Source organism: Myotis nattereri (assembly GCF_964212035.1).
Source record: "Myotis nattereri genome assembly, chromosome: X".
NCBI lineage: Eukaryota > Metazoa > Chordata > Mammalia > Chiroptera > Vespertilionidae > Myotis > Myotis nattereri.
The window spans coordinates 52,306,458-52,377,021 of NC_138078.1; the positions used below are offsets into that span (position 1 = coordinate 52,306,458).

At 46.1% G+C, this 70,564-nt stretch overlaps 2 protein-coding genes and 1 pseudogene across 9 annotated transcripts; 1 reads left to right on the forward strand and 2 right to left on the reverse strand.

Moving 5' to 3' along the window:
* Positions 1-8,226: 8,226 nt before the first annotated feature.
* Positions 8,227-8,555, reverse strand: LOC308511420 (large ribosomal subunit protein eL42-like; annotated as a pseudogene). The gene has a single exon. The product of its transcript is annotated as a large ribosomal subunit protein eL42-like (transcript).
* A 4,022-nt stretch (positions 8,556-12,577) lies between these two features.
* Positions 12,578-23,651, forward strand: GJB1 (gap junction protein beta 1). 3 transcript variants are annotated; one of them, XM_081081196.1, is made up of 2 exons: positions 12,578-12,679; positions 22,124-23,645. In XM_081081196.1, the coding sequence occupies exon 2, from the start codon at positions 22,140-22,142 to the stop codon at positions 22,989-22,991; it is 852 nt and encodes a 283-aa protein (XP_080937322.1). In that variant the 5' UTR covers positions 12,578-12,679; positions 22,124-22,139; the 3' UTR covers positions 22,992-23,645. The 3 variants fall into 3 exon arrangements, with proteins under 3 accessions (XP_080937322.1, XP_080937323.1, XP_080937321.1); XM_081081197.1 differs by lacking the exon at positions 12,578-12,679 and adding an exon at positions 17,805-17,848 and having other exon boundaries at positions 22,124-23,651; XM_081081195.1 differs by lacking the exon at positions 12,578-12,679 and adding an exon at positions 21,650-21,756 and having other exon boundaries at positions 22,124-23,651.
* Positions 23,652-34,943: 11,292 nt separating this feature from the next.
* ZMYM3 (zinc finger MYM-type containing 3) lies at positions 34,944-50,175 on the reverse strand. 5 transcript variants are annotated; one of them, XM_081081171.1, is made up of 25 exons: positions 49,404-49,497; positions 47,948-48,633; positions 46,956-46,999; positions 46,573-46,645; positions 45,888-46,182; positions 45,498-45,675; positions 44,923-45,141; positions 44,483-44,633; positions 44,142-44,257; positions 43,892-43,978; positions 43,612-43,762; positions 43,208-43,380; positions 42,864-43,029; positions 42,123-42,220; positions 41,880-42,042; positions 41,503-41,615; positions 41,220-41,394; positions 40,891-41,037; positions 40,128-40,231; positions 39,643-39,811; positions 39,177-39,328; positions 38,460-38,574; positions 37,697-37,951; positions 36,530-36,647; positions 34,944-36,436 (listed from the first exon to the last, which is right to left on the reverse strand). In XM_081081171.1, exons 2-25 carry the CDS (start codon positions 48,612-48,614, stop codon positions 36,244-36,246), a joined length of 4,122 nt encoding a protein of 1,373 aa, XP_080937297.1. In that variant the 5' UTR covers positions 48,615-48,633; positions 49,404-49,497; the 3' UTR covers positions 34,944-36,243. The 5 variants fall into 5 exon arrangements, with proteins under 5 accessions (XP_080937297.1, XP_080937298.1, XP_080937299.1 ...); XM_081081172.1 differs by lacking the exon at positions 49,404-49,497 and having other exon boundaries at positions 47,948-48,777; XM_081081173.1 differs by lacking the exons at positions 34,944-36,436; positions 36,530-36,647; positions 37,697-37,951; ... (14 more) ...; positions 44,483-44,633; positions 49,404-49,497 and adding an exon at positions 49,840-50,175 and having other exon boundaries at positions 44,664-45,141.
* Positions 50,176-70,564: the final 20,389 nt, after the last annotated feature.

The following is a 70,564-nucleotide window of genomic DNA, read 5'->3' on the forward strand; positions in this document are numbered from 1 at the left end:
ATTCTGAAGTATGTCTGTTGGCTTCCCTAATATGGAATTCACTTATGAGCATAATGAAAACACTTTTAGCAGATGGTTGGGGCAGAAGCCAGATTGCAGTGGATTGAATGCTGATGGGAGGAAAGGAAGTGGTGATAGTGAATGTGAACTTCTTTTCCCCCTGAAAACCAGAATCTGGGCATTTCCTTTAAAAGTAGAAATATGAGTTACCATATGTTAAATAAAAAATGTACAGAAGATGAGTATCAAAGTTTTTTTCCATTCCAGCAAACATTTGTTGGGTGCCTTGGCTGTTGGGGATATGAAGAAGAAGTAGCTGTGGTCACTATCCCCAAGGTGCCTCACACTAGTAGGAGTCAGAGATAGGGGCTGAAAGCACAGAAGAGGGAATGTAATTTGTCAGAAGAAGGGGTTGGGAAACTGAGAAGTCTTGCTAGAGGAAATGACATATGTGCTGAGATTAGATAGATGAGTGGAAGTTCTCCTGGTAAAGGGTGGGGAAGGCATTCCAGGTAGAGGGACACATAAGCAAAGGCTTGCATATATAAATGCCTATGTCATGTTTAGTGATGACTAGTGGTTCAGAGCAGATGAGGAACAGGGTTGGACTGTGAAGGGGTCTTTTAGCCATGTTAATGAGTTTGGACATTTTTTTACTACAAAAAAATTTTTTTATTGGTTTCAGGTGGGAAGGGAGAGGGGGAGAGAGAGAGAAACATCAATGATGAGAATCATTGATCAGCTGCCTCCTGCATGCCCACAATGGAGATGGAGCCCACAACTCAGGCATGTGCCTTGCCCCGGAATCGAACCGTGACCTCCTGGTTCATAGGTCAACGCTCAACCACTGAGCCATGCCGGCTGGGTGAGTTTGGACTTTAAAAATCGTCACCAGAGGATATGTTTATTGATTTTTTAAAGGGAGAGAAGATGGGAGAAAGAGGGAAAGAAACAGCAGTGTGAGCCCTAGCCAGTTTGGCTCAGTGGATAGAGTATCATCCTGGGGACTGAAGGGCCCTGGGTTCAATTCTGGTCAAGGGCACATGCCTGGGTTGCAGGCTTGGTCCCCACTAGGGGGCATGCAGGAGGCAGCCCATCAATGATTCTCTCTCATCATTGATGTTGCTATCTCTCTCTCCCTCTCCCTTCCTCTCTGAAATCAATAAAGATATATTTTTAAAATAGAAGAAGAAACATCAATGTGAGAGAATAACATTAATCGGTTGCCTCCTGTATAAGCCCTGGCCAGGAATCAAACCCCCAACCTTTTGGTGCACCAGACAATGCTCCATCCAACTGAGGCACTTGGCCAGGGCAATGAGGTTGGGCTTTAATGTAGATAATAGGAAGCCTTCAGAGGTTTTTGTTTGTTTGTTTTGTTTTAATATGGATTATTTTCCTAAGTGAAAAAGTAAGTTATTAAGAACTATCAGGAATCAGGAAGTGTGAAAGTGTCTGCATTCCAGCTTTCCTCGAAGGCAGGCATCTATGGGAGGGGCCATCATTGTGGGCCCCAGATCCTGGCAAAACTGGTCTTGTCTCTTCCAGACCAGACAGTTGTTTTGTCTCTTCCTAGAATGCACTGCTCCATTTTGCGTACTCATCCTTCATTCCAGCCAGACCTGACTCTTGAGCCTTACTGCTCTTCAAACTCTGACTACTCAGGACTTGGGGTTGCAACTGGGAGAAACATAACTCAGACAAGCATAAGCGGAAAAGGAAACTTGTGGTGTGTGTAATAGATAAGTCCAGAGATGGATTTCAGGCACAACTGGATGTAGGCATTCATGCAGTGCATCAGGGCTCTGTCTTGAGCTCCTTCAATATTTTTGACAAACTGGGCACAGTGGTTGCCAGCAGGCCCCAGTTTAGAGGAAATAGTTCCTTTTTGCTTTAGCAGGAAAGTCCCAGGAGGGTCTCTGATTGGTCCAGCTTAGACCTAAACCTAGGCATGGAGACCTCTGATAGGCTAAATCTGGTCCATGTCCACCTGTGGCCAAGGCTCTGTGACAGACAGCCCCTTCAGGACCATGCAGAACTGGGTGGGGCAGCGCTGTGAGAGCAAAGCTCTAGCTCACAGTGCACTATATGTGGACCCTGCTTTCCAGCGAGGGAGGCTTTGTACTTGCTGTTCCTTCCACCTCTTTAAAATGTGGATACAGAGACTGTCAGCTTGGGTCTGTGTTCTGTAAGGGCCCGGATACCTCATGTAGAGGAAGGAGGGGTACTTTGGGGTTCCACACACCTGGGTGAGAATCCCAGCTCTTCCCCAGCAGGCTGTATGACCTAGGCAGGTAACTTTACCTCTCTGAGCCTTATTTTTCCTCCCAACCAGAGTGGTGCTGAGGATTTAAATGAGGTGTGTGGGAGTCAAGACCTGGGGTAGAAAAGAGCCCTCCAGGTGAGATAGCCATGATGAGGATCCCGGGGGAAGATACTCCAGGCTGCGTATTCTTGGGCCAGGAGCTGTGCAGCAGCCACAATGGTCACGTGTCCAAAATTAGAAGGGCAAAACTGCAAGTGGTGAGACCAGTTGAGAGACTTCCATATTGTCTGAGCATGAGGAGATATGAACCTATTCTAAGAGGGTGGCAAGATGTTAGAGGAGAAGGAAACTAATAGAGAAGTAAAGTAGTTGAACTGATTTAGGAAATAAAGATGATGACTTGATGTTAAATTGATCATAATGAAATTATTGAGCTCTTGAGCTCTGGAATCAGGAAGAATTATGACTTTGCAACATTCCAGTTGTGTGACCTTATACACATTATTTAATATCTCTGAGTCTCAGCTTCCTCATCTGCAAAATGGGGATAATAAAATACCTACCTTACTTATAGGACAAAACAGAATAAATACTTAATAAATGTTAGCTATTATTTTCAATATTATTTTTTACTGCAAGCTAAACTTCAGTGACTGATGGAAATGTCAAATAGTCAGTTGGAACTGTAAATTGAAGTGCAAAGGGAAGGTATAAACCAGAGATTTCTAATTCACTTTATAGAGAACAGAATTTTGCAGAATGTTCACACTTAGAAGTGGTAGGAGAAGGGGTACAGTAAATTAGTGGCCTGTGAAGGAAAGAGAGGTTCTTACCTTGCAGAAGATCTTTAAATTGCTAAATGCAGTGGCTTCATCTAAGTCTTCAGTTCCTGACCCTGTGCAGTATTGGATGCAAGTGACCTCAGAAAGCCTCTTTTTAGAAATGCTCTTCAGTTTTCATGACATTTCGTTCTCTTCTATCTTCTCTGATTATGCATATGATGTCTCAGCTAAAAGCCTTATAGCTTTCTTGCTCCAACCCCCTCATTTTACAAATGATGAGACTAAAGAGCCAGAAAATGGAAGTAGCTTGTTCAGGGTTCACGGTCAGTTGTTCCTTCCTTGTCTCCCTCCCCCTTTTCTCACTTTCCATGGTTCTTTGCTCTTTGCTCTCCAATATACACTTCCTCTTTCTATAAACTCATTTGTTTGCATTGCTGCTAGGATTGCCTTTAGGTTTATGATTGCCAAATTGAAATCTCCCATCCATGCCTCTCTCCAGAGCTGCTACCCTGACCTTCTGACAGTTAACTATATGTTTCACTAACACTTCACACTTAGCATGTCTGAAGTGTCATTTTCCTCCATAAGGCTAGCTTCCCTCTTTGACTCCACTATCTTATTAATGGCACCTCCATTCTCCTAGTCAGCTAATCCCTTATCAAATGTTGTCAATTAGTCCTATATAAATGCCTACATGGTGCAGTGGTCAAGCACACTGCCTCTATGAACAAGACTGCCTGGGACCAAGTCCTGGCTCTGTGATTTTGGGCAAGTGACTTTAGTCTAAACCAGAGGCCATTAGAGCTGGAAGAGACCTTAAAGATACTTATTTCTTCAAGCTTCACCCTTTTTTCAGAAAATAAAATTGAATTCCTAAAAGGTAAATTGCCATAGCCTCTAAATGGGAGTTAGGACTGGAACCCAGGGCTATTGGAGCCCTAGTCCAATGCACTTTGTATTTTGTTGTTGTTTTTTAAATATATTTTTATTGATTTCATAGATGAAGGGAGAGGGAAAGAGAGATAGAAACATCAATGATGAGAGAGAATAATCGATTGGCTGCCTCCTGCACACCCCCTACTGGGGATCAAGCCCACAACCCAGGCAAATGTCCTTGACCAGAATTGAACCTGGGACCTTTCAGTCTGCAGGTCAACGCTCTAACCATTGAGCCAAACCGGCTAGCGCCCAACACACTTTGGACTAAACCACATTGCATCTTGCAGTCTTATTGGATCTGTCACTACTGATACTTCCCTATATCAAATGTTTATAACTTCATGCCAGATTATTGACAAAGCCTGCTACCTATCTTGCAACTTCTGGTCTACTCCCTCCCTAGTTCATCCCACCAAGTTAATCTCCTTAAAACGTAATTTCCAACTTGTCATTCTCCTCATTGATAAGCTTTTAATGATTCCTCGTTGCCTACTAAATAAAATTCAAATGTCCAACTTAGGCATCAAAACTCCTCCAAGCACTGGCTGGGTAGCACATTTGGTTGGAGCATCATTCCACACACCAAGAGGTGGCAGTTTGATTCCTGGTTAGGACACATACCCGGGTTATGTGTTAGATCCCCGGTGGGGGCACAACAGGAGGCAACTGATCAATGTTTCTCTCTCACTTCTCTCTCTCTTTCTCTCTCGCTCTCGCTCTCTCAAAAAAAAAAGAAAGAAAGAAAGAAAGAAAGAAAGAAAGAAAGAAAGAAAGAAAGAAGAAAATAATAATATTTAAAAGTTAAAAAAAACTTCTCCAGCCCTAGCTGGTTTGGCTCAGTGGATAGAGCGTCAGCCTGCAGACCAAAGGGCCCTAGATTCGATTCTGGTCAAGGGCACGCACATACCTTGGTTGCAGGCTCCTTTCCGGCCCGGGCCCTTGTCGGGGCTTGTGCAGGAGGCAACCAATTGATGTGTTTCTCTCACATCAATATTTATCTCTGTCTTTCTCTCTCTCTCTTCCACTCTCTCTAAAAATCAACGGGGAAATATCCTCTGGTGGGAATTAAAAACAAAAAACTTATTCCAAATATGGTGCCAGCCCATCTTTCCATGCTTCAGTATCCACACTACCCTTTTTTACCCCATGACCTAGCCATGCCCAATACTCTGTGTTCCTCGAACAGTTCATGCACTTTCATGCCCTGTTGATTTTTCACATATTGTTCTCTCAACTTTGAGTGCCCTTACTTTGATTTTCCTCCTGCCAAATTCTTACTCATATTTCAAGGCCCAACTCAAATGTCTCGATGCATAAAGACTGCAGATTCCCCTAGTCAGAATTAACCTCTATGATAATACATGTGACAAGAGTTGCCATCATAGATGGGTACTTAGTAAACATGAGTTCCCACCTCCCTTCCTTTTTTCACCTGTGTTCCCACAACATGTTGCTTATACCTCTGTTTAACACTATTCCACTTACTTTATATTAGAGCTGGTTATTTAAACAACTAGTGAGACTTGCCTTGTTCATCTTCACATCCTCCATGTCCCCTAACAGAGTTCCTGGCAAGTGATAGGTACTTAACAAATATTTATCTAAATGAAACAAAAACTGTGGAGGCAAGTCTTGAGACATCACCTCATTAGTAATTCAGCAAGACCAACTTCTGTTACTGAACATGGAGTGACATATTGAGAGAAGAGAAATCTGGTAAACCCTGTTGGCAAATCTCCAACAACAGGCTTTGAGCAGCCTTAATAATTTCCAACCAGTTTGCTTAAGGGTGATAAGGTAGGAAAGGTGGCACAAGTCAGACAAAATTCTTATCCACACATTTTAAAAAATAAGCTGAGGTCAATGTAGTCCCATTTTCTCCAGCCAATGGGTTACAAGTAGCTGGGAAAATAGTGACTGATGTAGAAGAGGCAAGGAGGTGGAAACCAAAAACTCTTTGAAGCCATTTGTAAAGGGAGGTTACCATGACCCAGGAATTAATCTTTCCCTGAAAAGTGATTATTGACTGAGCTCCTTGCATCATTTCCCTTGGAAGGGTGCTAACTGTGATGGATGATGCAGGCCAAGAAGGTTGAGATGTATAATACACCTCTATGGTCTCTCAGTAGCAGGGTCTATTCCAGGCAATTGTGGACATGCTTTTAGCTAAGGCTGCTATGCAGATCATTCCAATGTTGGAAGTGATGCCTGGCATATGGCCAAGATCCATTTATTCATTCAGTTGTCATTTATCTAACTTTTTCTAAACAACTACTATGTGCTAAGTACATAGGTGCTCATGCAGAGATGAATGGTCCCTGCCCTTTAAAACTATTCTAATAGAAGAGACACACAAGTAAAGAGACAATATGGTGGGTTACGATGAGTGCTATCTCAGAGATATACAGTGCAGAGGAGAAACAGAAGGATAGAGAAAACGGAGGGAATAAAATCTAAACTTGCCCGACTGGCATGGTTCAGTGGTTGAGTGTCGATCTAAGAACCAGGAGGTTGAGGTTAAATTCCCTGTCAGGGCACATGCCCAGGTTGCAGGAGGAAGCCAATCAATTATTATCTCTCATAATTGACTCATTATTGAGGTTTCTGTCTCTCTCTACCTTCCTCTCTGAAATAAATAAAAACATATTTTTTAAAAACTAAATTCCTGAATTTAGCACAAAGGTCACTGGTTACCTCATCACTCCTTAGCCTTTGTATGCAAAGGGTAAACTATCTGAGCTGAGTTTCAAACAATGAAAAAGAGTTGGTGCCGAAGCAGTTTGGCTCAGTGGATAGAGGCCTGCGGACTGAGGGGTCCCGGGTTTGATTCCGGTCAAGGGCATGTACCTTGGTTGCGGGCACATCCCCAGTAGGGGGCGTGCAGGAGGCAGCTGATTGATCTCTCTCATCGATGTTTCTAACTCTCTATCCCTCTCCCTTCTTCTCTGTAAAAAATCAATAAAATATATTTTTTAAAAAAAGAGAGTTGGTAAAGAAGTGGGGAAAAGGTGTTATAGGCAGGTTTTATCCCAAAGGCAGTGAGAAGCCAATGTATGATTTTAAGCAGGGAAATGATATGATTAGATATACATTTTAGAAAGACCACTCCAAAGAAAGTTTGGAAAATGCATGGGAAGAGGCCATGAATGGAGGTAGGGAGATAGGCAACTGGCTTACTATTTCAATTGTAAAATTATCAGAGTCTATACCAGGGCAGTGGAAGTAGAATAGGAAGGAAGAGGAGGAGTCAGAAGGTATGAGAAGATAAAACTTACAGAGTTTAGTTATTTATTGAATACAAAGTGGTAGAAGGGTGAGCAAGACAGAGAAGCTAATACCAACTCCCCAGATTCTTGGCTTGGACAATTGGGTAGAAATAATACCATTCATTCATTGGGATAAAAGAACACTGGGGGAACAGCAGGTTTGGGAGCAGAACAGATTACATATTTGGAGACGAGGAGTGAGATCTGGCTTGAAGGTACAGATGAAGCTATGGGAGCATTTGAGACTGCTCTGGGAGAGTTTGAGAAATGATAAGAACACATGAAATGGAACTCTAAGAAACATTTAAGGGGCAGGGTAAGAGGAAAGCATGGAGCAGTCAGAGATGACAAACCCAGTAGAGGAAAATATAACAAAAATTAAAGGAGACGCCCTATCCGGTTTGGCTCAGTGAATAGAGCATCAACCCAAGGACTGAAGGGCCCCGGGTTTGATTCTGGTCAAGGGCATGTACCTCAGTTGCAGGCTCCATCCCCGGCCTTGGTCAGGGAGCCTGCGGGAGGCAACAAATCAATGTGAGAGATGTTTCTCTCTCTCTCTCCGTCGCTCCCCCTCCCTTCCACTCTCTCTAAAAATCAATGAAAAAATATCCTCAGGTGAGAATTAACAAAAAAAAAAATTAAAAGAAATGATGTAGCCATTTTTAAAAATATTTTTTATTGATTTCAGAGGAAGGGAGAGGAAGAAAGAGATAGAAATATCAATGATGAGAGAGAATCATTAATTGGCTGCTCTTGCATACCCCATCCTGACCAGGAATCAAACCGTGACCCCTTTAAAATCCTGTTTTACAGTAATATTTAGTGATATTTTATTTGGGGGAGGGGGTTAATCCTGACCCAAGGATATTTTTCCATTGATTTTTTTAAATCAAGAATATCACTGCATTTATTTTTATGCAGATAATTTTTCTACAGCTTCAACATTTTCTCAAAAATAAAAGAATCCCAAAGCTTAGAACTGGATCACATGGCCCTTTCTCTTCTTACCTCTTCCCCATTCAAAATGCTTGCATCTCTTAATGGCCAGAATCCTCTTGGATCTGCAGTTAGGCTCAACACATTCAAGCCTTAGCACAATCTTCTTTGTGGGTTTAGCCTTTTTTTTGGAAAATTGACTTTGTTTGCCCACTGTAGCCACTCTGCTTCCTGCTTCCTACCATAGCGCCACTTTCCCTGGGCATACAGGGAATCCTTATCCTTCTTATACTGGGTCACTTTGTGAGGCTGATGCTTTCCACACTTCTTACAGAAAGTCTTTTGGGTTTTAGGCACATTGGCCATCTTGGCAGTAGAGCTGTCTATACGATGAAAATGGGAAACTCAATGTCCACACTCCTCACTTCGCTCAGCTCGCTCCTCTCCATTGATTTTTAGAGAGAGTAGGGGAGAGACAGAGAAAGAAACATTGATGTGAGAGAGACACATAAATTGGTTGCCTCCCAAATGTGCTCCAACCAGGATATATGCCCTTGACTGGAATCAACCCAGGACCCTTCAGTCCTCGGGCCTATGCTCTATCCACTAAGCCAAACTGGCTAGGGCTATTTATTTTTTAATAAGTTTTTATTAATTTTAGAGAGAGAGGAAAGGAGAGGAATAGAGAGACAGAAACATTGATGAGAGACATCAATCAACTGCCTCCTACACGCCCCCTACTGGGGGTCAATCCTGAAACCCAGGCATCTTCTCTGACCGGGAATCGAACTGGGGACCTCTTGGTTCATGGGTTGAAACTCAACCACTGAGCTATGCCAGCTGGCCATTTTAAAATGGTCATGCTATAATGACAAGTGAGAGAAGATATAAAATAATATGTATTGCAGAGAAGATTAGTAGTTGCCAGAGGTGGTGGGTGAAAGGTAGGCAAACTGGGTTAAGGGAGTCAAAAGAATACAAACACTTCTAGTTATCAAATAAATAAGTCATGGATATATAACATACAGCATGGTAAATGCATTTAATGATATTGTACTGCACATTTGAAAGTTGCTAAGAGAGTAGATGTTAAATATTCTTCTCATAAGAAAAAAATTATAGCTATGTATGGTGATGGATGTTAACTAAACTTACTGTGGTTATCATTTCACAATATACATAAATATTGAGCCATAATGTTGTACACCTAAAAGTAACATAATGTAATATGTCATTATACCTCAATAAAAATAATAACATGTATCATATGATGAAAATTTTATTTTAAAAGTACATTTCTTTAAAAAGTATATTTCTGTCGCCAAAACCGGTTTGGCTCAGTGGATAGAGCGTCGGCCTGCGGACTGAGGGGTCCCAGGTTTGATTCTGGTCAAGGGCATGTACCTGGGTTGCGGGCACATCCCCAGTGGGAGATGTGTAGGAGGCAGCTGATCAGTGTTTCTCTCTCATCGATGTTTCTAACTCTCTATCTCTCTCCCTTCCTCTCTGTAAAAAATCAATAAAATATATTTTTTTAAAAAAAGTATATTTCTGTCTTTTATTGAAAAACAACTATAAACTTTTAAACCTATCCTATTTAATAAAGAGGGAATATGCTAATTGACCCTCATGCTATCGCAAAGATGGCAGCACCCACAGCCACAAGATGGCTGGCAGGGGAGGGCAGTTGGGGGCAAGCTGGCCAGCAGGGGAGGGCAGTTGGGGGTGACTGGGCTGGCAAGGGAGCAGTTAGGTGTGATCAGGCTGGCAGGCAGAAGCGGTTAGGGGCAATAAGGCAGGCAGGCAGGTGAGTGTTTGGGAGCCAGCAGTCCTGGATTGTGAGAGGGATGTCCAGCAGTCAGACATCCCCCTAAGGGTCCCAGATTGGAAAGGGTGCAGGCTGGGCTGAGGGACAGCCTCCCCCGCCCCCCGAGTGCATGAATTTCATCCACCAGGCCTCTAATTAATAATAACCATCTCTGAGTGGTGGTGTTACAGACTCTTTTTCTTTTTATCCTCATCATTTTTTTTGTATTCTTGTTTTTCCATAAAGAACATGCATTACTTATATAATCAGAAAATATAAAAATTAATATTAAAAGGGAAAAATCAAAGGAGAAGAAAGTTTTGAGAAGGTGGGAATGGTCAACTGAACCAAACACCTCAGAGTCAGTAAGATTCATTCTGAGAGCTGTCTTTTGGATTTAACAACAAAGTGACCTTGGTGAAAACTGTTTCAGTGTAGTAGGGAGTAGGGCCAGAAGCCAGATTGGAGTGGAACTGAAGAGTGAATGGGTGATGAAGAAGTGTAGACAGCAAATGTAGAAGTGTCTTTCAATAACTTGGTTAAAAAGGAAAAGAGATAGGGCAGAGGTCCAGTTTAAGATACCATCCAATTTGAGAATTCCACACTATGTATGGTGGTTTTGAGTATCCTGATGAAAGGTTATGAAGGCCTTCTGATATTCAGATTTTCAGTATAAAGGTGCCGGGGTCCTCAAACTTTTTAAACAGGGGCCAGTTCACTGTCCCTCAAACCGTTGGAGGGCCGGACTATAGTTTAAAAAAAAAAACTATGAACAAATTCCTATGCATACAATGGCGGCAAAAACACCTGGCGGGCCGGATAAATGTTTTCGGCGGACCGCATGTGGTCCATGGGCTGTAGTTTGAGGACCCCTGGGTTAGAGCATAGCGTGCAATTTGAAGCAGCAGCCAGCTCAGGAAATCAATGTCAGACATTGCTCTTCTGATGCAGGGTGGAGGTGGTCCATGGAGAAAAAAAGGGACATCTGTAATACTTTCAACAATAAAGATGAATTTTTTTAAAAAAAAGAAAAAGGAACACTCGTGCACTGCTGGTGGGAATGCAGACTGGTGCAGCCACTATGGAAGACAGTATGGAGTTTCCTCAAAAAACTACAAATGGAACTCCCATTTGACCCTGTGATCCCACTTCTAGGAATATAGCCCAAGAAACCAGAAACACCAATCAGAAAGGATATATGCACCCCTATGTTCATAGCAGCACAATTCACCATAGCTAAGATCTGGAAACAGCCTAAGTGCCCATCTGTAGATGAATGGATTAGAAAACTGTGGTACATCTACACAATGGAATACTATGCTGCTGTAAAAAAGAAGGAACTCTTACTGTTTGCAACAGCATGGATGGAACTGGAGAGCATTATGCTAAATGAAATAAGCCAGTCAATGAAGGAAAAATACCACATGATCTCACTCATTTATGGATAATAAAGACCATTATAAACTTATGAACAAAAATAGATACAGAGGCAGAGCTGCCTCAAACAGTCTGTCAAACTGCAGCCAGAAGGCCAGGGAGGGGGGGGCAGGAGGGGGGGGTAAGAGATCAACCGAAGGACTTGTATGCATGCATATAAGCATAACCAATGGACATAAGACACTGGGGGGGTAGGGGAGGCTAGGGGACTGTCAAGGGCGAGGGGGAAAAAAGGAGACATATGTAATACTCTTTGTAATACTTTAAGCAATAAAAAAAAATTTTTAAAAAAAGAAATTGCTCTTCTGGGCTCAGTGATGAACTTATTAAAACTGGGCAAAACACTCCAATGTTACATATATGGCTACATAATTTAAAGTGTGGGATAATCCTTAAAAAGAACCCCTCTCCCCCCCCCCCAAAAAAAAAAAATTGTGATGAGGATGAAATAAGTTGTGAAAATTCTCAGGGCTCATGTAATAACAGTCCGGGCTTTTTTTTTTATTATTATTATTCTCACCCAAGGATATTTTTCCATTGTTTTCAGATAAAGTGGAAGGGAGCAAAGGAGGGAGGGAGGGAGAGAGAGAGAGAGAGAGAGAGAGAGAGAGAGAGAGAGAGAGAGAAGAGGAAGAGAGAGAGAGAGAGAAGAGGAAGAGAGAGAGAGAGAGAGCAAGAAAGAGAGAGAAACATCCATGTAAGAGAGACACATAGATTGGTTGCCTCCCACACATGCCCCAACCAGAGTAGGGGATCAAACCAGTATAACCCAAGTATGTGCCTTTGACCAAGAATCGAACCCAAGACCCTTCAGTGCCAGCGCCAATGCTCTAACCACTTAACAACACCAGCCATGGCAAGGGCTTCTTTATCAAGGTGTGTAGCTCAGTTTCTTAGACAATATTGTTCTGTAGGAATAATGCCAACCTCAGTGGATTCTATGACATAACCCAACTTCGATTATGAGATTAAATGTCAGCAGCAAGAAAGAGCAGTTTATGTTTATTTTAAAGCACTAATTCAGATTCAAAAATCAATAACTGCTTGACATTCTGAAAAGTGCTTTCATGCGGGAAAAGCCATTTCCTAGGATATGATGAAGTAACTCCATCATCCTTGTCTTTTGTAGGAGGAAAATGTAATCAAAATGGAAGCCTCTTCAGAGGATCTGAAGTTCTTCCCTTATACCCAAAGCAAAGGCCCCATAGATTGTGGAATCCTTACTCTGCAGGAGTCTACTTCTTGGGTAAGCAGAAGGAGGAGGATCCTAGGGGCATCCAACTAGAAAAGAGTTTCACTTGAGGAGGCCCAGGGCAGCAAAGCCACAGAGAAGAACCATAATCTTTAAACAAAAGGCAAGATAAAGATGGAAGTAGAAGAAAGGAGGCCAGCCGGTGTGGCTCAGTAGTTGAGCATTAACCTATGAACCAGGAGGTCACTGTTCGATTCCCAGTCAGGGCACATGCCCCGGTTGTGGGCTCGACTGTGTGCAAGAGGCAGTAGATCAATGATCCTCTCACCATCGATGTTTCTAACTCTCTCCCTCTCTTTTCCCCTCTGAAATCAATAAAAATATAAAAATTAAAAATTTTAAAAGAAGGGAGACAAAAATCTTTGGGAGGCGTGGGAGCAGGATTTTCCTCTTCAGGTGCGAGGGACATATGAAGGAGAGCAGATTATTTAGAATGAAGGCTGTGAGAGATGAAGATGTATTGGAGCTTCTCTTTTTATATGGTACTCAGAGCCTGTTGCAGGGACTGATTTGGCAGTTTAAAGAAGGTATACAGGCCCTAGTACAGTGTGGCTCAGAAATTAGAGTCGACCGACATCCCAAAGGATCGAGGGTTTGATTCCTGGTCAAGAGCACATACCTGGGTTGCAGGTTCAATCCCTGGCCCTAGTCAGGGCATGTGCAGAAGACAACCAATCTCTCTCTCTCTCTCTCTCTCTCTCTCTCTCTCTCTCTCTCTCTCTGCTGTCTCTCTCTCACACACACACCTCTCTCTCTCTCCCTGCCCTCCCTCCCACTCTTTCTAAAAATCAGTGGGAAAAATATCCTTCGGTGAGGATTAACAACAACAAAAATGTATACAGGACTAGATCCTATCTTCCCCTTCACACACACACACACACACACACACACACACACACACACACACTGCTCTGTTGTCTGGGGCTGGAGGTGAGTTGGCTCTATGAAAGGCACAAGGCAGGATGGTGAAAGCTAAGGTTGAACTCAAGCTCTTATGGCTGCCCCTTTTTAGCTCAATGTTCTCTCCTTGGACCAGGTACTCACGTGTTGGAATCCACATGGATGGGTCTGTCCAGGAATCCATGAAACACATACTCTGGCTCCCTGTCTCTGATAGTATGGATAGATGTGCATGAACAGGGAGGTGGGGAACGTTAAGCAGAAGGCAATGGAGTTTGTGATCTCAGAGATCTGAATGGGCCTAGAAGTCAGTCCTCTATTTTGCAGCAGGGTTGGCTGGACAGATAGAATAGGAGAAAAACTGCCTGGGTTTCCTACCTAAATGGCCCACCATCCCTCCTGCTATAAGCAGTGCATATCAGCAGAAGCCTTGGCCTTCAGGGTGTTTTCAGCAACCTGGCACTCCCCAACATATTGACCTGATAGTGCTGGCTGGTTCCAGGGAGGAACAGGGGTAGTGGTTGTGATTACTGAGGCACGGGGATTCTGGATGAGGCATTCATGGTGTTATTGTTGGCAAATTTGGCTAACAGAGGGCAGAGCAGACAGAAAGGGTATGCACAATGGCTTCCATTTAGGACCTGGTTTACATGTTTCATTGGATTCTCAGCTTGAGGGGGTGGGTGATAAACCATTGGATTTCTATTTGGAAGACCTGGAAAATGATCCTGTGAACAAAATCTTCTGTATGTACAATATGATTTCAATGATGCATGTGTGTATAAAGAAAGAAAACTGGAAGAAAAGTACTAAACTATTAACAGCTTAATGAGCTCATCAGGTTGTCTTCCCACACTTGGACAATTAGCAGAAATAGTGAACATCTTCTGTGTCCTTTTCACTACACCCTTCAAGTTTGACACTTAGCCCCATTTTTCTGGCTATGACCTGGACTCCTTTCTGATTCTTCACCCCTACCACACTACCTCTAGTCTCCTTGGGTAAAAATCCAGGATTGGATTCAACCTAGGACCTTTCTATTTCTGTGCCACCCCTGAGATCCTACAATGCACTATACCCTCAAGAGCAGAGTGATCAGGAAATGGACATCAAGCTGTATTGGCTGAATAAAAGCAACATTAAGACAGGAGCCCAAAAGTCGAATTTTCCATTTCACTTTTTTCACTTGGCTACCTTGTCTAGTATGTCCTTTTGAAAAGGATTTGTGAAAACCAGTAACAATTATTAATATAGGACCACTTCCATCTTTCCCTAGCAGTCCTTACATATAGTTTGAATAACCTTCCACAGCCTGAGCTGGGTCGGCAACATTGGAAATGTTCTGCAGATTTTCAGGGTTTTGCATTTCCTTAATCTCATGGACCCATTTGGGAAGAGTTTTTGCCTGTGTGTCTTAAGTGCCACTTATATTGGAAGCTGTCCCTTTTGACTTCTAAGCCATACAGCAATGCTGTCTCATTGATCAAAGCCATACACAATGCCACATTTTATTCAGTAATGAGGCCCAGGGACTGGCTGGATGATGGACTCCACATGTGAGGCAGTGCTGCTGCATGCCATCTGAGGAAGCCTCAAAATTGCTGTGATGTAATAAGCAGAACTCCCACCAGCCTGCTCATTGATTCTGTTGATGGGGTCTGAATTGCTGAACTATAATGATGTCACTGGTGAGATGTGTTCTTAAATAATATGATCAATTTCCTCCATCAATTGTCCTGGTCCTGGGTGGAACAGAAATGGGGAAAGTCCTTGATAGGGCTAATGCTTGAGCCATGCCAGAGACAGCAGGCTTATGATTAGGGCCTCTTACCTTGTATGTCTCAAGATCTAATGAAAGGGTTCAGTTGGTTAGATCATCGTCCTGATATGCCAAGGTTGTGGGTTCAACCTCCCATTCGGAGGGACACATACAGGAGTCAACCAATGAATCTCTCTCTCTCTCTCTCTCTCTCTCTCTCTCTCTCTCAGGTTTACATTGCTCAGGGTAGTAGTTTTCCTCCTCTCCACTCCATTTTCCTCCCATATCCTCCCTTTTCTCTCCTGCCTTCCTCTCTCTCTTGCAGCATCACTACCTCATCAAGAAGATGTGTTCAGCCCAGCCAGTGTGGCTCAGTGGTTGAGCATTGACCTATGAACCAGGAGGTCATGATTCGATTCCCGGTCAGGGCATATGCCCAGTTTGTGGGCTCGATCCCCATGGTGGGCCATGCAGAAGGCAGCTAATCAATGATTCTCTCTCATCATTGATGTTTCTATCTCTCTCTCCCTCTCCCTTCCTCTCTGAAATCAATAAAAAAAAATGTTTTAAATAAAAAAGACATGTTCAAGTAGCAGTAAACAGGCAGAGAACAAGTCAATTCTAGCAACAGTATTTTTTTTTACAGCTACAAGCTATTCAAATGGATTTCCTGTAGCCTAGAACTGCAAGCACCCTGAAGAAACTTTGCCAGAACTCCAAGGGACAATGAGTACACATTGATATTAACCTGTAGTTTCCCTTCCGAGGAGCTCTGCTATAGGAACTCTCTCTTCTGGTCAAACAGGTCTGCCCACCATTTCTTAAATATATTTCACAGCTTCCTGTCACCTGAAATGCTTGGCCTTCCATCTCCTTTATGACCTGAGCCCAACTCTGCCTCTTCCATTAAACATACCCTCTTTTCCTACATCTGAATGTTTTCTGGCACCTCATATTTACAGATGGCATTTAGGACATACTCCCTTGTTGCAGGTACGAAGGTATATGTCTCTAACACTGTAGGATGCTCATCCAATTTTTTAAAATGTATTTTTATTGATTTCAGATTAAGGAAGGGAGAGGGAGAAAGAGATAGAAACATTAAAAAAGAAAGAAAGAAACATCAATGATGAGAGAGAATCATTGATTGGCTGCCTCCTGCACACCCCCTACTGGGGATTGAGCAGCAACCTGGGCATGTGCCCTTGACCGGAATTGAACCCAGGATTTTTCAGTCTGCAGGCCAATGCTCTATCCACTGAGCCAAACCAGCTAGGGCAGCGGTCGACAACCGGTGGTCTGTGGACCACTCGTGATCCGTGAGGTCCGAAAGGTTGGCAACCGCTGAGCTAGGGCAATCGGTTGCCTTCTGTATGCACCCCAATCAGGGGATCAAACCCACCACCTTTTGGTGTACAGGATGATGCTCCAGCCAACTGAGCTGCACTGGCCAGGGCCAAAGTACTTTGTATGTTTCCTTAAGAACCGTTGGGATGTTTTCCACTCTTCTGCCACCTGTCCCCAGCATGTCCCCAGCATGAGTACCCAGTAGATGTGCAGTAAAGACTTATCAATTGATGTATTCATATGCCCCGATTTGGCCAAGGGAAGCTGAGGCTTTGGCTCTCTGTGTGGCAGTGAGCTTGGGCTGAGGTGAAGTGCAGAAAGCAGAGAACCAGTTTCTGCTGACTTCACTTTTTTCTTTGCTGCCATTTAGGCCACAGAATTAATAGGGTCTTCAGGTACATCTTCCTTCAAACTGGACTGATCCTACAGTTAATGGTTAACATTCTTTGTTTACCTTAATGATTGCCAAGATCTGTTGCTGCACATGATACACATTGCGGTCCAAGTGCCTTGGCCCCGAGGGTAAAAGACCATTTTTGAAGAGGTTTTAGGGTTCTGGGATGGGATTGGTAATACTTTGGTCCATCCCTACTCACTCAAGACATGGACAATAAGCAGAGAGCCCTGGTACTGCCAGGTGGGTGAAGTAGTGTCATCCCCACTTTGACCTCAAGGTGCCAGTAAGCATCCTCCCCAGCATCATATCCTTTTAGAGGCTGGGAGCTATAAGGGATGGAAGGGGACACAGGAACCCTCTCTGCAGCTCACCCACACTACGTATGGCCAGGGGGTGGGGAAAGGTTGAGAGGTGTTGATGAGCTCAGGTCCATGCAGTTCAGTCTCCCAGATGAGATGGGCTAAACATGAGCACACGGGTGACAATGATGCCTCTCTCCCTCTGGAACAGAGCAGTAACTCCAGACTATGTGATCTGTCTACCCAAACCCATTGGAAACTCAGGAGATCAATCTTATTTAATAATTGTGTGTGTGAGGAGGTGGGGCTGGTTAATGTTTGTCTGGTTCCTCTTGGGCTTTGGGCCATATCTGGCTCCAGCCCTGGGTTTTTTGCCCCTCCCCTGGGCTGGGCTGACAATACCTAGTGGCATAGTGCAGACACGTCTGCAGACATTCCCGGGAAAGAGCAGCAGCAACCAGGTGAGGAAGCTGGGGGCTGAGAGAGGTGGACCAGGGGGCCCTGGTGTGGCACAGGGGGGCAGAAATGGGGGCTGGGAAAAGGCTCGGGTCTTATCTTCTCTTGGCCTTGGCTTTCAGCCACTTTGATCCCTTCTATGCTTCCTTCCAAGTTGGGGTGAGGAGGCCCCTTCTGCCAGGTGGCGAGCTTGCTTAGCCTCTCTTTGTAGCCCTCAACTCTTATCCTCTTTTCAGGCTCCAAGTCGTTTATCCTCTCAATCTTTTTCCCTAGCTAAGGATTCCCTTCATCCCCACAGGGCCAAGTTCCCAGGAAGATTTGTGAGGCCCCCCCCCCGCCTCCCCCCCCCCCCCCACCGGCACAGGGTGGCCAAGTTCATCTCTTTAGAACATTTCCTACCACACAGGGTTAGGGTTCAGTGGGACCATTGGGCACTGCTGTTTTCCTTCCCTGATTAGAAGGCAAACCAGGCATTCAACCAATATAGGGGCTGCGGGTAGATGAATACAGTGCACTCAGTAGGTGCAGAGGGCCAGCCAACAGAGCTAAAATTTCGGAGCATGTATTTCCATGTACTTGAGGGAGGCAGACAGACTTAAACAGAGCTTGGAGTAACTGATAATTTGGAGATCTAAATAGACTGCCTTCCAGCTGTTTGAAAGTTGTTCCAGCTGTTAGGAATGGCATGGTAGAATGCATAGACTTAGAAAATGAGATGAGAAGAGGATAATAGAGATAAGAAAGAGGGGTTTGAATGGTTAGAGGATAGATGTGGATGCAGCAAAACACTGGGGAAAGGACCCAGGTTTTGGTGAGGAACCAACATGAATCCTAACTGGAGCTCCAGCACTTGCTCAGCTTCTTTGAGCCTCTGTTGCCTTGTATAATTAAACATGAGGGCAAAACACACCGGGAGCAACACAGAGCATATAAATATCTGGACTTTAACCCAAAGTAAAAAAAAACAAAAAACAGTTTGGATTTCAAAATCAGGTCATGCCCCTGGATGTTTTTTAAAATGAAACCCTTGAGGTACTAATGTTGGCATAGGTATCAGCTCTCCTTCCAAATAGAAGAGCAAAAATTGAGATCCAAGTGCCTGCACAAGAGTCCTTAGGGGCCCAAAGGGAGCTACTGGCCATGTCTCAGAACACTCAAGAAGATGAGAGGCTGAAAGCTACAAGAACCTAGAAACTCAGAGGTGGCTAGGCTGTCTGTGGGGCACCCCAAGGGGTAGAAAGAAGAGACAGCTGAAACTTTCTTTGGAGTTTGAGTAAGCAGAGCAAAAAAGCTAAGGAAGGGAAAATAGAACAAACCAAGATGCAGAAGAAAACATTGGGAAGGAAGGAAAAGAAAAGAGTTGTCAGTTGGTAGGAAAGAGGAGAAGGGGCTACAAGAGAATAAAGCCATACCAGTTTTGAATCTCCCTGTTTCTAAAAACACAAAAAGAAAATTAATTCCAGCCAAAGCAGTAGAGCTTATGGGACAGAATATGGGCTCTGGAGTCAACTTAGCATGGCTCAGATCCCAGCTCGGTCATGTGCTAACTGCGCAACCCTTGGGACCCTTGTACAAATCCCTTTGCCTTTCTTTACCTCAGTTTCCCCATCTGTGACATGAGGACTCAAAGTAACACCTACCTCGTGAGGTTGTTCTGAGTTTTACATGAGATGGTGCATGTGCAAGGGCCTGGCACATAACAGCTGCTCAGTAAACAATTATTCTTAATGTTTCTTGACCACATGTTTCTGAATGTAATGTCTCACTGGACAAAACATTTCTTCATAGCTAACCGTGGTGCCTCCTACAGCAGCTCTGCCTTCAGAACCCTAGGCTTGGGAGAAAGGGCACCTGTGTTCCTGCTCCCCACGCTGGCTTAGCCCCATAGCATGAACTCACTAATGATTTTACATTAAATGAAGAAACCTTGTTCAAATAAGTAATCTATGTCCTGTGGACCATCCCTTTACCCCTAGTTTCTTTCATCCCATTCCGAAACTTTTCCAGTTGCTAATTCCCCACCCCTTCTCCCTGGAACAGAGAGGACCACCTAGAACTAGATATGGGATTTTTGCCACAACCACTGCCCCTTGCAGTGGGGGCAGGGAATTCCCTGTATTTTCTTCAAGTTCAGGCCTGTGTCCTCACATTCAGTCCCCTGCTTCCAGTATGATCTTCTTACAACTTAATGGCAGAAGTGGTGGGAAGTAGGGGGAGGCCTTCTTGCCTACCTAATGGATAGAGGTTAATTTCTTCCCTAGAGCAACTGGCAAGCTTGGGAAACCAGGAGGTTACAGTGTACACTTGACATAGGGGGCAGGGCAGCAATGGAACAGTCTGTTCTATCTCAGATGGACACTATAGGTCAACAATAGCACTGAGAAGAAAAAAGAGAGAGATTGGGTTTGGCAGCCCACTTAGTCCCCCAAATCGACATTGTTTTCTCTTCCTGGTAAGGTTCTTACTTCCCTTGATTAGCAACTATGAAAGTGGAGCTGAGCTAAGAACTTTTGCAGGTTGCTTAATAACCCTGGATATTAAGGCTCTTTATACATGAGCAAGCAGGATCTGAGAAGTTCAGTCACTAGTCCAGGGTCATATTCGGTGCAGAACCAGGATTCAAACCCAAAGCCGTGTAACTCTTACCTGTTCCATCTTCTAACTTTCTACTTGATTGTTTGATTCTCTCTTTCTCATTCTGGCTTGCTCTCACCATGTGTCCACCTGTCCACCCTCTGTATGGGTTCCCTTTCCAGAAGCTCAAGAAGAGGTGGCCAGGGTATGCTCCATGACACTGGATTTGGAATTTACTCACAGGTCAACAGCTTCTTTATTGCTCACACTTTTATGCGTAACATTAGCCTTGGCTTTTGTTGTTGTTACTATCGGCTAGCCTTGGCTTTTGCTGACACTATCTGCAAAAGCACAACTATACTGTGGAAAGAGCCTAGACTTCTGCTTCAGATCCTTTTGTGTTTCATCCTACTCCAACACTTCCAAGCTGTGTGACTTGAGTGAGTGACTTAACTTATCTGAGCTGTAGCTTCCTCATCTGGAAAGACAGTCCTTAGAGGCTGACTAGGTGGAGCAAGAGAAAGAATGTAGCCCTAGCTGGATTGGCTCAGTGGATAGAGCGTCAGCCTGGCGACTGAAGGGTCCCAGGTTTGATCCTGGCCAAGGGCACATGCCTGGGTTGCGGGCTCGATCCCCAGTAGGGGGTGTGCAGGAGGCAGCTGATCAATGATTCTCTCTCATCATTGATGTTTCTATCTCTCTCTCCTTCTCCCTTCCTCTCTGAAATCAATAAAGAAATATATTTTCTTTCAAAAAAAAAGAGAAAGAATGTATAAGAAAATGTCTGTAACACAGTTCCTGGCTTGATAAACATGAGCTCCCTTTCCTCTCCTCTATCTAGCTCACTCATACCCTGGAGGGGATCTAAGTCTAGGAACAATCCAGCGGACCGTAAGTTTCTAGCAGGGTCATGGGGAAGGGCCTGGGCCAAGAATGTCATGGTTCTCTCTGGTGCCCTCTTACATGTACCTGTCTTTGTTACATCTCCTCCCCCTACGCCCTGGCCATTCTTCTAGTGGGGCTATGGGGTGGTGTGGCGATGGACCGGGCGGGCACAGAACAGGTGGGTGCAGGCTGGGTGTCTGGCGCTGGGACACAAGTGCTCTGTGTGTAGGGTGGGCGGAAGTCAGGGCGTTTGATCTGAATTCTAAAGGGCGTTGTTCAGAGACCCACAAAGGTCCCATTGTGCAGACACTGGGTATAAAGCAGCATATGACTCCCCAGCACCGGGTGGTGATGAATTGGGACGCAGGCGCGGACCCAGGGACCACTCCCCCGGCACAGACATGAGACCATAGGGGACCTGTCTGGGTGGCCTCAGGGATAGGCGCTCCCCAAGGTAACAGGGCTTTTTGGGTTTGCCCCAGCTTCAAACTTTAGGAGCTGGAGGATGGGGAGCTAAAGAGGATGGCTAAAGGCAGAACAAGATGTGCCTGGCAAAGAAAGGGACTACAAAGGAATGAATGTTGGATGAAAGCAAAAATGGGAGATGGGGCTCAAGGAAGTCAAGTCAAGTGAGTGAGTGAGTGAGTGAGGAGAGGCTGGCAAGGGAGATGGGGTGATGAGGAAAGTTATGACTATCCTTCTTCCTTTCCTGTCACTGGCTCTTGGAAGGCCTGGTGGAGGGAGGGGGGTTTCAGATGGTGTTATGGTGACTGGCCTGCCCCGGCTCTCTGACAGCTTGCTTTGTGGCTCATGTCTTACAGGTGTGAATGAGGCAGGATGAACTGGACAGGCTTGTACACCGTGCTCAGTGGCGTGAACCGGCATTCTACTGCCATTGGCCGAGTATGGCTCTCAGTCATCTTCATCTTCAGAATCATGGTGCTGGTGGTGGCTGCAGAGAGTGTGTGGGGTGACGAGAAGTCTTCCTTCATCTGCAACACCCTCCAGCCTGGCTGCAACAGTGTCTGCTATGACCATTTTTTCCCTATTTCCCATGTGCGTCTGTGGTCTCTGCAACTCATCTTGGTTTCCACCCCAGCTCTCCTCGTGGCCATGCATGTGGCTCACCAGCAGCACATAGAAAAGAAAATGCTGAGACTTGAAGGCCATGGGGACCCCTTACATCTGGAGGAGGTGAAGAGGCACAAGGTCCACATCTCAGGGACATTGTGGTGGACCTATGTCATCAGCGTGGTCTTCCGGCTGATGTTCGAGGCTGCCTTCATGTACGTCTTTTATTTGCTCTACCCTGGTTACGCCATGGTGCGGCTTGTCAAGTGTGAGGCCTACCCTTGCCCCAACACAGTGGACTGCTTCGTGTCCCGCCCCACGGAGAAAACCGTCTTCACTGTCTTCATGCTGGTCGCCTCCGGCATCTGCATCATCCTCAACGTGGCCGAAGTGGTGTACCTCATCATCCGGGCCTGTGCCCGCCGGGCCCGACGCCACTCCAATCCGCCCTCCCGCAAGGGCTCAGGCTTTGGCCACCGCCTCTCACCTGAATACAAGCAAAATGAGATCAACAAGCTGCTGAGCGAGCAGGATGGCTCCCTGAAAGACATACTGCGACGCAGCCCCGGCACTGGGGCCGGGCTGGCTGAGAAGAGTGACCGCTGCTCTGCCTGCTGATGCCACATACCAGGCAGCCTCCCATCCTGCCCCCACCCTGCCCAGGCCTGAGTTGAGCCTCCTTCTCCTTTGCCAGTGCACTGGCCTCTACCTGCCAGGGAGAGAGAGCTCCATCAAAACTTCCCTTCCCCCCTACTCCCCTTCCTCCCCCACCCACCCTCCCACCCCCTCCACCCCCCCACCCTCCCACCCCCGCCTGCTGCCAGAAGGGCTGAAGAGGTAGGAAGCCTGAGTGCTCAAGATTATTGAGGGTGTGGGTTATTGAGGGTCTTGTTGCCTGTACCCCTTCTTCTTCCTTCTCTTTCCCTGGGGCCACTGGGGATAAGAGATAGGATGCTCTGACAACATCTTCAATTATGAAACTAATCTTAACCCTGTGCTGTCAGATATCCTATTTCTGGAGTCACATCAATAGGGAGGGAAGTGAGAAAGGGAGGGTGCTGTGGACCTGTGGGTGGAGAAGGGAGGGTAGCAAGAAAAAGAGGAGCAGCACTTGTAGCCTCAAGGAAAAAGAGGACATATCTGGGGTGGAGGAGTTAGGGAGAGAGAAAGAAGCAGGCAGATAAATTGGAATGGGGGTTGGTCAGGGCTGCCTTTGCCTCTAGTCCCCAAGGCCTCTCTCTGCCTGAAATGTTACACATTAAACAGAGATTTTACAGTAAATGAAGGGGTGGTTTGTGTGTTTGTCAAGTTCTTTCTCCTGTAACCTCTGACCTCTCTCGGCTGAGCTGGCCTTGGCTTTTGCTGATCAAGAAAAGAATGGGTGGCAGAAAACAGCAGTGATTTGAGGAGCTGAAGCTGCAAATGATAAACCGCAGCCCTACTGGCCACAAAACCAGCCCTTGAGCTGTTCTCCCCTGAGTTCTGTTGTTTTGTCTTTTGGGGCTCCCTCCCCCATTTTAATAACATCTTTATTGGGATCTAATTCACTTACTCCCTTCCTCTGATTCTATTTAATTTTTTATCCATTTTAAGTATAAGGTTTTTTGAGTTCTGATAATTGTGTGCAGTTTTATAAATGTGACCACAATATATTAGAAAACAGAAATATCTCAAAAAGTTTCCTTGGGCCCCGTCCTCTGAATTTGAAAATATTAATATGACAACACCCTCTGGGGACACAGGAAATGATAGAGAAATTTCACAGCTCTTAGAGAGGAGCACACATTCCCTCTGTACCTTGGTGAAGGCCCCTCCTCTGTACTCCTGGGAGAAATAGTCCCCTTTCTCCCTTGAAATTCAGCATTCTTGGCAAACTAGTGCCCCACAAGCCACCTATCCAATTATGCAGTGACTTTGACCCCTTTCCTTGGGACCTAGCCCCTAATTCTTCCCTCCTCCCCAGTTTCCTTCCCCCAGAGATCAATGCCACCCACCCCAGAGATGACTCCACCCCAGGTCAAATATTGCATAGCAACAGTTTCCTCACCAGCATAGCATCACTCTCCAAAGCAGCAAGTAGCCTCCCCTTCCCCTGTCAGCTGTGGTGGGAAAAGGCTCAGGCAGGGACTTGACCTAGCAGTGTTCCAGTCCAGCTTCTGTCACTTATTAGCAAGGTGTTCCCTTCTCCAAGTCTCAGTTTCCTTGAGCAAATAGGGCTGGCCTCACACATCTCTGAGCTCCCTTTAACACTCTGTGCCTCTGGGATTCTTAAAAGTCTTCTCCAGTCTCAAGGAGCTGGGGAGTCCCCTCTCAGAATTGCCGCCCTCACCAATGGCCCCTCACAGTAAAATTCCCCCCCACCCCAGCAAATTTCTCTCCTCAGCTTTCCTACCTCCTAACAGAAAAAAAGGTTTTGCCACTCCCTCTCAGAATGTGCTGGCTTCCCGTGGGAAGAACAGAAGGAAAGAGAAAATCAGGCATAATCTTATCAGAATTGCTCTCCTCTAGAAACAGTCTCTCCTTCCTACAGAAAGCATGGAAGCTTTCTTCATTCGAGGCTGTTTCTCCTTCAGAAAGGAAAAGAAAGAGTAAGTGGTCATTTCCCCCACAGTCAGCAATCCGAGAGAGAGCTTCCTCCTCTCTTAAAAGAGATACATCCCTTTCCTGCAAGAAATTTCCTTTCTCCTTAGAAACCGACATCATACCCTGTCAGAGGAGAGGTCTACACCCCCTCACGGTGGGAGGGATTATTTTTCTTCTTGAAATCGATCTGCCCCTCACCCATAACACAACACAACACACATAGAGCATCTACTCTTTTCCCAAAAGGCCATCAAAAGAAAGATTTTCTTTTTTCCACAAATAAACTTCATGCCCTCCCTGCACTGAGGAATGCTAAATACATCATCACCTCAGAAATCTCCTTTCTTTTAAAAATAAATTCTACAAATCCTCTTTGAAAGAGGCACCAACTCAGATCCAGGCTTTCCTCTCCAGGGGGCAGTGGTGGGACAGAAAAGCTATCCAGCTGGTGTTACAACCAAAAGGAGGACACTTAACTCTTGTGTCCTGAACCAGGTGGGAGTAGGCCAAAGGAGTGTACACGCTTCACAGGGAGGGAGGAGGAAGAGTAGGGGTAACCCCAGGACTGACTTTTTTTAAAATATATTTTTATTGATTTCAGACAGGAAGGAAGCGGGAGAGAGAGACAGAAACACCAATGATGAGAGAGAATCATTGATTGGCTACCTGGGAATCGAGCCTGCAACCTGGGTATGTGCCCTTGACCAGAATTGAACCCTGGACCCTTCAGTCCACAGGCTGACTCTCTATCCACTGAGCCAAACCAGCCAGGGCCTGGACCTGACTTTTTTATTTGAGGCTTTGGTCACAAGAGTGTACGGGAGAAACAGGAGGCAAATGGGGCTTAATACCTGCCACACAGGAGACAATGTATTGAGTGATTAGGGTAGTGAAGAGGACTTTGGAATCAGGAAACCTTGGTTTCCATTTATTGGACAGGTAATACCCTCTCTCAGTCTGTTTCCTCATCTGCAATATAGGGTTGATAATAACCTTTCTACTTCTTTCTCTGAGCTTCTGTGAGAATCAAACAAGATGTGTTCAAAAGTTGGTTATAAAACGTAAAGTAAGGTAAGATCGTATCAGAACCATAAGACCACAGCCTTAAGGCATGCTAAAACTTGCAATGAACCAGAAAGGACTGAGGCTAGTTCAGCTAAGCTAGAATTAGTGGAAAGAACTTGGCAATAATAGGATTGGCTCCCCCAGGGAACGGCCAGCAGTCCAAATAGCAAAGTCCAAGAGATTTTGCAAGCTTCCCTTGAGCATGATTCATCTAAGGGTCAATATTTAAGGGGTCTGAAAGGTGGCAGAAAGGGCCTAATAACAAGAGTTACTGACACACACTCGAGCATGGTACTGGGGCTTTTAGGGATATTTATGATCTTTTAGACTTAGAGGCATCTGTGTGCAGAGCTGCCAGGAGCTGGGGGCAAAGGGACAGTCAGCTCTTGGATGAAGGGACAGGCTGAACTAGGAGAGTAATCAAGTTTCCAGCCAGCTGAAATGGGATTTCAAAGCAGGCTGAGGTATCCATAGAGAATTGGCATGGCAACCATGAACTGATTCAGAGACCCAATCAGATAGCCTGGGTACACACAGTGGCAGCTAGATGGAAATGCCTGCCTGTTCCATTTACTGATTCCATAATACTTCAATGCCAAGCCAAACCTATGGTAGAGAAGGGGCTATAAATACCCACCAAGCTAGACCCCTTTGATTCCTGGACTAGGCCAGGCAGAACCTGTCAGGTGGGAATATGATTGCGCAATTGTAGGGAAGGAAAATAAAGCGGGCAAAAATCACACCATATCTTCAGATTTAGGCTAATAATCTGCTGTGGAAGGTTTAAGGAATGGAATAGCTAGAGGTGAGGTGGGAAAGATAAACTATGATCAACTTATGATGGTCCTTATATGTCACTATAAGGGGTTGAGACTGTCCTATAGGTAGGGGAAACCATTGAAGGTTATGAGTGGGGGAGTGCCAGTTTCAGATATATGATTTGGGAGTTCACTCGGGCAGCCACACAGAAAGTAGATTAGGGATTGGGAAGAGAAGAGGCAGAATGGCCAGCTATGTATAGTCTAGGTAGGGCCCATAGAACTAGAACAGTTGTAGAAGGAATAGAAGACAGATGTGAGAGACACTTTGTAGAATCTACAATAGGACTTGATGTCTGAGTGTGGGGAGATGGAGGAGCCAAAGATAATTTGGACATTTCCTTCCCCTTCCTTGAGGGCAAATATCTAATCGTTCAAGACAGCTCAAAAGTCATTTACTATGTGAAGCTTTCAACTCTCTCCTTGCCAACCCTCCCCAGTCCCTTGGCAAGAATGAGTCTCCCTTCCCTTCTGAATTTCTGCCATACATTGTAGTGTATGTTGATTAGAGTGCTTATCAAATTGTGTGGCAATCACTTGCATAACCTTAACATACAGGAGGTGCTTAGCCTGTTCAATTAAGGGCAGTAGGGACAGAATATAGGCATGTGCTTAGGTTCAGCATCTTGAAAGAGTAGTGTGTGCTCAGTGTGATTAGAACAGAGAATGCATGGGCTTTGGTGGAGGTCGTAATAAGAGGTGAGGCTGGCAAAGTAGATTGGGGCCAGTTTGTGAAGGTGAAACCGGACAACCAATGGGTCCAGGCTGCCTCTTGAGCTAATTCAACAGAGACAGGGTTAAATCATATATGAGCATTTATTCCAGTAATGCCAGCATTATGGGAGAGCAGCAGGTCACCCAAGAAAATCTGCTCTGCACCCCACCATAAACCAGCTGCTTATATTTGATAGAATGATGATTACATGGGTAAGTAGGAATTACAGGCATCTGGAAGTAGGCAATGGGGGCTGGGGCGGGATTCCATTGTTTGGGCAACAAGGTTGTTAATCTTTCCATGATAATAGGCAGTTCTTGAATGGGAATGGACCCCATTCCAAGGTTGACTCCCAGGTCCAAGGTTGACTGTCAGGCCCCAGGGCTGTACAACTCCCAGCCAGGTTAGAATGTCCTTTCTTTAATCAGAACAAGGCAATTACAATTAACCAAGCATGATTAATATTTCTTATAACAATAGCTAGTCTCCAATATTCTATTTTTGCCCCTAACAAAGGAACTCATATAATGTGTATGGAAGTTTGCACAGGAGTTTGAACTCTCAACTATCACATGTAGCAACTCTTGTGACTTCCAAGTTAGGCCCCTGCTATACTTAGAGGCAATTCTGTAGTCATAATTATAGACTGACTGTGGAGATCTTGAGGAGATCCAGGTCAGGGCAGACCTTTGCACAAATAGATACATTAAGGTTGATGGTGAACTATGGAAGAAAGAGCAATGATTTAACAGTGGACTTCAAGGAGAAAGGGTAATTTACACAGGATGGTGACCACTGTTCTCCATTCCAACTGAAGGAAGTCTCTCTGAAAAGTCAGTATAGCATAGTGATTAAGAGCATGGTCCACTTCCTACCTGTGTGACTTCAGTTAAGTTACTCAGCCACTCTGTGCCTCTGTTTCCTCATCTGTCATACAAAGATAATTAAAGTCCTTATGTCATAGGGCTATAGTAAGGAATAAATGTGCTGATTATATATAAAGCACTTGGAAGAGTGCCTAGTTGATAGTAAGTTCTATACAAGTGTGTGCTGTTATGATTTCATCTCCCCATCTTTTCCATCCTCCAGCTATTCACCAAATTATTCAAACACTGAGCTAAACTCTTTGTTGCACCTAATTAACATGCTTTCTTGACTGTTTGGTTGTCAATTGTCACATGTGTGTGCTTAAGTAAGCAAGTCTGCATGTTTGCATACATACGTCACAATATATATGACCACATTTGTGTATATATGTGGCAGGATGGCTGTGAAGAGCATCTTAATTCTTAATGTGTATATGTATATATATTGGAGGCCCATTGCATGAAGAGATTTGTGCAATAGGCCTTCCTTCCCCTGGCTGCTGGCACCGGTTTTCCTCCGGCACCCAGGACCCAGGCCTTCACTCTGGCTGCAGCAGAGAAGCCAAGCCTCTTCAGTCTTCAGTCATCTTCAGTCTTCGCTCCGCGCCTGGGTATGCAAATTAACCGCCATCTTTGTTGGGTTAATTTGCATACTCATCCTGATTGGCTGGTGGGCATAGCGGAATGACACCAATTTGCATGTTTCTCTTTTATTAGTGTAGATATTTTATTTTTTACAGAAAGGAAGGGTGAGGGATAGAGAATTAGAAACATGGATGAGAGAGAAACATGGATCAGCTGCCTCCTGCATACCTCTACTGGGGATGTGCCCGCAACCAAGGTACATGCCCTTGACCGGAATCAAACTTGGGACCCTTCAGTCCACAGACCGACACTCTATGCACTGAGGCAAACCAGTTAGGGCTGTAGTTTTAATGAAAAGGAAATGTCTCAATCATAATATAGTCCGAAACTTTATTATCAAGCTTAGAAATCACTTAGGTGGATGAAAGGAAAGGAGACTACTTATGGAGCATACAGTATGGACCAGATTTGGTGCTAAATTAAGCACTTACATACATAATCTAAGTAATAGTGAGGTAGCTATTACTATACCCATACATGCAGATGAGGGAATGGAGGTTCAGAAAAGGTAGTAATATGTCCAAAGGTTGCACAGCTTAAAGCTGCAGAGCTAGAATTAAAACGTAGACTTATGCTAATCCAAAATCTGTGCTGTTTCCTTTATAACAAAATAAGTAGTCTGTGTTGCCTGAGGGAGTGCTTCAGGACACAGGGTGGGGTGGGGTGGGATGGGAGAAGCTCATTTTGAAATAATATCCCTAAATATTAACTTGCTGAAAAACAACATGTGCACGTGGGGATCCCAAAGGTCAAGGGTGAGAAATGGTGATTTCAAAAGTTTATATTGATTTAAGGGTTCAGAGGGCACGGGTTCTGAATAACTGTCTCTCTCCATCTTGCCTGCACTCCCCAAATTGTCTTGCTTCATGGAGATGGTCTTCTGTATCCTGCTCCAGGCAGAGATCTCTGGAGAAGCCCTTTTGCTCCAGATTGCCTCCTTGTCTGAACACAGGGCAGCTCCTCCTCAACTTTCACCAACTTTCAAAGACAGGCTTGGTTTCCCAACCAGCTCGCCTTGCCCCTCCCCCTCACCTTCCCTTCAAGGGACAAAGCCCTTCATTCCACAATTAGAGATAAAAGTCTTGAAATGCAGATGCCTTAGAGAATTTATGCCAACTAACACTCATTTACACTAAAATATAATCAGTAAGCCTAGAAACAAGGCTGGTAATGTTGTTTCCCAAATTTTTATCAAGTCCCTTTCCTTCTCAGCTGCTTTTCTTCAGCATATTGTGTGCCTTCCTTCAGGCCATGCTGATAATGTGGACAATAAAAGCTATTGTTTATTAAGTACTTGCTGTGTGCTGGGCACTGTGCTAACAAGTCAGCTCCCTTAATTCTCACCACTGGTTGAGGTAAGTACCATGATTGTCCCCATTTAAAGATGAGGAGCCCAGCCAGTGTGGCTCAGTGGTTGAACATCAACCTATGAACTAGGAGGCCACGGTTCGATTCCCCATCAGGGCACATGCCCAGGTTTCAGGATCGATCCCCAGTAGGAGGCGTACAGGAGGCAGCTGATCAATGATTCTGTCTCATTGATGTTTCTATATCTTTCTCCCTCTCCCTCTCTGAAATCAATAAAAATATTTCTTTAAAAATAAAGAGTAGGACACTGAGGTCCACATCGGTTAAGTAACTTGCCCAGGCCACATGGCTAGGAAAGAATTGACCAAGCCAGGGAACTAGAACTCATGTCTGCCAGACACGGAAGGCAAAGTGCGGAACATTTCTGTTCCACTGCCCCCCTGTATTTCTTCAGCACCCAGTTCTCCCCCACCTCACGCAGACATGCTAGAGTCACTTGAAACATGAAGCATAGCCTGCCAATTCTTTGTGGCTTTTCATCGCTTTGAGGATAAAACATGACTGCTCTGGTTTGCCAGGACCAAGGGCTTTCCCAGGATGCTGGACTTTCATCACTAAAACTGGGAAAGTCGTGGGCAAACTGAGATGGTCAGTCACCCTAGCAGGGATTGGAATGGCCTTCAATGCCTTTCACAACCTGATCCCTAGTTTCTCAGCAACACCTCTCACCACTGCTCACCTTTTTTACTGCACCCTCTCCACCTCCTCTGCAACCCAACCACCCTTGCCTAAAGACACTCCATGTTCTCATATACCTCCATGCCTTTGTGCACACTGATCTCTGCACCTTTATTCTGCCTTACAAGCTATGCTCACTCTTCATGAAAACCCAGCACCCATGTCACCTCTGTGGTCTTGCTTTCCTGGGAGAGAATAAGTACAATTACATTCTGCCCTGGTCATTCTATTGACATGTGAGTCTTCTCCAGGGTCAGGACTAGGGTGAGGCAATTGAGGCACCTAGGGTGCAACATTTCAGGAGGCATTCACTCTCAGGGTTGTGCAAATGCCAATCCTGTACTCGCATGGTCCCAGCTGTGAGTGCCTCCTTATATTTTGTGCCTTAAGTACTTTGATTGCCCTGCCCTAGTCCCAGGCCTGGTCCTCCCTATTAGACTAGGGACTTTTCAAGAGCAGACTACAGCTTCTTAGTCATCTTTATATCCCTAGTGACCAGCACAAGGCTGGGCACAGAGTCTAAATCTAGTTGAACAAATGACATCAGACACTTCTCTGTTCCAGCAGGGGAAAGAGGTAGGAGAGCCAGGTGACTTTGAGCCCTGTTGAGGATGGGAGAGGGAGAAGGCAAATTTAATAGACTTCATCTTGGCCTGGGGTATGAGACAGTTTTTCATCAGATAGTTCTGCCTTTGGCATCTGGCAGATTTGGGGCTTCTCCCACTTTTCTGGTCTCTCCCTGTCAGTTCCTTTCTCTGCTTAACTGGAGATATTTTTCCAAGGTACCATTTTTGTCCTCTTCTCTCTTCATTCTATTACTCCCCTCAGTGATCTTGTCCTCTCCCACAGCTTCAGCTAGGAGCTGTTTGCAGATGACTTCTTTTTTTTTTTTTTTAAATATATTTTATTGATTTTTTACAGAGAGGAAGGGAGAGAGATAGAGAGTTAGAAACATCGATGAGAGAGAAACATCGATCAGCTGCCTCCTGCACATCCCCCACTGGGGATATGCCCGCAACCAAGGTACATGCCCTTGACCGGAATCGAACCTGGGACCTTTCAGTCCGCAAGCCGATGCTCTATCCACTGAGCCAAACCGGTTTTGGCTGCAGATGACTTCTTAATTGACACCTCATGCTTTATGCTAAGTGAATGTCAGACAGAAAAAGACAAATATTATGTGATCTCACTTATATGTGGAGTCTAGAGAAGCTGAACTTGCCTGGCCAGTGTAGCTCAGCGATTGAGCATTGACCTATGAACCAGGAGGTCACAATTCAATTCCCAGTCAGGGCACATGCTGGGGTTATGGGCTAGATCCCCAGTAGGCTGCTTGCAGGAGGCAGATGATCAATGATTCTCTCATCATTGATGTTTCTATCTCTCCTCTCCCTCTCCCTTCCTCTTTGAAATCAATAAGAATGTATCTTTTTTTAAAAAAAGCTGAACTCAGAGAAACAGAGAGTAAAATCCTGGTTTCCAGGGGCTGGAAGGGATATAAATTAAATCGGGAGATGTTGGTCAAAGGGTACAAACTTTCGCTTATAAGATGAATAAGTTCTGGAGCTCTAATATACAGCATGGTGACTATAGTTAACAATACTGTGTGATATACTTGAAAGTTTCTAAGAGAATAGATCCTAAATGTTCTCACCACAAAAGAAGAAATGGTAATTATATGATAGGATGGGGGTATTAGCTAACACTATGGTGGCCATCATTTCGCAACATTTGTGTATCAAATCAACATAGTGTACACTTTAAACTTAGGCAGTGTTATATATCAACTGTATTTCAATAAAGCTAGAAAAAATAGACAGTCTCTCTTCTATGTCTCAGACCCACATTTCCAACTGCCTAGTATAAACGGCAACATCTAGCCCTAGCCAGTTTGGCTCAGTGAATAGAGTGTCAGCCTGCAGGCTAAAGGGTCCTGGGTTCAATTCTGGTCAAGGGCACATGCCTGGGTTGTGGGCTTGATCCCCAGTATGGGGTGTCCAGGAGGCAGCTGACCCGTGATTCTCTCTCATCATGGATGTTTCCATCTCTCTCCCTTCCTCTCTGAAATCAATAAAAATATATATTTTTAAATGGTAACATCTAGCATAAATATTACTTTTCACATGCATTTTCTCACTGACATTCACAACAGTTCCCCAAATAAGTCAGGGCAGAGTAAAAATGCATTTTTAGGTAAGGCTCAAAGAGGTAGGCTTGCCCAAGTTTCAGTGGCAGAGATATGATTAAAAATTCAAGTTTGAGTGTTCTTTCTGCTATGCCATGTTACACTGCCCACCATGTGGATGTTTATATAGTCTTGAACCCAACATGATCAAAACCTCAATTTGTTACCAACCTCTTCCTACCCCCCACTCCTCAGACAAAAAACAAACATAAAAACAAAACCCCATCTATTTTCCAACTTGGGTAAAGGCATCTCCCAATCAAAACATGGGATTCATGCTTCATGTACAATTCTTTTTTGTTTCTTGTTTTTTGTTTTTTGGGTTTTTTTGGTGTTTTTTTTTTGCTTCATGTACAATTCTTTTTTAAAAAAATGTTTTTTATTTGAGAAAACCATCAATGTGAGAGCAAAACATCAATTGTCTTCCTCCTGCACCCCCCTTACAGGGGATACAGCCCAAAACCCAAGCACGTGCCCTGACCAGGAAACAAACCGGCGACCTTCTGATGCACAAGACAACAACCAACCAACTGAGCTACATTAGTCTGGGTTTCATGTACAATTCTTTCCTCTCCCCCAGATCCTGCAGTCTTGACCTTCATGTCTTAAATTCATCTGAATCCATTTTCTCTTTTCCTTCTGTATCCCCACAGCTCCCACTGAGGCCCACATAACTTTTTTTTTCAGGATGGTTTTTAAAAATTTAAATTCTTTATTGTTTCAAGTATTACATATGCCTCATTTTTCCCCATTGACCTCCCAGCCACTCCCACCCCCCAGCACATGCCCTCACCCCTACTGTCTGTGTCCATTGGTTATGCTTATACCCACGTTAACTTCTCAGCCATACTCTTTTTATTGATCTCCTGGCCTTCAGACCTGCTACCACCCCATCCTCCATATTGTTCTAGGGATCTTCTCCCTAAAACAACAGATCTGATCCTGTAATTCCCTGACTGGAAAAACCTCACCCTTTGCTTGTGCTGGTCCCCAACTCCTCCCACTTACTGAGGCCCAGGTCAAATGTCACCTTGTTCAGAAAACTCTGATGTAAACTCCCTATAATCTCTTTCTTAAATTATTTATTAATTTTGAGAAACATTGATGTATTGTTCCATTTATTTATGCATTCATTGGTTGAATCTTGTATGTGCCCACAAACCCACAAACTTGGTGTATCAGAATGACACTATAACCAACTGAGCTACCAGGCCAGGGCTAACCTCCCTATAACCTTAAAGTGAGTTCCTTATTCTTCTACTCTTCCACAGCACTAGATATTTCTTTCTGCCTCTTACAACTAACTATGCACTGATCTGTTCTTATCCCCTCTAGCCTGGGAACCTGCTGGGGATAGGATCCTGGTCTAATAAATCTTTGTCTTCTCTGAATCTAAGTCCTTAAACATAATAGGTCCTTAATAGCTAGCTGTAGAATCATTTTTTCCCTTAAGTGTCTGGAAACTTGTTATGAAAAGGACCGTATTCCAAGTGGATTCATTCAGTGAGGTAGGTAAAAATGATTCTCAAACTGAGGTGGGGCACTTCACTTCTTCACGCTCTAAAAGATTTGACAATGTCTGGCATGGCTCCTCCATATCCCTCACCCCTCCAAACACTGTTCTTCCTCCCCAGGAAAAGGCAAAAGACAATTTTAACTCTTTATTTGAAACAAACAATTCCAGAGACAGAAGGTTAGTTGTGACAACAGCTTCTCACTACAACACAAGGGCGGGCATGGCTCACTGAAGGGATAGGCCAGGTACCGCAGAACAATATATACAATTTAAACAGTGGCTAAACTGGTAACAGTTATAAAAACACAAAAAGGAGGATAGGGAACAGCAAAGCCAACAGGAAAAGAACTGGGTACCCCCTTTGCTGGACACTAATAGTTTTCTGGAACTACAAAAGCAAGATGGGGAAGAGAGAAGATAGATGTAGGCAGTGGAGGCAGGACACAGGTCCACAGCTCCTCCCTATTCTCTAACCACAGATCCCATCCTGCATGACCCAAGGCCCCCACAGGCTTGGCCTGGCTCTTATGATGGGGGAAGAACAATAGTCTTTGCCTATCACTAGTTGATTGGAACCCAGCCCCAATCCAAATCAGAAGGTAGTTTTTGCCTTGGGCACTGTGTCCATTGAACTAAAGGGAGGCAGTTACAGAAGGGGGCTAAGCATGTTGACACATGGCTCATATCAACCTAAGATGGCAGAGAAAGACAAACACATAAACCAAGGGGACAAAAGTTTGCTCCCCATACTTAGTCATTCTCTGCCTTTAAAGAAAAGAAAGCATGTGGAAGTTTTTTCAATTGCAGCACCAAGGATTGGTGCTTGCAGGAGTAGGGAGGGGAACAAGTGGCCAGGGGGTTCCAACAACCAGTTATCTCAGGGAAGGGGAAGAGTAGCTAAGCTCTGTGTTTTAGGTAAATGGTCCCCCTTGTTACTTTCAGAGTTTCTTTCATATCTTTCATAAAAGAACCCTTTATCGTGATACTGGGGAAGAGCGGAGAAAGGAGTGGGCACAGGGCAGAGAAGGCAGCTGAATTCTTCCCTTGGCCAAATCTAGGAACAAGGGGCTTTACCTACATGGGATGGGTCAGGAAACCCAAAGCCAACAGGATCACCAGAGCTATTAACACTCCGTCCAGAGTCTGGCCCCAGCAGAAGGGGTTTACTCTGAAGCACAGAGAAGATGGCCAGGCTGGTTTCTGCCTATCACTAGTTGATCAGCCCTCGAGGAGAGAGGACTGGGGCCCCGTGGTTGTCAAATAGTTTGGAAGAAGGTAAAAGCCAGGGGTTCCTAGGGAAGGCAGGGAATGGATGAATAGAAAAGGGCAGTCACGGCCCTTCAGAATGAGTAGCATTGGTTCCTGGGCCAGTCGCCCTGTGGGACATGGTGACAAGCCAGACACTGGTGTGAAAGATGGATACAGATGGGTTCAGTCCAGGTCTTCATCCCCAGTACGACCCAGCTCCTCATAAATCTCACGCACAGCTAGAATGCGATTGAGCATACTCTCCAACATGCTTCGGTCCATGGGGATCACAGAGTACCAGAGAGGTGACTCGGCAATGCAGGACCGCTCAGGTTGCAGGTAGAACACATCGTTGCGAGTACGGAGGCTTTCAGGACTGCAATGATGGGGTGGGACAGATCAGTACTGAGGCAAAGTGGATCCCATGGGTCCCCATGCTAATGCCATTCCTGCAAACCTGCCAACTCACCATTTTGAGAGATAGAATTCATAGAACTTGACAGGGCAGCGGAGGGGATTCATGCGGTTCTCACGCTGCTCTAAGATTGGGGCTTCATCTTCTCTCTTCCGCTTCCCAGAACCCATGTCTGTAGAGGAGGCAAATAACTCAGACTTGTTAAAAGCAGTCTCAACAAGCCACTCTAAGTGCACAGTGGGAAGGCCTCAGGACACATATTACAGGCTCATCATATATAATAAAGTGGTAATATGCAAATTAACCCTCACACCCTCATGCCATCACAAGATGGCTACCTAGGAGGTGGAGCTTTTGACGCTGACTGGCATAAAGACCAAGCAATCAGAACCTAATTTGAGTGAACTGTGAAGTCAGAACCTAAGGTGGGGGCTGAGGAGGAGTTTTAAGGGCAACAGCTGTTTGGTGTAAGGTATAAGAAAGCGGTTCAATTTTTTAATTGGAGAGGGTACAGGCTGGGCTGAGGGAACTACCTCCCCCACCCCCCGCACGAATTTTGTGCACTGCGCCACTAGTAAAGAAAAAAGCAGAAGAGTCCGTAAGTCTCCCCACACCAGCCAAACTGCAGAGTGATGCTCTGTAACCCACTCCCCCTACCCCATTCACATTGTTCAAGTCTTTACAATCTTGCCCTGTTGCAAGGTTGGGCTTACCTTCTGGGATAAAAAAAAAAAAAAAAAAAAAGCATGATGGCCCTAGACCCCATTAAACTAGTCTAGGTAGAGGCTCAGATTCCAAGAAGGAACCGTGGGAACTGCACTCAGATGGGTCAGGATTTCAGGGCCAGAACAGAAATCAAGGTGCAGTTCTTGTTATACCCAACAGCAAAAAAACACGGAACGACGGTCTTATTGTCAACTTCTCCCACAGACCACATACCCAACAGCTTCCCATCTGTCCGCTACCCCGCCAAAAGTAGACAAGAAAGTCAACTTCCTTGAAATGAGGAAAGGTGGAAACAGGCAGCTGGGTAACCTCCTATTTATGCAACAACCACTAATCATCAGGTTAAAGGACTGGCTGTTTTTACTTGTTCTGCAAACGTACGAATGGAAGGATAGGGAAGACAGTGATAAAGGAAAGGGCCCACCTAGTAATTAAGGTGGAGCATGGAAGATGAGAACAGAGAGGGAGGAAAGCAAAAGAGGGGCAGCCTCATACCTCGCCCTTTCCGTTGGCGAACAGGAGCGTAGTAGCGGATGCTCACCACCTTGGTGGTGCCCCGGGGGGTGGTGCACTTGCGGGACTGCCGCACTACATTGGTGAAGGAGAGCTGCATGTGTTCCTCAGCCGTCTGCAGCCCAAAAAACTTCGTGTTGAAGAACATGAGGGTGTTGAGAAGGACAAAGGGTGAGTAGACCCCCAGCTGCTTACACTCCCAGAGGTGTTCTTCCTCCACTCGGGAAAACACTGTATCTGCAATGGTCAAGGAGAGGCTAGTCAGGAGCAAACAACTACCCAAGCCCTGATCCCAGACATTCTGCTCATAAGCATTTCTGTTTAGTAAGTTGCTACTGTGCATAAAACCCTGACACCCTGCTGTATTACACAATAGGACTAGATGGATTTTTATATAGTTTCCACCTGCATTTGGAGCTTCTCTCACCACCCACACGTTATAGGTAGGTAGATGTAAACTTTGAGGAGTCCCACAACTTCTCTTTTTTTTCAATTACCACCCAAACTCAGGCCACCTTTTGTGGTTCCAGAAATAGTTGTTCAGACTTAAGTCTTGATCCCCTTCTCATGTTCAAGGACAGGGGCTCTGTGTCCTCAAGCTCTCAACTCCAAGGCACCCAGCTACATGCTCCTGCCCTCAAACTCTCTGTGAAGAGTGACAGATCAAACAGCCTGGGACTTTTGGAATGGTGTCTCTGAAGAATGGAGTGAAGGGTGTAGGGGTTGCTAAGTCCCTGTCCCTTACTGTTGGGAAGGAGTGTGGGCTGCCAGGTACTCAGAGATTTGTTGAGTTCTTGAACGAAAGTCAGGTAGTAAAGGTCCGTGAAAATGTTCACCATTCGGTTATTTTCCAGCAAGTACTGGAGAAGGAAAAAGAGACACACATAAAGCTAGACTCTAGGTCCTAGAGAAAAGACAGTGATACCAAAGGCCTCAGGCACAGCAACCTTGATAATTAGGAGATGGTGGTAAATAGCTGCTTGATTTCATGACCCAGAGTGCTTTTCGCCAGGTATACCTACAACTCTGAGGCACCAAGGCCTGGCTGGAAGAGGAGGAGGCATGGAGGAGATGGGTCACAGCAGCTTCTTCACAAGCACAGGCCCCTTGTCAGGTAATGATGCCTGGCTGACCTCTCCCAGTGGGTCCTAAACATTACTCCACCACCCGAGGAGCCCAGCTCTACCCATCCCTCCCCTCCTGGAATGGGTTTGAGGATTACAAAGGGGACCCAGAGAGCAATGAATATGGCTCCTTGGCCAACAGTCCTGGGACACAGCTTTTATTTTAGAGGAGTATTGACATGTGTTGTCCTGCTTGGAGTAGGAGACAAAAGACTGTCTGCTCAGGATAGCAGACAAAGTGAGGACCAGGGAGTGGACAGAATCATTTCTGCTGGGACATTGCCTGCTGTGTTGCTGTGTTGAGAGTGACTACAACTGAGGTGGTGTGCAAGGGGTACCTGTTGGATGCCAAGACACAAGTAGTAAATGCTGTCAGGTTCATATCGTTCACCGTTGGGTCGAGTGATTTCTCTCACAAACTGGGCCAGACCATAGTTGAGCTCAGCAGCTGAGCAGGCCAGAATATCTTCTTTGATACGCATAGGTTTCGCTGCAGTGATATGTAGTGAAGGTGGATAGGATTAAGAAAACTTCACATTGAGAATTTCATTTAGCTCCACCATTAATTCCTTTATCACTTAGTCATGTCCAGCTCCAGAACAAACCACCAATTACCAAAAAAGCCCTAAGCCTTGAAATCTAGACAGCATCTCCCCTTATTTTGCAACTCCTCCCAATGTTCACAGGACACCCTTGCATAATGACAGCCTTATCATTCATAGACATCTTCAGCTGAATCACAGCCCTGCTTCTTCCCCCTTCCCCTCCTCCTCTCATCCCTGCCTCCCTCCCCTGGGTACTTACGGCCAAAGCGCAACTCATCACCTTTGCTGGTTTCTCCATTGGCATATTTTGATTGCACCCAGCACTTCCAAGCATTGACACCATATGAATAGTTAAGTCCAGTACAGCTTGGCTGGCTGCTCATGGAGTCCCGGGAACAGCTCTCTGAAAGCACCAGCCGCTTTTGACCCTGGAGGGAAAAGAAAGGAGGTGGGTTGAAGGAGATAAGATCAGGAACACCATGGAAACTAGTCAGGACAGTGTTTATCAGCAGGGGAGTAGGGGACTCATATAAGAACACTGCTATGGAAGCACAGAGCCTCAGGAGTAGCTCTGATGACTTCGGGAACTGGGGAGAGAGCAAAGTTTGTGCTCTGAATGATGGAGAAAGGTGGTCAGCCAGGGAAGGTTAAATTAAAGCTGCTGACTTGGCTATGAAAGCACCCCATCCCTAGCCCTTTGAGCCTCCATCCCTCTTCTGTGGATACGGCAGCCCCAGCCCTCACCTTCCTCATGGTTCGGGGAAGGTCTTGTTCAGTAGACACGTCCTCAGGCCCTACCAGGCCACAATCAAAGAGGAAGTCTACACTGGGGTTAATGTCCAAAGGATCTGTTAGAGGTTAAAGGAAGCAAAACGATTTTTAAGATCTCAACACTGTAGTCCTCCCACCCCACCCCTGCTACTTGCACACCTGACTTGAAACAAGCTTCTCAGACAGCTCCAATTGCACTCAGTAGGAACCAGCAAAGCCAGATGAAGAACATGCTCAGAGGCACAGAGATGCAAAAACTCACAACAATGGGAAAGCTCTTAACACTACTGAACTGCACACTCAAATGTGGTAAATTTTATATTATGTGTTTTACCACAATTAAAACAAAACAAGCCCGATCAGTGTGGCTCAGTTCGATTCCCAGTCAGGGTACATGCCCAGGTTGCGGGCTTGATCCCCAGTGTGGGGCGTTCAGGAGGCAGCCAATCGGTAATTCTCTCTCATCATTGATGTTTCTGTCTCTCTCTCCCTCTCTTTTCCTCCCTGAAACTAATAAAAATATATTTAAAATAAATAAATAAAACAAAACAAGACTCAAGTGTAAGATCGTGCATCTATTCCAGTATCTCTGCCTCTACTTCCTTGACAGCTATTTGTCACTGGTCACAAGGAGCACTGTTAGGGTCATGCTCCAGGTCACAAAAAAAAACCACACTCTTTTCCTTATGGCACAAATGCTACCGTACCCAGTGGGCATGCCTTGAATTCCACTCACTCTTGGGGAAGTCTGCCTCCAAGTCTTGCCCAGGTTCATCCAAGACATTGGCCATCTTGACAGCCATGGCCAGGACATCATCTCGAGCTGGCCCAAACAGGTCACAGTCTTCAAGAAGTCCCTCTGCACTCTGGTTGCTCACAAGATCTGGGAGGAAGAGAAGTTGGCTTAGTCACTGCAGCTCTTACCTAGCTCCCTCACAGGCTTTCAGGGGCTGATTGCAACCACTCCCCCATCCCACTAGGTACCAAGGTTACCACTCCCACCCACTTAGGCAGAGACAGACTAGTAAAACCCTGACCCCCTCATTGCTGCTGTCCATGGCATACCACAAAGGTCAGATGAGGCCTTGTCTAACTCTTCAGCCTCTGCAATCATTTCTGCCATAGCCAGGATGTCGGCCTCCAAGGGGTTGGAAGGGATCTTCACCTTCAGCTCCTCAATAGTCTCCACAATCTTGTCTGTGCTCTCCAAGGTAGTGGGCAGGAACATGGGCACAGGCACCTAGAGACATAAATCCCAACTAAATGCCAAGAACCAACCCAGTGGATGAGAGGGACAGGTGGTGAGAGTAAGGGGCAGTGGTGGGTCAACTCTGGACGGGAAACTTACCGGGATGGGCATTGAGAAAGGCACCGGGACTTTCTGGCAGTACAGATGCATAGGCACTGGCACAAAGATGGGCACTGGGATGGGCAGCACAATCACCTGTGGCTTCCACTCTTCTGCTGACAAGAAAGGGGTCTTCTCAGAGCCCATGTTAGGTAGGTTACATCTGCCCACTACCTGATACTTCCTGTCATCCCCAAAGCTCATTGTCACAAAACTGCCCTTGCATCAAAGGTGGAGAGTCAACTCTGTGATTCTGGGACAACCATATCCATGATACTTCATCCACCTAAGAAACCCCCTTGTCTAGCTCCTAGGCACAGGGCTGCAGGCCTAGGACTATAAAATAAAGTCTGTGGTATCCAGGTACCCTGGCTCACCTGTCTGACTCCCTTTGGACTTCATCTCCACTTTGCAGGAGACCCCCCGATTTTGCATCAGAGGCTTACACATGGCAGCTTTGTTTTTGCGGGGCGTGGCTGGGGGTGGTGCAGAGGGAGGAGGAGTAGAAGCAGTGGAAGCCAACCGGATCTTCACAGGGATCTGCAGACAAAGGAACGTTAGTGCCACCAACTGCTAGACCCTCCTCTGAGACCATCTTCCCCCTTGGCTTTTGCCCTGACCTTGCCCAGATTCCCAGTTTCCTCTGGGGTCTTCACTGTATTGCTGTTCTCCACTTTGGTTTGAGAGGGTGTCTGGGGCTTTGCCTCAGAAGACTGACCTGTAGATCAAAACAAATGAATGTTTTCTGCTGTGGAACCAGCTCTCCATTTTCATCATCCTGTTCCAGGAGAGCTTCATTAAAAGATACATCAAATGTAAACAGGAAGTCTAGAATTTCTCTTCCTCACCACCCCAGGCCTAGTCTTCTCTAGGCCGTAGACACAGTGGCCAGGAAGGTTCTTTTGCCCTGGCTGCCCTTGGGGAGAGCTTTCAGTTGATTAAGCTTCCCCAATGACCCATAATTTGAGCTCTTCCATTTCATGGCCCTCAGGAGTTTGGTACCCCTGGAGTACCCCAGAGGGGCCAGGATAATAGTCTTGAAACAGTAATGGCCTTCAGTTTCACTAAAGGCAGAGCTTATGCTGATGCTTCCTTCTCTCTGAAAATTAACCACAGTCCCAACATGCCCCATCCTACCTGGTATCCATTCCCTAAAAATACATCCGTTATAGAAAATCAGTGGAAGGTAGCTCTGGAAACCTTTAAACAAGACTCCCCCTAGTATCTGCAGTCCAGAAGCTAAAAGAAAGCACAGTACTAGGAGCTCTGGCCAGGGATGAGATGAAAGAAGAAGAGAGGGGCTGGGCCCAGGATTAGAGTCCAGGCTAGTTCTAACAGAGTGCCTCCTGCCCGGGACTCACTGTTCAGGAGGCTCTCGGGCCCACTCTGGGTGTCCAAGTTGGGTTGGTTCTGCTGGCTGTAGAAGCGCAGCAGACACTGTTGGTTGCAGAAATGACGGATCTGCCCGCGCCAGTGGATGGTCTCTAGCAGCTTCCCTTGTCGCTTACAGGCATGGCACCGGGCAGCCTGCGGGTATTGACAGGATGATCAGACCTGCATCCCTAAAACATGCTGAGCCCTTTGCCTTGGGATAAGCTCTTCCTTTGGAGGCTGGTCAGCTGGAGCCCCCTCCCTGGAGATTGGCCCACACCTGATCAAAGCACAACAGCCTGTTGCCATATCCACCCTTTCTGCTCCCCCTTACCTTGCAGTACCACAGCAGGTACTTGCTCTTACAGTCCTCACTGCAGAAGTCCCAGGTGCTGCCATCCAGCTGCTCGGTGACTCCACGCTGGCAGGTCTGGGAGCAGTAAGTACAAGTGATACAGCACAGTCCCAGCTTCTTAGTGAAGTCCTGTTTGTACAGCAGCACACAGCCTGGAAAGAGTCCAGAGACACAGATCTTCATGACCGTGAGACCTACCTTTTCAAGGTGGTACAACTGAAAGCTCTCCCCAACAGTCTCTTGGGCCCAAAGCCTTAGGATGGACAGGAGCATCCTGAGTAGAAGGCCCTTGCCCCAAGATCGCATCCTAAGCCCTCATCCTTTCTCTGCCAGTCTCCCTGCTGTGTGGCACAAGGCCTCCGACCCCTTCTCCATTTCCTTACCTTCGCTGCAGAAACTCTTTTCCACGCCGCTGAACCGGAGTTTCTCATGCAGGAGTTTCTCCTGCCGGCAATGCTCACACTGGGACACCACACCCCGAAGCCGCTTGAAGTCCTCACAGCAATCACGACAGCAGAACTGGAACACCTGGTCCTAAGATGGGGTCACAGAGTGGGGAGGAGAGTGCTGTGACATCGGGACCTGGCAAGAGCCAAGTGGAAGGACCCCTTAAGACAGATGTCTAGTCATATGGCAAGATGTGGGCAGGGTGGGGGGTCTTACCTGCCAGTCCAAGACCTCAGGCTTGCCACTGAAGAGGCTGTGGCAGTAGTGACAGCTCAGGTGAATGCCCCCTTCAGGGCTTGTGCGCTGGAGGGAAGGAAGACAAGTAAGGGAGGGGCAAGAAGTGTGTGGTGGTGGGGGCAGGGGGAGGTCAGACTTGTTCTTTGCTCTGCCCAGGCCTACCTACCCCAATTTTCATACCCTCTCTATGGCGCCACACCCTTTATCCCTGGTCTAGGATCTCAAGTACCTGGAACTTGGTCCAGCAGCTGGGGCTGCAGAATTGGTAGACTGTGCGATCGACCTTGTTGTAGTAACAGGGGTCAGAGAGGCTGCGGCGGCAGAAGCTGCAGGGTCGGGGAGGGCCTGGGGCATAGAGAGAAAGGGAGAGCGAAAGAGAGAGGAGAGAGAGAGAGCACAGAAGGTGTAAGGTAGTGCAGAGATGGAGAGATGGAACAGGAAATCCATGGGAAGATGTGGTTGGGGCTGAGGTCAGGCAGCAGGGGTTACTTTAGAAGAAGAGGGGAGTACGGGGTGGGGAGATAGGAGGAAGGCCAGCAGGGGTCTCAGAGAAGAGGGCTTTGCACCTACCAGTGAGCCCTGCCTGCTTCACTTTGTAAGAGGTGGTACAGCAGAGGGAACAGAACAAGCTCGTCTTGCCATTACGATCCACATGTGATAGCATCTCAAAGTTCTTACACAGGGTCTTGCACCAGACACAGGGGTACACACGTGTGTTTTTCTGTGAGGATGGGGAAGGAGAGGCTGAGGCTGGATTTGTCCCTTCACTTTATTTTTTAAATTTTTAAAACATGAAATATTTCAAGCATACAAAAAAGTATAGATGATGATATAACAAAGACCTGTGTATCTACCAGCCAGCTTCAAAAAATAAAACATAACAGATACAATTGAAACCCCCTTTATTTGTTTTATTCCTCCCAGCCTCGACCCATCAGGCACCTTTATTTATCACCCAAGAACCGCACCCCCTTCCACAGCCCTCTAATGCACTACTCCCTCGGCCCCACCTTCTTGTATGCCCCCAAGCAGGTTGTGTTGCAGAACCGCTTTTGTTGGCCCTCATGGAAGAGGAGCTCGGGGCCAGGGGTCCCAGTCTTGGTGTAGATGTAAGCCCCGCACTGGTCACAACAGTTGGTTTTCAGTCCCTTGTTGGCCCGGAATTTGGAGAAGCAAGAATCACTGCAGAGCCGGTGCACCACGCTGCCATTGCTGACCTCATGCTGGACCTGCCACACACACACACACACACATATCCTAAGCTGGGGTCTGACTATCACCACCCACCCCAATGCAAGGATAGCCCACCCCACCTCACCCTAGACCTTCACAGCATACATTGTACCCAGGGACCCCCCCAACCTGCACATCAGGCTGCCGACTTGATGGTGAGGTCCTGGGAGGCAAGGAAGGCCAGCTGCACACATCCTGGAGAAGCTCTAATCTTGAATACACTTCCTCACAATGGCTGTCTTTCCTCCCCACTCCCCTCCTCCACAGGGCCTGGCCCCTGCAGCCCCAGCATTGCAGAGGCAGGTCAGGACTGGCCAGGCTCTGTAAACCAGCCCTCATTGAGCTTCCTCACCTCTCCGGTCTTCTGGCATATGCTGCAGCGAGTAGCATCAGCAGGATCCCCAGACTGGGGGATTGGGCGCTGCTGCTGGGCCTCATACAGGGAGAGGCAGACGGATGTACAGAACTCGTGGAAGGAGCCTCCTGAACCAGTCTGCGCCACAACCAAGTCCTTGGTGTTCCAGATCTCCCTGCAGATGGGAAAAGGCTTGAACATTCATTTGTTTCATCAGCTTCCAGCCTTCCCCTGGGATCGAGGACCACAGAGCAAATGCTCTCCGAGCCCCTACCCAAACTGCCTCTCTCTCTGAGTTCCACTAGGTTCTTGCCAACACAGTCTCTGTCTCACCCATTATTCCTGGCCTGATGCCTGCCCTTTCCACACCCCAGTACCCTCACGTACTTCTTGCAGAAGGTACAGGTCTTTTTGCCTGAGGGCTTTCTGGAGAAAGTGGTGAGACAGGATGAGGAACAAAAGAGCTGAGGCAGCCCCTTGCGTTGGTAGGCCGTCTGCCCCTTCTGCAGCGGTGTCCGGCAATGTGCACAAGTCATCTTGGTTCCCACCGCAGAGCGCCCAGCCCTTTGTGCCACACTGGAGCGTAGGGACATGCGAGGAGAGCGCCGGGGCCGGAATGGCACAAAATCCTCATCATTGGGGTCATCTACCATGGCATCAGAATCCTCATCTGACACTGGAACTGAGGAAGGGGGGAGGGGCCATGAGAAAAGGCTACCAGGCCATGTCGCCAACCATCCCCTGACCAACAGGTAGCTCTACTGCTCCTGGGATCCCCTCAGTTCTTGCCTTTATCTCCTCCCCCACCCCATCACATTGATAACTTAAGCCACGGTGTCACTCTCCCTTAGGGAGGGCTCTAAGTGGGGAGATTCTTCAGGACAGGGATTGCAGAGCTGAAACAGGAAACTCCATTCTCACTGCTCTTGTTTTCAATCACCCCCACTGCCCCTGGTTCCCATGCCAACCCAGAGCACAGATAGGCACGTCACACTCTGCATGGAGCCAGGAGATCCATGGCGGCCACTTCCCACTCATCCCACTGGGTCACATTTCCTCAAGTCCTACTCACTGCTCTCAGTGGAATCCACAACCTCAGGTTTTGGAGGTTCTACTCTTCTAACGCGCTCACTTCTCTTCTGTACCTTGGAAACATGGGGAGGGAAAGAGTTGATATCAGGGGCAGGCTAAAGGGCCAGCTGCACTAGCACAGGGTTTAGGGGGGTACAGAGATGGGAGGGAGAAGGGAGAGTAGGGACCCTTGACCCAGCCCGTAGGAGGAGGGGAGAAAAGGAGGCTGGACTTTGCCTTAAGAAGCGGTAGACACAAGAGCTCCCTCCCTCCTCCTAACTCTCCTCACACACACCCTCCGAACATCTGGGAGGGAAAATAAAGGGTTGTCCTTCCTAGAGATATAGGGGGAACCAGACTCCTTCCAATCCCCTCCCCCCTCACCCTCTCAGGCGGCTTCTCACTCGCCTTTCCAGTCAGGCCATCTCCTGCAAAGGAAGCAGAAAGCAGCCTAAATCTTCAACCTGTCCTCACACCCCCTTCCTGGACCAACTTCATTCCTGGGGAAGAACTTACTCAAAACTGAAAGGAAAAACTCAAGTGCCTTCTTGAGGCCCCTCTCAGGGTTACCTCAAGCTCTGCACTAAGGGGAAGGTGGTGGTGCAGCTACTCTCCATAGGAAAAAAAAAATCCTACCAGTTTTCTGTCCCAATCACTGGGAGTTAAGGAAGCACAGGTAACATGCCTTTCATCCAGAATTTATAGTTTACCAACAAAATCCAATGTAATCCCCCAAAGGTAGGTAGCAAGGGGAGAAGGTAGGTCCCCTGGACTCAGGTGGTTATATAAGCATTAAGACCCTGGTCACAGCCTGGGAGAGCTACCACTAGGCAGAACAGGGGAGAAATGAGAGCCTCTCCAAGTCTAAGCTGTCCCTCCCCTATCAGAGACTCAATCCTAGGCCCTACATTTCTACCATTCCCCTAAATTCATGATGCTGCCGGAGGCTCCAGAACCTAGTCATCATTCATAAAACCCAGAATCCCCACTCTCATTTAGAACAAAACATCTGGAAAGATCTTAAAACCAAGAAGCCTGGATTCCTCCCCAAATCCTGAAGGAAGGGCCTGGCACCAAAAAACCACTGGGCTACAAAAAAAAGAATCTCTCCCACCAAATTCACTCTCTAACCCACCCCCTGAAACATCACCCCTATTCCTCCCCCACAGTAGCTGAGCTTCCCCCCACCCCTACCTTCCTTAATCTTCATCACCCCTACTTCTCCCTCCCAAACCCCCAACTCCTTCTTCATACACATCCTTTCATCTCTCAAACCTTCTCCTCCCCCTCCCCTTCTTCCCCAAACATACACAGTAGCCCCTCCTTACTCCCACCCTCTCTCCAACCTTGATTCTCAAGCTGAGTAGACAACCTACCTGGTAAGGAAGGGTGTGCAGGGGGGCTAGGGCCCCCAGGTTTGCTCTGAGAACTGTTGATTCCATCCCCCAGAGTCTCTCCCACTGAAGGGCTGGGGGGGCCATTTGGGCTCTGTGGCTGCCCCTGGGGAAGATCCTCCTCCTGCCCAGAGGAGCCCCTTCTCCCTGTAGCTATGGAGGTGGTCTCCTCCTCTTCAATATGTGGGGACTGAAGATTTATTGGAGAATCTGGAGCCAAAGGTTCTAGTAGCCCCTCGGGTGAAGAGGGATTTGCCCCAGTCCCTGGGTCAGGTGGCACCACCTCAGGGGTCTGGCCCCCTGGTCCAGGCTCTAGGGTCTGATCGCCTGCATCCCATGCGAGGGTCTCCTCAGGACCATGGTCCACTTCTGTGGGGGAGGGGGCTTTATAGAGCAGCCCCCCCAGCCCCAGCAGCTCAGTGGTTCCATCCAGAACTCCAGGGTCTTTTTCCAGGCCAGCAGGGGTATCAAGCAGGTCCAGGGCTCCAGAGGATGGAGAAGGGCCAGGGGGCGCCCATCCTCGAGTTGGGGCAGTCTGAGATTCCAGTAGATCCTCTCCAAATTCCATGTCTACTGGAAGGTCTCCAGCCAGGGGCTTCTCTGGCAGGGTCAATGGGTCAAACGTACTGGGGAAATCACTGGGGTCCATGAGGACGGCTGGATATGGGCTGTAGATTAGGGGTAGAAGAGGGGGCAGAAGAGGTGGTCTTTGCCAGAATTCCTTCTTAAATAGGCTCTGGGACACACCCCATCATCCACTCGGATTTCTCATGAACAGCCCCCACCACAAACGACCAGCATTTCTACAAGCTTAGTCCAAATGACCACTCCCCCCCCCCCACCACCACCACAAACAGCGCCCCCTGTGGGGAGAGGCGTTTCCCACCCTGGCCCTGCGCCCACACTTGCCAGGCAGTTAGTCGTTGGCCCTACCAGCCCGCCTGCCCCCACCACCCCAGTGCAACTCCCAGTTTCCCTCCCTCTTTACCTTTCACCCCCCCCCCCGCAACTGAGGCTGAACGCCCCATTAGAGTCGCCTAGGGCCGTTGCCACCAGGAGCCTTCCCGCCCCCGCGATATCAGTTTCTACCCCCTCCACTCGCTCCTAGAGCCCCCCAGCTCTCCAGTCTCTACCTACCCTGTCTGGCCCCACCCCCCTCACCGCGCTGCAAGGCCCTCCCTCAGCCCTTCCCTCGCCCCCACAAATTGCCCTTTCTAACCCCTCCCCCCAGTTACCTTTCATTTTAGTTCGCCCACTTCCTCAGCCTCGTCACCCTTCCCTATAGCTCTCTCAGTCCTCCTTCTCCTGTTGCCCACCCCCCACCTCAGGCATTTACAGGAAGACATTTTGGAGCTACGATCTCTCTCAGACCCCCCTCCCTGTTTCTTCAAGATCCCACCTGCAGGTTCGGCTCGGCTAGATCAGGCCCGACCCCTACCTGCGGCAGGGTTAGTGTAACGGCTATAAGCCTAGAACTGCAGACAGAGACGGCCCCGCGCTCCTTCTCCACCTCCCTCCCTAGCAGCCGGGACAGGGGTCGCGGCCCCTTTAAATGGCAGCGCAGCTCGCGGCGCCTAGCGCTCTGCACCAGGCGGGCGGGCGGCGCCAGCAACCAACCCCATTGGCTGGCTCCAGGAGGGGGCTCGCGAGACAGCGACGGCCCCCGGCGCGAGACTCCCAGCCCAGTGGCCGCCTGGAAATTGTGGAGTGGAGCCTAATTGTTGGAGATGGAGCTTGAGCCCCCGCCCGGGGCCCCGTTAGTTAAAGAGGAAAAGATAGGCTCTGGAGCCTTGAAGCCCGCCCCCGGGAAAGGCGGCACCCCCTTTCCGCCGAAGGGCCAAGTACACTAAACCACAAAAAACAGATCAACTCACCTGCTTCCCTTACCTGGCTCAAGAGTCTGCCTCCCGCACACCCGTGCCGCCCTACCTCCCGGAGCCCACTCTACCCGTGATCCCCTCCTCTCATTCAAATGGTTCCCGGTCCCCTCCCCCTCCCCATGTCTCTTCGCTTCCCACTCGCGTTCAATCCCTCGGCGTCCGCCCCCCTCAGCAGTCCCTACCTACGCCATGCAGCAAGCGCCTGCCAAGATTACCCTCCCCCCAACCCCACCTCTCCGGGCCCGCCCCCTGGGCGACTGTTGGGGGTAATGAGTGACAGCAGAGGGTGAGGGGAGGTAGGGACCCAGCCCTCACGTGCTCCTCCTCCCCTCGTCTGCAGCCCCAACCCCCCCTAACTATTCTGAGAGTCTTAGTTGTGGAGTGTCTTGAGCTTGCTCTCCAGCTACCCAGGGCGGGTTAGATGGCTCTGGCTCAGTAACAACGCCTATGCAGTAACTGTTAGTTGCCGAAGACTCCAAAAACAGGTCCTGCAAAGCCCCCCCACCCCCACCCCATTCCCTCAAGGGTCTTAGGGTAAGTTCTGGGATCTTCTCCCAGACACTTCCCGCAGGGGGCTCCCTGCGTTATCTCTTCAGTAGGTTTCCTCATGGGGGGCCCGTAGCTCTTCTTCCTTGTTTCTCTCTCTCTCTCTCTCTCTCTCTCTCTCTCTCTCTCTCTCTCTCTCTCTCTCTCTCTCCTCAGTCTCTCTCCCTCCCTTTCATTCCGTCCTGGTCGACCTGTTTCCTCCCCCCACCCCCTTCTCCCTCTCCTCCCCCTTCTCCCCTCTCCCTCTCCCAGGCGCATACTCTCTCTCTCCCAGTCTCTTTTTGTCTTAAGTCTCTATCCCTCAGCCTCTCACACGCACAAGCACCCACGCGCACGCGCACGCGCACATATGTTCCCCTCCTCGATGGTCCTTAGAATGTGGGTGTGGCTGAGGTTGAGGCTGGATAAGTGGAGTAGGGGGGAAGGGGCACTAGCATTGGGCCTACTAGCTTTAAAAAATATGTGCCAGGATCCATTTTCAGTCTTCATTATAGTTTGAGCACTTTACAATCCCCGCTCCCCACTTTGCTCCTCCTACTCCTAGGGCTGAAGACTCCTTAGAATCTGAGGTACTGGTGGATGCTCAGGCTAGAAGGAGTCCTGCCACAGATTTAGAAACAACGTTTGGTGCCCAGTCCCTACTCCAGTCGGCCTCTTTGCTTTGGGCCTTTCTTCTTTCCCACACTAAGCCTTACAGGGAGTTTTATCCTCCCTTGTCTCATTTACTTTGCCAGAAACCTTATCCTTCCTGACTCCCCACATGGCCTTGAGGTTATCTTTGCTCTCTCGTATACACGGAGATAAAACCAAGAGTTTTCCCAGTTTCTCAAACCCAGCTTTCTCTTTCTCTTAACCAGTATTTTGTGTACCGTTCCTCCACCTTCTGCTTATTTATATGCCCCTGTTTCTCTCTTTGCATTTTCAATTTGTTCCATCTCAGTTGGGATACCTTTTTGTATATTGCCTACCCTTCTCAACGCGTGCTTGGATATTTGGCCACTCTGATTGTGGAGAATACCTGGTGTCAAGTTGAGGAGAGACAATCTAGGGCAGTGATGGCGAACCTATGACACGCGTGTCAGAGGTGACATGCGAACTCATTTTTTTGGTTGATTTTTTTTGTTAAATGGCATTTAAATATATAAAATAAATATCAAAAATATAAGTCTTTGTTTCACTATGGTTGCAAATATCAAAAAATTTCTGCCGAAACCGGTTTGGCTCAGTGGATAGAGCGTCGGCCTGCGGACTGAAAGGTCCCGGGTTCGATTCCGGTCAAGGGCATGTGCCTGGGTTGCAGGCATATCCCCAGTAGGAGATGTGCAGGAGGCAGCTGATCGATGTTTCTAACTCTCTATCTCTCTCCCTTCCTCTCTGTAAAAAATCAATAAAATATATTTTTTTAAAAAAAATTCTATATGTGACACGGCACCAGAGTTAAGTTAGGGTTTTTAAAAATGCTGGCACGCTGAGCTCAAAAGGTTCACCATCACTGAAGGGGGTGTATTATTAATGGTGTATTATTAATCCAGAGACAGCTCGGTTGCATAAAACTGAGTGGGTTCTGGAGAGATACACCAGGATTCTAAACTCATTTCTGCTCACTTTTTAGCCAGTTGACTTTGGACAAGTCACTTCTTGAGTCACTGGGTCTTAGTTTTCTCACCTTCAAAAAGATATAAGAAAACAATATAAATGTTCAATCATATGGGAACTCTGTACTTGCAACTCTTTTTCTTAAATATAATTCTTTATTGTTGAAACGATTACATATGTCCCCTTTTTCCCCCCACTGACCCCTTACAGCCCCTCTGCCCCTCCCCACCCCACCTCAGGCCTTCACCACCTTATTGTCTGTGTCCATGGGTTATGCATATATGCTTACAAGGTCTTTGGTTGAATACCTCCCACTCTCACCTTCCCTCTGAGAATCTGCACTCTATTACATACTTCCATATCTCTGGATCCACTCCTTTCATCAGTTTATTAAGATTCCACATATGAGTGAGATCATGTGATACTTGTGACTGGCTTATTTCACTTAGCATGATACTCTCCAGGTCCCTCCATGCTGTCTCAAGGGGTAAGAGATTCTTCTTTTTTCCTGCTCCATGGTATTCCATGGTATAAATGTACCACAGCATTTTTATCCACTCATCTACTGATAGGCACTTGGGCTGTTTCCAGATCTTAGCTATTGTAAATTGTGCTGCTATGAACATAGGAGTACATACATTCTTTCTGATTGGTGCTTCAGATTTCTTAGGATATATTCCTACAAGTGGGATCACGAGTCAAATGGCAGTTCCATAATTAATTTTTTGAGGATCCTCCATACTGTTTTCCATAATGGCTGCACCAGTCTGCATTCCCACCAGCAGTGTACTAGGGTTCCCTTTTCTTCACATTGTCACCAACACTTGTCATTTGTTGATTTGTTGATGGTAGGCATTGTGTCTGTGTGAGATGGTACCTCATTGTCGTTTTGATTTGCATCTCTCTGATGATCAGTGACTTTTATTTTTACAAAACTTTTATTTTTTGTTTTTTTAAGATATATTTTTATTGATTTCAGAGAGGAAGGGAGAGGGAAAGAGAGATAGAAACATCAATGATGAGAATCATTGATCGGCTGCCTCCTGCACAACCACTACTGGGGATCAAGCCCACAACCCAGGCATGTGCCCTTGACCAGAATCGAACCCGAGACCCTTCAGTCCATAGGCCGATGCTCTATCCCTTGAGCCAAACCAGCTAGGGCTGATCAATGACTTTGAGCATTTTTTCATATGTCTCTTGGACATCTGTATGTCCACTTTTGAGAAGGGTCTATTTAGGTCCTTTGCCCATTTTTTAATTGGGTTGTGTGTCTTCCTTTTGTTAGGTTTTATGAGTCCCTTATATATTTTGGATATTAACCCTTTATCAGATGTATCATTGCCAAATATTTTCTCCCATACAGTGGGCTTCCTTTTCGTTTTGTTGATGGTTTCTTTTGCTGTGCAAAAGCTTCTTATTTTGATGTAGTCCCATTTGTTTATTTCCTCCTTCATTTCCTTTGATTTGCCCTAGGAAATGTATCCATAAACATATTGCTATGAGAGATGTCTGAGATTTTGCTGCCTATGGTTTCTTCTAGGAATTTTATGGTTTCATGACTTAACGTTTCAGTCCTTTATCCATTTTGAGTTTATTTTTGTGTATCGTGTAAGTTGGTGGCCTAGTTTCTTTCTTTCTTTTTTTTTTTTGCATGTATCTGTCCAATTTTCCCAAAACCATTTACTAAAGAGACTCTTTTGACTCCATTGTATGTTCTTACCTCCTTTGTCAAATATTAATTGAGCATAATGGCTTGGGTCTTTTTCTGGGTTCTCTGTTCTGTTCCATTGGTCTATATGTCTGTTCTTGTGCCAGTACCAGGCAGTTTGAGAACAGTGGCTTTGTAGTATAGCTTGATATCTGGTATTGTGATCCCTCCAACTTTGTTCTTCTTTCTCAAGATTGCTGCAGCTATCCAGGTTCTTTTTTTATTCCATATAAATTTTTTGAGTATTTGTTCTAGATCTGTTAATATTTTAATAGGGATTGCATCGAATCTGTAGTATGGACATTTTAATGATGTTGATTCTACCAGTCCATGAACACAGTATATTCTTCCACTTGTTCATATTTTCTTCTATCTCTTTTTTCAACGTCCTGAAGTTTTCCGAGGACAGGTCTTTTGCCTCCTTGGTTAAATTTACTCCTCAGTATCTTAAATTTTTTGTTGCAATGGTAAATGGGATTGTTTGTTTAGTTTCTCTTTCTGATAATTCACTATTGGTGTATAAAAAAGCCATCGAATTTTGGGTGTTGATTTTGTATCCTGCTACATTCCCAAATTCATTTATTAAATCTAATAGTTTTGTTGGTGGTCTTTAGGTTTTTCTATGTACAATATCATGTCATCTGCAAATAATGAGAGTTTTAAATCCTCCATTCCAATTTGGATGTCTTCTATTTCTTCTTGTCTGATTGCTCTGTCTAGGACTTCCAGTACTATGTTGAATAAGAGTGGTGAAAGTGGACATTCCTGTCTTATTCCTGTTCTTAGGTCAAATGGTTTTAGCTTTTGCCATTGCATATGATGTTTGCTGCACGTTTGTCATATATGGCCTTTATCATGTTGAGATATGCTCCCTCTGTTCCCAGTTTGCTGGCAGTTTTTATCAAAAATGGGTGGCCCTAGCCGGTTTGGCTCAGTGGATAGAGTGTCAGCCTGTGGACTGAAGGGTTCCAGGTTCGATTCTGGTCAAGCACACATGCCTGGGTTGCAGGCTCAATCTCCATAGCCGATCAATGATTCTCTCTCATCATTGATGCTTCTATTTCTCTCTCTGAAATCAACAAAAAATAGTTTTAAAAAATGGGTGTTGGATTTTGCCGAATGCTTTTTCTGCATCTATTGATATATTCATGTGATTTTTGTCTTTCAATTTGTTTGTGTGCTGTATCATGTTTATTGATTTGATTTGTAGATATTGTATCAGTCTTGCATCCCTGGAATAAATCCCGTTTGGTAATGGTGTATGATCTTTTGAATATATTGCTGGATCCGATTTGCTAATATTTTGTTGAGGATTTTAGCATCTATGTTCATCAGGGATATTGGCCAGTAATTCTCTTTATTTGTAGTATCTTTATCTGTTCTTGGAATTAGGATAATGCTGACCTCATAAAAAGAGCTTGGAAGTGTTCCTTCCTTTTGGATTTTTTGGAATAGTTGGAGTAGCATAGGTGATAGTTCTTTGAATATTTGGTAAAACTTCCCTATGAAGCCATCTGAACCAGGGCTTTTGTTTGCTGGGAGTTTTTTTGATTACTGCTTCTATTTCATCAATTGTTATTGGCCTATTCAGGTTTTCAGATTCTCCCTGATTCAGTTTTGGGAGATTGTATTTTTCTAGGAATTTGTCCATTTCATCCATTTTGTCCAGTTTGTTGGCATATAGTTGTTCATAGTATTTTCTTACAATCCTTTGTATTTCAGTGGTGTCAGTGGTTACTTCTCCAGTTTCGTTTCTGATTTTATTTATTTGGGTCCTCTCTCTTTGTTTCTTGATGAGTCTGGCTAATGGTTCATCAATCTTGTTTATCCTTTCAAATGACCAGTTCTTGGTTTCATTGATTTTTGTTTTGTTTCATTTTGTCTCTATGTCATTTATTTCTGTTCTAATCTTTATTATTTCCTTCCTTCTACTTACTCTGGGCTTTTCTTGTTCTCTTTCTAATTCTTTAAGTTGTAGGGTTAAATAGTTTATTGCTAGTTTTTCTTGCTTTTTGAGGTATGCCTGTCGTGCTATGATCTTCCCTCTCAGGACTGCTTTTGCTGTGTCCCAGATATTTTGGGTTGTTGTGTGTTCATTTTCATTTGTTTACAGGAATTTTTTTATTTCTTTCCTGATCCTGTTGGTAACCCATTCATTGTTTAGCAACATGCTATTTTGCCTCCATGTATTTTATTGTTTTGGGGTGTTTTTACTGTATTTGGTTTCTAATTTCATTCCACTGTGATTTGAGAAGATGCTTGATATGATTTCAATCTTCTTGAACTTGTGGAGACTTGTTTTGTGTCCTGACGTGTTTATCTTTGAGAATAATCCATGTGCACTTGAGAAAAATGTATATTCTGCAGCTTTGGGGTATAATGTTCTATGAATGCCTATTAAATCCATCTCATCCAGTGTGTCCTTTAGAGTCAATGTTTTCTTATTCAGTTTTTATCTGGAAGATGTATCCAGTGAAGTCAGCAGGGTGTTAAAGTCCAATGCTATAACTATATTGTTGTCTATTTCTCCCTTAAAGTCCTCTAGAAGTTTTCTTAATATATTTTGGTGCGCCTATAATGGGTGCATATATGTTTACCAGGGTTTATATTCTCTTGCATGATTTATCCCTTTAGTATTATGTAGTGATATTTGTTGACTATTGTAATGACCTTCATTTTGAAGTCTATTTTGTTGGATATGAGTATTGCTACTCCAGCTTTTTAAAAAATAAATCTTTATTGTTCAGATTATTACAGTTGTTCCTCTTTCCCTCCCATAGCTCCCCTCCACCCAGTGTCCACCCCACTCCCTGCCCTTACCCCCCCACACCTGTCCTCGTCCAGGTGTACGATTATTGTCCAGTCTCTTCCTGCACCCCCACACCCCCTTTCCCCCAAGAATTGTCAGTCCACTCCCTTTCTATGCCCCTGATTTTATTCTATTCACCATTTTATTCTGTTCATCAGATTTTTTATTCACTTGATTTTTAGATTCACTTGTTGATAGATATGTATTTGTTGTCACTTTGTTGTTCATAATTTTTATCTTTACCTTTTTCTTCTTCCTCTTCTTAAAGAATACCTGTCAGCGCTTCATATAATACTGGTTTGGTGGTGATGAACTCCTTTAGCTTTTTCTTCTCTGTGAAGCTCTTTATCTGACCTTCAATTCTAAATGATAGCTTTGATGGGTAGAGTAATCTTGGTTGTAGGTTCTTGCTATTCATCACTTTGAATATTACTTGCCACTCCCTTCTGGCCTGCATAATTTCTGTTGAGAAATCAGCTGACAGTCCTATGGGTAGTCCCTTCTGGGTAACATTTTTCTCTTGCTGCTTTTAAGATTATCTCTTTGTCTTTTGCCCTTGGCATTTTAATTATGATGTGTCTTGGTGTGGCCCTCTTTGGATTCCTTTTGTTTGAGGTTCTCTGCGCTTCCTGGACTTGTAAGTCTATTTCTTTCACCAGGTAGAGGAAGTTTTCTGTCTTTATTTTTTCAAATAGGTTTTCACTATCTTGCTCTCTCTCTTCTGGCACCCCCATAATTTGGATGTTGGTACACTTGAAGTTGTCCCAGAGGCTCCTTGCACTATCTTCATATTTTTGTATTCTTTTTTCATTTTGCTTTTCCGGTTGGGTGTTTTTTTCTTCTTCGTATTTCAAATCTTTGACTTGATTCTTGGGATCCTCTAGTCTGCTGTTGGATTTCTGTATATTATTCTTTATTTCAGTCAGTGTATGCTTAATTTCTAATTGGTCCTTTTTCATATCCTTGAGGGTCTCACTATATTTCTCGGAGGTTTCTAGAAGATTCTTGAGTAACCTTATAACCGTGGTTTTGAACTCTATATCCAGTAGTTTGCTTTCCTCCTTTTCTTTCATTTGTGACCTGTTTTGTTGTCTCTGCATTTTGGCTGCTTCCCTGTGTTGATAGAGTGGCTTTCTGTGCTAGGTGTCCTATAGGGCCCAGTGGCTCAGCCTCCCTAATTACCTGAGGTGGACACTCTTGGTGCACCCCTTTGTGTGCTGTGTGCACAGTCTTGTTGTAGTTAAGTCTTGTTTGCTGTTGGTATCACTGGGAGGAATTGACCTCCAGGCCAATTGGCTGTGAGGACCAGTTGTGTCTACAATGGGAAAACTTCTGTGCTGGAGACACCCTTATGGGGTAGGACTTGTGTCAGTGGGGCTTTGGTGCTCACTGAATCTGCCCAGGTTTTAGGCGGAGAAAGGCCATGCCATTCTATGCAAAAGCCTCTGCTCACAGCGTGGGTGGGGTTGTATATTGGGTGGGGCGAGGTCTCAGGGAATCACCAGGGCGGAGCAAATCGCAATGGCTGCCAGCCTGCTCTGCCTCAGAGAGGTCCCGGGGGTCTGTGTCCCGTGGCCCCATGCAGGAACAATGACCGCTGCGAACACCTCTGCGAGAAAGCCGCCCTCATATTCTGGCCCACTGCCAGACAGTCCAGTTTCTCTCCGTATGAGTCTGGGTCCCCCAAGTCTCACCTGGAACTGGATTCAGAGCAGTCGAAAGCTTGTATCTCCCTCCTGATTGAGAAAGACAACAGCGCACCGAGCTGCCAGCCCCTTTCGCATACATACGCCTCCATACCTCCACACTTCTACACCTCCACACTGCCTACCGGACTCAATGTGCTTTTCTCTTTCCTTCTAGTTGTAGAATTTCCACTCAGCCAGCCTTCCCATGGTTCTGGATGGTATTCATTTTGTCTTTTAGTTATAGTTTTAATGTGGTTGTGCGCGGCAGCAAATTCAGGTGTTTACCTATGCCGCCATCTTGGTTCAGTCTCCCTCCAGCTTTTATTTTTTCTTTTCCATTTTTATGGAAAATTTTTTTCCATCCCTTCACTTTCATCCTGTTCTGAGGTGGGTCTCTTGTAGTCAACATATAGTTCTATCATGTTTTTGTATCCATTTAGCTACCCTATGTCTTTTGATGGGAGCATTTAATCCATTTATATTTAAGGTTATTATGATTTTTAATGTATTTTCTATGATTTCAGAGAGGAAGAGAGAGGGAGAGAGAGAGAGAAACATCAATGGTGAGAGAGAATCATTGATCAGTTGCCCCCTGCACGCCCCACAGAGTGGATGGAGCTCACAACCTGGGCATGTGCACTGACTGGGAATTGAACCATTACCTCCTTCTTCATAGGCCGATGCTCAACCACTGAGCCATGCTGGCTGGGCATAAGGTTATTATTGACTAGAGGCCTGGTGCACAACATTCGTACACTGGGGGATGGGGGGGTCCCTCAGTCCAGTCTGTGCCCTCTCACAATCCAGGACCCCTCAGGGGATGTCTGCCTGCCGTGGAGACAGGAGAGGCTCCTGCCACCGCCACTGTGCTCACCAGCTGTGAACCCAGCTTCTGGCTGAGCCACGCTCCCCCTGTGGGAGTGAACTGACCACCAGGGGGCAGCTCCTGCATCGAGTGTCTGATCCTGGTGGTCAGTGCGTGTCATAGCGACCAGTTGTTCTGCCATTCAGTCGGTTTGCATATTAGCCTTTTTTTTTTTTAATATAGGATAGGTACTTACTTATTGCCATTTTAATTCTGCATGCCTAGGTTTCTCTCTCTATTTCTTCTTGGTACAGTAGTCTGGTGGGGGCCAGATGTGAGCTGGCAAGGCCCTTGCACCTGAAGGGGCTAGCAAGGCTGGGACCCTTACCCACACAGTTTTCCCAGACATGTATGGATGGCGGTTATCAGTAGAATAAGAGCAACCTTTGTAGAATGAGAACAGCCTTTCATGGCTTACCAAGAAGTCTGTAAATATTTACTGAGATATGCTGTACTGAGAACTTGTCCTTCTGCTGTATCTCTCCCTTAGAGATTAAGAGGAACAAAGAATACATTCCTCTTGACAGACCTCCTATTCAGTGTGTTGTGTATAAATAGGATTGTGTGGCTAATAAACTTGCTTCAGTTCCTCGAGAGCTGTAGTCCTCCCGATCCCGCTTTCCTGTCTTTCTTTCTTTAGTCAATTCCCACCTCCCTGCCTCAGCCCGGCTCAACCTGTCAGGCTGGCCCTGACAGTAGTCCCTTTAGCATTTCTTATAATGCTGGCTTGGTGGTGATGTACTCTAGCCTTTTGGTTTTTGTCCATGAAGCTCTTTATTTGACCGTCTATTTTGAATTATAGCCTTGCTGGATAAAGTAATCTTGGTTTCAGATCCTTGCTTTCCATTACCTTGAGTACTTCATGCCATTTCTTCTGGCCTGTAAAGTTTCTGAGAAATAAGGTTTCAGCATTATGGGAACTCCTTTATAGGTAACAGTTTTCTTTTCTCTTGCTGCCTTTAGGATTCTCTTTGTCAAAATATATATATAACCATAATATGCAAATAGACCAAACGGTGGAACAACCGAACAACCGGTCGCTATGACGTGTGCTGAAACGTGGTGGGTGTCAGCTGCGGAGGATGGTGGAGCAGGTGAGCGGGGGTGCCAGACCAAGGCAGGGCGCTGGTTGCTGTCATCAGGGCAAGCCTCTGGTGGTTACTGAAAATTCTTTGCTCTCATGCACTGCAGTCCCACCCAGCACTTGCACTTGCTGCCGGCGCCAGCTCTGCTTGTACCCGCTGCCGCTGCCGATGCTGGAGCCGCTGCTCACACCTGCTGATGGCGCTGGCCCCGCTCTCACCCCCTGCTGGCACTGGCCCCAATTTCTCCGCACAGTCAGCAGTTTCAAGTGGGGCCAGCAGCTTCAGCACGTGGGAGCAGTGAGAACGGGGCTGTGACAGGAGGGGCTGGGCTGGGTGGGGGCATGGAGGATGGGCCAAGAACTGCCCCTGTGCCCACCATAGCCTCACGTCCCACAATTCCTTTCAAAGTGCATGAATTCATGCACTGGGCCACTAGTAAATAAATTTTAAAAGATTCTCTTTGTCTTTAATTCTTGGCATTTTAATTATGATGTGTCTGTGTGTGGGCCTGTTTGGATTCTTCTTGCTTGGGGTTCTCTGTGCCTCCTGGACTTCTGTGACTTTTTCATTTACCAGGTTAGGGAAGTTTTCTGCCATTATTTCTTCAAACACATTTTCTATCCCTTTCTCTCTTTCTGCCTCTTGTGGCACAGCTGCTATTCTAATGTTGTTACGATTCACATTGTCCCACAGTTCCCTTAAGCTGTCCTCCTGTTTTTCAATTTATTTTTTCTTTTTGGTTCTCTTATTGAGTGATTTTTTTCAACCCTGTCTTCTAATTCACTAATTCACTGATTGGATCCTCAGCTTCCCCTAATCTGCTATGTATTCCTTCCAATGTGTTCTTTATTTGTGCCAATTCATTCTTTTTTTTTAAAATATATTTTATTGATTTTTTACAGAGAGGAAGGGAGAGAGATAGAGAGTTAGAAACATCGATGAGAGAGGAACATCGATCAGCTGCCTCCTGCACATCTCCTACTGGGGATGTGCCCGCAACCCAGGTACATGCCCTTGACCGGAATCAAACCTGGGACCTTTCAGTCTGCAGGCCGACGCTCTATCCACTGAGCCAAACCGGTTTCGGCCCAATTCATTCTTTATCTCTGTGTTCACAATTTCTATATCTTTTTTCATGCTATTGAGCATCTTTACCATCATTATTCTGAACTCTATATCAGATACATTTCTTATCTCTATTTCATTTATCTCTTCTTCTGCAGAATTCTTTTGTTCTTTCATTCGGAGGTTGTTTCTTTGTCTCCTTATTTTGCTGCCTGTTTGGGCTTGTTTCTCTATCTTACAGTGGTTCTCAACCTTCCTAATGCTGTGACCCTTTAATACAGTTCCTCATGTTGTGGTGAACCCCAACCATAAAATTATTTTTGTTGCTACTTCATAACTGTAATTTTGCTACTATTATGAATCGTCATGTAAATATCTGATATGCAGGATGTATTTTCATTGTTACGAATTGAACATAATTAAAGCATAGTGATTAATCACAAAAACAATATGTAATTATATATGTGTTTTCTGATGGTCTTAGGTGACCCCTGTGAAAGGGTCGTTCGACCCCCAAAGGGTTCGCAACCCACAGGTTGAGAACCGCTGCTATATTAGGTTGACCTGGTATGCCTCTCAGTCTCTAGTGCAGCACAGTGTCAAACGCTGCCTACTGACTGATAGAATTCCATCTTGAATTTCCCTCTGGCAATCATCCACAGGTGTGGTAAGAATTTTTTCAACAGGGTGGGGCAATTGCTTCTGCCTGGAGGCTAATTGTTATTCTCACTCTCTTAATGGGCCTCAGAAGCTCTACACCATGGGGCAAGGTGTTTTCCAATAGGATGGGTCAGCTGTCTCCCCCCCACACTCCTGCTAGGCAAAGCTGCCTGTATAGCAATTGGCTGCATGAGAAAGATGACCTTGGCAGTGTGGGGGAATGGCTCAGCACAGGAAACCAGGGTGTCTGCTTTCTGAGCTGTAACCCCAGAGCCCCCAATCCTGGCTTCTGCTCACACAAGTCCAGTGCACTCTGCTCTACCTCTGCCAGAGCACAAGGTGGGTGGCTTCACAGGGAGTTTTGTGGGTTGGCCCTTTAAGAGGGTGCCTGAATTTCCCCCCATCTCTCCCTGGCAGACAGCAACCCTGCTGCGTTTCACAATCAGATGTTATATGGGTACCCTTCTCAGTTGTGGTGCTCTCTTCTGGGGGTCCCAGCTTGGGGATTAGACCCCATAGTTCTCAGTGGCAACCCCTACAGCTGAGATATCTCTCAGGAACTTCAGGTGCTGTCTGTGGGAACCTGCCAGTCTTTTTGCGCCTCCCTGCCGCCCCCCACCCCCCCACCCCCGCCTCCTATCAGTCTCTATGAGGTCTCCACTTTAGGTCCTACGTTATCAGGTTTCTCTTCAGCATGTCTTCCACTGATTATTCAGGAAGTTTTCTGTATTTTAGTTGTAATTCCAGTTTGGTTCTGGGAGTGTGTCCATGCAGCATCCACTTACTCCGCTGCCATTTTAATCTCCTCTCAGCTCATTTTTTATGTAATCATAAAACTGCCCTAAAATATAAAGTCTATTAAAAAACTGACACATGAAAATGCTCCTGACACATTTTTAGAAAGTAGTTAAAATAATACTTTGTAGGGAAATTCTATATATATGTACACATAGCAAAAGACTAGAAGCTAATAATGGAGATATACCTCATATTGATGCTATTAAAATACGTGGGGTGAGGGATGGACACTGGGCAGGCCCTGGGCCTATTTCCTTTGGGGGCCAGGGACCACCTCCACCAGGTGCAATCAGCAATGGCTAGGACCTTGCACACCGCCTCCCCCCCCCCCAAAAAAAAAAGATTGAGATGTATACCTGTCTGACATATAGCAGGTGTTTCATATATAGTGTTTACTATTAGCATTGTAAGAGAAATATATCTGACTTCATGCATGGTCAGGGACTTCACACCTTGAATGTTACAGTTACACATACCAGTAACTGTGGTTTTTAACTCTATATCCAGTATTTTGCTTTCTTCCATTTCTTTCATTTGTGACATGTTTCTTAGTCTCCACATTTTGGCTGCTTCCCTGTGTTTGTTTCTATGTATTGGGTAGCTGCTGAGTTGATAGAGTGGCTGCACTTTTTAAACACATATATATTTTCATTGATTTCAGAGAGGAAGGGGGAGGGAGTGAGAGATAGAAACATCAATGATGAGAAAGAATCACTGATTGGTTGCATCCTGCACACCCCACACAGAATCGAGCCCACAACCCCAGCATGTGTCTTGACCAGGAATCAAACTATGACCTTCTGGTTCATAGGCCAATGCTCAACCACTGAGCCATGATGGCTGGGCTCACTGCTCTTTTTTTATGTATATCCTTTCAGTCCTTTTTTTTGTATACATATTTTTTACAAAATTGGAATTATCTTGTACAATGTGTTCTACAACATAATTGCAATGATTTTATATTGTTTCAGCATTTGGATGCACTATGCTTTATTTATTTAACTAATTACTGCTGGCTGTCAAACTTTGATTTTCTCATGACAGGCAAATATACATATAACTTAGTCAAACAAATGGAGGCATTAGCGCTGTACAGTGTTGCTAAAGTTAGAGTGTCAGCCCTCACACGGAAGGGTCACAGGTTCAATTCCCAGTCAAGGGCATGTACCTGGGTTGCAGGTTTTATTCCCTGGCCCAGGTCAGGATGGGTGCTGGAGGTAACCAACCCATGTGTTTCTCTCACATCAATGTTTTTTTTCTCTCTCTCTCTCCCCTTCCCTCCCTCCCTTCCATTCTCTCTAAAATCCTCTAATGAGGATTAGCAAACAAAAAAACAACAAATGGAGGCACTATTCAGCTGTCATTGATTAGGATGAGGTTCACTCTTTAAAACTCAGTCTGGAAAGACATGGATACTTTTTTAAATTTTTCCCCCCAATTACAGTTGACATTCAATATTATATTAGTTTCAAGTGTATAGTATAGTGGTTAGACATTTATATAACTGATGAAGTGATCCCCCTGATAAGTCTAGTACCCCCTGACACCATACATAGTTATTACAGTACTAGAGGTCCAGTGCATGATTCACTGGAGGGGGGGTGTCCCTCAGCCTGGCCTGCCCCCTCTCACAATCCGAGAGCCCTCAGGGCAGGAGGCAACCCAGTGATCAGGGGTAGGTGACGCCCCCATCACATCTCTGCTGCTGCCACTGCCGGCAGCACAAGCCTCAGCCGGCTCTGGTTACCTGGGCCTTGGGTGGCCCTGGGTGGCTGGGCAGCTACCATCCAAGGCTTGTCTGTGCCTTGGGCCAGCCCTGGGCGGCTGGGCAGTGGACATCCAAGGCTTGCCTGCACCTTGGGCCGGCCCTGGGTGCCTGGGGGGCTGAGAGCAGGTCCAGCCACAACGTGCGCCTGCCACCCCACCCTGGCTGGGCTAAAAGGACTGGGGGACTCCGGTGGGGTTGAGGGGACTGGGCACTGCCATCTTGTGGCTATGGGTGTCACCATCTTTGTGATGGTGTGATGATCAATTTGCATATCCCCTCTTTATTAGATAGGACTAGAGGCCCAATGCACAAAAATTCGTGCAAAAGTAGGCCTTCCTTCCCCCAGCTGCTGGCACCAGCTTCGCTCCAGCACCCGGGACCTGGGCTGGCTTCCCTTGGGCCGCCCGCAGGCACCTGGGACCCAGGCTGGCTTCCCTCTGCCCTGGCTTCTTCAGGAAGGATGTCCTGAAGATGTCCAGTCTAATTAGCATATTACCCTTTTACTATTATAGATTATTGATGATAGTCTCTATGCTGTACTTTACATCCCCGTGACTAGAGGGCGTTAAGTGTAATAAATCAGAGAAAGACAAATACCATATGATTTCACTTATATGTGAAATCCAAAACACAAAATAAACAAAACAGAAACAAGCTTATAGATGCAGAGAACAAGCTAATGGTTGCCAGATGGGAGGGATTGGGGAGGCTGAGTACAAAAGGTGAAGGGATTAAGAAGTACAAATTGGCAGTTACAAAACACATGGATTCTTATTTAATGTTTTATACCATTCTAAAGTACCCTGAAATGAAGAAAAGGGAAATATGAACACTGGGAAAATGCTAGCCTGTGAGCTACTCAACAATAGGGACCACTCTTACTCATCTCTATCTCCAGCACAATCCCTGATCGGTACTCAAAAAATGTTTTTTTAAGTGTTTTTATTTATTTAGTTAGTTATTCCTCACCCCAGGCTACTTTTCTTTTCTTTCTTTTCCTTTTCTTTCTTTTTCTTTTTCTTTTTTGTTAATCCTCACCTGAGGATATTTTTCCATTGATGATTAGAGAGAGTGGAAGGAAGAGGGGAAGACAGAGAGAGGGAAACATCAATGTGAGAGAGACACACTGATAGGTTGCCTCCCCTACACACCTGGACTGGGACTGGGGATTGAGCATGCAACCAAGGTAAGTGCCCTTGACTGGAACCAAACCCTCTTCAGTCCGAGGGCCAACACTCTATTCACTGAGCCAAACCGGCTAGGGCCTCCATAAATGTTTATTGGATGAACTGATGGACAGATGAATAAAGGAGGTAGAAAAAAACACCCAATGAAGTCAAATTGTAACAATCTATAAAAATAAAAGTGTAATATGCTAATTAAACCAGAGATCCTTCCAGATGATCTTCCAGACAAAACCAGGGCTGCTGGGAGGGAAGCCAGTGCTAGCAGCCAGAGGAAGAAAGACCTACTCTTGCATGAATTTCGTGCATCGGGCCTCTAGTATTTCTTTAATAGAAGGCTTAATAAGGAAAGAAATGAAAGTGAAACAAGAGGGAAGCAAAGGCAGGCAATCAAAGAGGGAATCTTCATCTTTATCTTTTTATATTTTTTTTTTTATTAATTTTTTACAGAGAGGAAGGGAGAGAGGTAGAGAGTTAGAAACATCGATGAGAGAGAAACATCGATCAGCTGCCTCCTGCACACCGCCCGCTGGGGATGTGCCCGCAACCAAGGTACATGCCCTTGACTGGAATCGAACCTGGGACCTTTCAGTCCGCAGGCCGACGCTCTATCCACTGAGCCAAACCGGTTTCGGCTTCATCTTTATCTTTAAAAAGAAGGATAAGTGAAATGTAGTGAAAAGGCACCTATGAGCAAGTCCAATGATGGCAGTGTGATTTAGTAGTGTGATTCTAACTATACTCCAGTCTTTAACATTCACTCTGTCCTGTCCAAACATCTCTCCCAAGTTTGGAGGCAACATACCTCAATTTAATCCCCAGAAGGGCAACAGACTTTATGAGACATACTCCCTAGGGTTTATATTGGGTCCCAAGGTCTCTACACGACTGTATGCTATCCCATTGTCCCTTGAGAAATCAACTTAGGTTAGTATTATTTCTTTGGGTCCCCCTTATATTTTTTTAAAAAAATATTTTTACTGATTTCAGAGAGGAAGGGAGAAGGAGAGAGAGAGAAACACCAATGATGAGAGAATCATTGATCGGCTGCCTCCTGCACACCCCACACTGGGGACCGAGCCCACAATCCAGGCATGTGCCCTTGACTGGAATCGAAACTGGGACCCTTCAGTCCACAGGCTGATGCTCTATCCACTGAGCCAAACCAGCTAGGGCTACTTATTTTTTTTAATTAGAACTTTATTGAGATATAATTCAGATATTATACAATTTGTCCATTTTAAGTATACAATTCATTGGATTTTAGTATATGCACAAATATGTGCAACCATTACTATAGTTTTTACATTTTTATCATTTAAAAAAAAAAACCCTGTACCCTTTAGTGATCTTTCCCCATCCCCCCACAGCCTATGCAAGCACTATTCCACTTTCTGTCTCCATAGATTCACCTATTCTGAACATTTCATATAAATGGAATCTCATAATATGTGGTCTTTTGTGACTGTTTTTAAAATCTATTTAGCATAATGTTTTCAAGGCCTATCCATGTTGTATCATGTATCAGAACTTCATTCCATCTTACAGCTGAATAATATGCCATTGTATGGATATACCACAGTTTGTTTAACCATTCATCAGTTTATGTACCTTTTGGCTTATGGATAATGCTGCTATAAACATTCATATGGCCGAAACTGGTTTGGCTCAGTGGATAGAGCATCGACCTGCGGACTGAAAGGTCCCAGGTTCGATTCCGGTCAAGGGCATGTACCTGGGTTGCGGGCATATCCCCAGTAGGAGATGTGCAGGAGGCAGCTGATCGATGCTTCTCTCTCATCGATGTTTCTAACTCTCTATCTCTCTCCCTTCCTCTCTGTAAAAAATCAATAAAATATATTTTAAAAAAAACATTCATATGTATGAAGTTTTAATGTGAACATAGGTTTTCAGTTCTCTTGGATAGATAATGAAAAGTGGAATTTCTGGATCATATGGTAATTTCATGCTTAATTGTTTGAGTAATGTCAGACTGTCTTTGAAAGTAGCTGCACTATATTATTTTATAAATATACTAGAGGCCCTGTGCACAAAAATTTGTGCACTGGCGGGGGAGGGGGGTGTATCACTCAGCCCCACTTGTGCCCTCTCACAGTCTGGGACCCCTTGGGAGATAACGACCTGCTGGCTTAGGCCCACTCCCGGGTGGCAGAGGGCAGGCCCAATCCCTAGGTGCCTGCCCCGCAGCCCCTGGTAGGGCTCAGAGCAAGGCCGATTGGGGAGTTGGGGCGCCGCCCCCTGTCATGCACAGATCAGGGCGGATCAGGAGGTTGCGATGCCACCCTCAGTCATGCTCAGGGTAGGGCCGATTGGGGGGTTGGGGTGCCGCCCCCTGTCACACTCAAGGCAGGGTCGATGGGGAGGTTGCGGCGCCACCCCCTGTCATGCACAGAACAGGGCAGATCAGGGGGTTGTGGCGCCACCCTGTCACATACAGAGCCGGCTGATCAGGGGGTTGGGGCGCTGCCCCCTGTCACACACAGAGCAGGCCCATCAGGGGGGTTGGAGCTCCGTACCCTGTCACACACAGAGCAGGGCCGATCAGGGGGTTGGGGAGCTCCCCCCTGTCACGCACAGAGCAGGGCCGATGGGGAGGTTGGGGAGCTCCCCCTGTATCAGGCACAGAGCAGGGCCGATCAGGGGGTTGGGGAGCCTTCCCCTTTCACGAACAGAGCAGGGCGGGTAGGGAGGTTGTGGCCCCGCCCCCTGTCACACACAGAGCAGCAGGGTGATCAGGGGGTTTGGGTGCTGCTCCCTGTCAGGGGCCAGGAGGCCTCACGGCTCCGCTGATCCTGGTGCTGGGAGGCCTTGCTGCTCTGCTGATCCCGGTGCTGGGAGGCCTCGCTGCTCTGCTGATCCCGGTGCTGGGATGCATATTACCCTTTTACTATATAGGATAGAGGCCTGGTGCATGGTTGGGGGCTGGCTGGTTTGCCCTGAAGGGTGTCCTGGATCAGGGTGGGGGTCCCGCTTGTGTGCCTGGCCAGCTTGGGTGAGGGGATGATGGCTGTTTGCAGCTGGTCACACCCCCTTCAGGGTGGGGGTCCTTACTGGGGTGCCGGGCCAGCCTGGATGAGGGGATGATGGCTGTTTGCAGCTGGTCACACCCCCTTCAGGGTGGGGGTCCCTACTGGGGTGCCTGGCCAGCCTGGGTGAGGGGGTGATGGCTGTTTGCAGCTGGTCACACCCCCTTCAGGGTGGGGGTCCCCACTGGGGTGCCTGGCCAGTCTGGGTGAGGGGCTGAGGGCCGTTTTCAGGCTGGTGGGCGACTGAAGCTCCTCCCAACCTCTCCTTTTTTTTAATTCTGGGATTTATTTACCTTCTATGGCTGTCACTGGAGCTGAGAGCCGGCTTTAGCTGTGAGACCTCAGCTGCTGAAAGCAGGTTTCTGGCTTTGTTTACCTCCTGTATTTTAAACTTTGTTGCAACTCCAGCTCCGAGATCCTGGCTGACTGAAAGCAGGTTTCTGGGGTTTTGTTTAGCTTCTATATTTGTAACAATGTTTCTTAGAGTTTCAGCTCAGAGCTGGGCGGTGGCAGGCAGGGAACGTTGTCTTCCTCCGTCACTGGAGCAAGCCAGCCTCCTGTTCGCATCAGTTGCCTGGCTGCTGGCCGCCACTTTGGCTGGCAGTTAATTTGCATGTCGCCCTGATTAGCCAATGGGAAGGGTAGCGAAGTTACGGCTAATTACCATGTTTCTCTTTTATTAGATAGGATTTTTATTGATTTCAGAGAGGAAGGGAGAGGGAGAGAGAGAGATAGAAACATCAATGATGAGAGAATCATCGATCGGTTGCCTCCTGCACGCCTCCTACTGGGGATCGAGCCTGCAACCCGGGCATGTGCTCTTGACTGGAATTGAACCTGGAACCCTTCACTCCACAAGCTGACACTCTACCCGCAGAGCCAAACCAGCTAGGGCAATAGCTGCACTATTTTATATTCCAATCAACGGGGTTTCAGTTTCTCCACATTCCTGCTAACACTTGTTATCTGATTAATCAAAGTCCATTTATTTAGATCTTTCTGAATTTCTTTCAACAATATTTTGTAGCTTTCAGAATATAAGTTTTCCACTTATTTTGTTAAATTTGTTCTTAAGTATTTAATTCTCTTTCATGTTGTTGTAAATGGAATTGTTCCTTAATTTAGCTTTTAAATTGTTCATTGCAAGTGTATAGAAACTCTGCTTATTATATTGGCTGCCTCCTGCACCTCCCCCCCCACACACACACTGGGGATCGAGCCCACAACCCAGGCTTGTGCCCTGACCAGAAATCAAACCATGACCTCCTGGTTCCTAGGTGGATGCTCAACCATTGAGCACACCAGCCGGGCTGGACCCTGTTCTTCTGTTACTTGGCTGACTCCTCTCACCTTGAACTCGACCAAAACTGCATTGATTTTCTCCCAATGGTACTGTTTCCTATACTGGTGGGTGGCACAATCAGACACCCAGGCACCCAAAACAGAAACCTGGGAATTGTTCTAGTCTTCTTTCACTTCTTACCTCCTACATTTATTTGGTTATTATGTCCCCTTGATCCTACCTTCTAAATATTTGGATTTGGTTTCCTCTTCTCTATCCCTACAACCACTGTCTTAGTTCAGGCCTTTCTCATCTTTCACCTGAAATTATTTTTTTGTTATAACTCACATCCCTATCTCCTAGCTTATCTCCTCCAATCTTTTCTACACACTATTACCAGGGTGACTGTGGTAAGCTGAATAATGCACCCACAAAGTTATCCCTGTTCTAATTCCTGGAGCCTGTGAATGTTATCTTAAATGGCAAAAAAGTAGGACTTTACAGTTGTGATTAAGTTAAATATCATAAGATGGGGAGATTATCAAGGTAGGCCCTACATGTAATGACAAGTATTTTTTATATTCATATGTTTTATTTATTAAATTGAAGTATTCT

Excerpts from the sequence above, each read along its gene's own strand:
- GJB1 (XM_081081196.1), top strand. The coding sequence starts at position 22,140 with ATGAACTGGACAGGCTTGTACACCGTGCTCAGTGGCGTGAACCGGCAT.
- ZMYM3 (XM_081081171.1), bottom strand. The coding sequence starts at position 48,614 with ATGGACCCCAGTGATTTCCCCAGTACGTTTGACCCATTGACCCTGCCA. Across the intron at positions 43,030-43,207 it reads ACCTGCTGTGGTACTGCAAG|GCTGCCCGGTGCCATGCCTG; the intron begins GTAAGGGGGAGC and ends CAATACCCGCAG. Across the intron at positions 36,648-37,696 it reads TCGCCAACGGAAAGGGCGAG|ACATGGGTTCTGGGAAGCGG; the intron begins GTATGAGGCTGC and ends CCTCCTCTACAG.